General features: G+C 35.0%; 1 protein-coding gene across 1 annotated transcript; it reads left to right on the top strand.

Moving 5' to 3' along the window:
- The first annotated feature begins 13567 nt into the window (after window positions 1-13567).
- On the top strand, window positions 13568-49463 carry CYBB (cytochrome b-245 beta chain). The gene is made up of 13 exons (XM_074300845.1): window positions 13568-13666; window positions 16455-16550; window positions 18099-18209; window positions 26118-26202; window positions 26900-27054; window positions 27840-28030; window positions 32308-32437; window positions 33940-34032; window positions 37603-37856; window positions 39207-39369; window positions 43359-43505; window positions 45751-45875; window positions 46979-49463. Exons 1-13 carry the CDS (start codon window positions 13622-13624, stop codon window positions 47103-47105), a joined length of 1722 nt encoding a protein of 573 aa, XP_074156946.1. The 5' UTR covers window positions 13568-13621; the 3' UTR covers window positions 47106-49463.
- Window positions 49464-72089: the final 22626 nt, after the last annotated feature.

Raw genomic sequence — 72089 nt, 5'->3', positions numbered from 1 at the left:
GGTATGCACAGTTTGATAACTTTTTGGGCATAGTTCCAAATTGCTCTCCAGAATGGCTGGATTCTTTCACAACTCCACCACCAACAACAATTAGACATCCCCTCCAACATTCATCGTTATTTGTTCCTGTCATCTTAGCCAATCTGACAGGTGTGTAGTGGTATCTCAGAGTTGTCTTAATTTGCATTTCTCTGATCAGTAGTGATTTCGAACACTCTTTCATATGAGTGGATATAGTTTCAATTTCATCATCTGAGAATTGTCTGTTCATATTCTTTGACCATTTTGATCTTATCTTGGTATATGATGTTGTGATCTTAAATATATGCTCCTGATTATTTTAAGGAATAGTCCATTTATTCCTATACTCTCAAGCGTTTTTAGTAGAAATGAATGTTGGATTTTATCAAATGCTTTTTTCTGCATCTATTGAGATGATCATATGGTTTTTATTAATTTGATTATTAATATGGTCAATTATACTAATAGTTTTCCTAATATTAAACCAGCCCTGCATTCCTGGTATAAATCCTACTTGATCATAGTGTATTATCCTGGGGATGATTTTCTGAAGTCTTTTTGCTAATATCTTATTTAAGATTTTAGCCTCGATATTCATTAAGGAAATTGGTCTATAGTTTTCTTAGTTTTCGATCTACCTGGTTTAGGTATCAGTACCAGTCTGTGTCATAAAAGGAGTTTGGCAGGACTTCTTCATCCTCTATTTTTTCAAATAGTTTATATAACATTGGGGCTAATTGTTCTTTAAATGTTTAGTAGACTTCACATGTCCCAATACAGTGATTTGCCTATAGTTATAAATAGTTAGTAAATGTCTGAGACAGGATCTGAAGTTGGGTCTTCCATTGGCCCACCTAGCTACTAGAGACTTTTAAGATCCCTTCTAACTTTGAGACTGATTCTATGCTATGTTCTTAAAAAATAATTCCCTTTATTAGAACAATTATAATTTATTTAACGGAAGTTTTATGGTAAAAAGTCTTGCCCACATTTCTGAGAATTTAAGTAGTTGACATTAAAAAAAGTAAAACAACACATTATCAATAACTATATGAAAGACTGGTTGAAATCACTAATAAGAAAAATGCACATTTAAACACCTCTGAGGTTCATCTGGTCCTGGGGATTTTTTCCTGGGGAGTTGATTAATAGCTTGTTCTATTTCTTTTTCTGAAATGGGACTATTTAAGCAATTTATCTCCTCCTCTGTTAATCTAGGAAATCTATATTTTTGGAGGTAGTCATCCATTTCACTTAAGTTATCAAATTTATTGGCATAAAGTTGGGCAAAGTAACTCATTATTTCTCTAATTTCCTCTTCATTGGTGGAAAGATCCCCCTTTTCATTTGTAAGACTAACAATTTGATTTCCCTCTCTCCTTTTTCTGATCAGACTTACCAAAGGTTTATCTATTTTTATTGGCTTTTTCATAAAACCAACTCTTGGTTTTATTTATTAATTCAATAGTTTTTTTTACTTTCAATATTATTGATTTCTCCTTTTAATTTTAGTATTTCAAGTTTGGTTTTTGGTTGGGGGGTTTTAATTTGGTCTTTTTCTAGCTTTTTAAGTTGCAGGCCCAATTCATTAATCTTCTCTTTCTCTATTTTGTTCAAATAAGCCTCTAAAGATATAAAATTTTCCCTTATTACTGCTTTAGCTGCATCCCACAAATGTTGGTATGATGTCTCATCGTTGTCATTATCTTGGGTGAAATTATTGTTTCTATAATTTGCTGTTTCACCCAGTCATTTTAAGATGAGATTATTCAGTTTCCAATTACTTTTTGGTCTATTTACCCCTAACTTCTTATTGAATGTAGTTTTTATTGCATTGTGATCTGAGAAGAAGGCATTTATTATTTATGCCTTCCTGCATTTAATTTTGAGATCTTTATGTCCTAACATATAGTCAATTTTTGTATAGGTTCCATGAACTGCTGAGAAGAAAGTATATTCCTTTCTATCCATTCAGTTCTCTCCAAAGGTCTATCATACCTAGTTTTTTCTAATGTTCTATTTACCTTTTTAATTTCTTTCTTGTTTTGTGGTTTGGTTTGTCTAATTCTGAGAGTGCAAGGTTGAGATCTCCTACTATTATAGTTTTGCTGTCTATTTCTTCTTGCAACTCTCTTAACTTCTCCTTTAGAAAGTTAGATGCTATACCACTTGGTGCATATATGTTTAGTATTGATATGGCTTCATTGTTTATGCTACCTTTTAACAGGATATAGTTTCCTTCCTTATCTCTTTTAATTAGATCAATTTCTGCTTTTGCTTGATCTTTACCTGAAGCATAATAGAATCTGCTCCAATCTTTTACCTTTACTCTGTATGTATCTCCCTACTTTAAGTGTTTTTCCTGTAAACAACATATTGTAGGGTTCTGATTTTTGATCCAGTCTGCTATCCGTCTCCATTTGATGGGAAAGTTCATCCTATTCACATTTACAGTTAAAATTATTAATTCTGTATTTCCTGCCATCATATTATCCCCAGATTATGCTTTTTTTTCTTTGACCCCCCTGAACCCCTTCCCCAATATTTAATTTATAGACCCCACTTGTGACGTGCAGCCCTCCCTTTTTAGTATCCCTCCCCCCTCCTTTTAAGTCCCTTTCTCTTTCTTGTACCCTTCCCTTATTTCCCTTTTCCTTTTCCCTTTTCCTCTCCCCCTTTTTAATGAGGTGAGAGAGAATTCTCTGAAAAACAAATGTGTCAATTATTTACTCTTTGAGCCTACTCTGATGAGAGTAAGATTCACACAATGTTTCTCCCCCTCTCTAAATTCCCTCAGATGTGGTAGATTTTCTATGTCTCTTCCTGGGATGTAGTTTCCCTCTTTTTTATCACTCCTTCCCCTTTTTCTGATACCAACCCCTTCCGTTTACTACTCCCCCTTTTTTTATATTATATCAGTAAAATCAAATTATCCATGTGGACTTTCTGTCTATCCACAACAGAGATACAGTTCTCAAGAGTTCTTTTTATCTTTTTCTGCTTCTCTTCAGTCTTGTGGATATAGATCAAATGTTTTGTTTAAGTCTGTTTTTTTTCTTAGAAACAATGGAATTCCTCTGTTTCATTAAATGACCATCTTCTTCCATGGAAGAAAATGCTAAACTTAGCTGGGTAGTTTATTCTTGGTTGCAATCCTATCAGATTCAAGGCCCTTCGATCCTTTAGTGACCCTTATTGTGGCACCTTGATATTTGAATTGTTTTATCCTAGCTTCCTGCAATATTTTTTCTTTAGTTTGGTAGTTCTGCAGCTTAGCCACAATGTTCTGTGGAGTTCTTTTTTTAGGGTCTTTTTCAGAAGGTGTGCAATGAATTGACGCCTTTTTTCCCTTCTGTTTCTATTATCTCTGGACAGTTCTCTTTGATGATTTCCTGTAAAATAGAATCTAGGCTCTTTTTTTTGGTCATAGTTTTCGGGAAGTCCAATGATCCTCAGATTATCTCTCCTAAATCTATTTTCCAGGTCTATAGATTTTCCCAGTAAGTATTTGATGTTATTCTCCAGCTTTTCTTTCTTTCTTTCTTTTTTTTTTTTTGTTTTGTTTGACTGATTCTTGGTTTCTCAATGAATCATTCATTTCTATTTGTTCCATCCTGATTTTTAATGAGTTATTTTCTTCATTCACATTTTTTAGTTCTTTTTGTATATGCCCAATTACGTTTTTAAATGAATTATTTTGCTCTGTTGAATTTTTTTCCATTTCACTAATTTTTTTTTTCTTAGTGAGTTATTTTCTTTTTCCAATTCAGAAATCCTACTTTCTTGAGACTTTTTTTATCTTTTCCAATTCAGAAATCCTACTTTCTTGAGACTTTTTTATCTTTTCCAATTCAGAAATCCTACTTTCCTGTGATTTTTTAACCTTTTCTAATTCACAAATTTTGTTTCCCTGCACCTCCTGTGAATTCTTTATTTTTTCCAACTCAAATTTCAGAACGTTGTTATTCTCTATCATAGCTTCTCTTTCCTTTCCCCATTTTTCTTCAAACTCTCTTAACTTTTTAATAGCTCTTCTAGGAGAGAGTTATGTGATGGGGGGCAGGTATCGTTCCACTTTAGGGTGTTATCTGCAGACTCTCTGCTGTTAACTTCCTCGGGGTTGAATACCCACTCTTTCTCTGTGTAGAAGGTATCAATCGTTCTCTTCCGCTTCTTACTCAATGTTAAAAATCTGTTGGGGTCTGTCCTTGGGGTAAGGACAGCTTATTTACCAGCTTCCTCCCAGACTGGATGGATGCAGAGTCCTGTGCCTAAACTAAGAGAGAGCTCTGGGAGAGAGTTCCCCTCCCCCTCCCCGGAAATGCCTCAGAGGTGGTTAGCACGGCTGCTCTGTGAGGAGTGCCCAGTGAAGGACCCCACTGTGTGTCCTAGTGACTGCCCTGAGGTTTAAGGCTGAACAGTGAAGTCACTAACTCCAGCCAATGTGTCCCGTAGGGTGTGGATATCAGCAGCTGATGTGAAAAGCCCCTGTGCTCAAACCAGAAGTGTCTGCCTGGAAGCTGTGGTCCCTACTAAAAAGGTTCCGCTTCTCTGGGAATTCTGCTGCTGCTAGAATTCCACTGCCTTTGGCTGAGCCTGGCACTATGTGGATTAGAGGCTACCTTGGGCTGTGTCCCAGCTATTCAGGCTCTCAACTACCCCCAGGTGAAGCCCCGGACAGCAGAAGTCAGCTGTACAGCCTTGCCAAGATCTGTTAGGTCACATCCGGATTGGGGTGGTTCTAGGATCTGGCTTTATATTTTAAAGTGGCTTGATTTCTCTTCTGAACTGCTGTTTTATAAGCAGAGAAGAGCTAACAGCCTGTGTCAGATTCCTCTATCTCAGTGGCTTCTCTGATCTTTCTCTAGGCATAGAGGCCAATGGTTCTATACTGTTTCCCTCTCATTAAAGAGCTTCTTTTAGCTCTGGACTTAGGCAATGTGGGATAGACTAGCTGCAGGCCTGAAGGAAAATTTGGTCTCTATTAGGAGTGAGACACCTTCTCTCACTTTCTTTCCTTCTTTACATCCTTATCCTGGAGCTTTAAGTTTAAGCTCACTTCTAGGGTTCTTCCAAATGAAGGAAGTAGAAAGGTCCTGAATGCACAATATAAGTCAGGTATAGTACTTTATTCATTCCATCCAAAAGGAATTCCAAACACAAAAATTCACAAGCTAAATCACATTGGCAAAGACTCAACTACTGTTTTCCTAAACAGGAAAATTTATATTTCAAATTATCGAGAGATTAATTTGTAAGACTATTAAATCCTAATTTCACCTCGACTCTGCACTGTCCAAACAACTAGCTTTAGGTCCATTTCTGTTTCCCATCTACTAATGGTAATTTTTCCTAACACAGAAACTTACCTCATCACCCAGTTCTGAGTCAGTGCTTTGGGATTTTGTACATAATGAACTTACAAGATTGTCTCCAAGACTATTTGAGGCCATTTTAATATTTTTGTTGATTACTCATACTCAGGTGAAAAAAAATATTAACTAGATGAGACAGTTAAAGGCTCTGAGACTCAGAGTCAGTCTTGCCTTAGTGCAGTATTCTGCTAAGGTTGGAGAGACGATGAGTCACCCATTTTCCATATCTCATGGGAAACCAAGGGAGAGAAAACTATTTACCACATGTTCCAGAGGCAGAAAGTAAGAGAATTAAAACTCTCTTTTTTAAACTGATGCACATCTTTCTGACATCATTATCACCACTCCCAGTAATAACGAAATTGCTCTTTCATTTCAAACTGCCTGAGTCCTTCAGCATTAAACCTGCGTGTCAGTCAGTCAAAAACATTTATTTATCAATAACTTAGTATATACTAAGCACTGGAAAAACAAAGAAAAGAACAAGATATATGGTTTCTACCCACAAGGAGCTCATATGCTACTGGAGAAGATAATGTGCAAAAATTGTACCCACAAGAAAGATACTCCATAGAAAGGACTGAAATTTTCCAGCTAAGAAGGGTCTATTGCCAAGGGAACAAAGCAGATGGACCCAAGAAAAGAATTTTTCCTTATTTCCAGGCAAGAGGTTCTGCCTTTTTAAAAAGCTAGATAAAACCTTGGGGATTAAAAGAACATAGCAGTAGCAACCACTCTTCCCTTGAAGACATAGCCAAGGATTATATCTGAGCAAAAAAGCTGAAGACTATATGCTCAGCAGATCATCATCTGGTGGAGATATTCCTTGTTCCCTCAGAGTCTAGCTACTGAGGTTTCTTATCTTCTTAGCAGGGGATTTTCAGTCCTCTCTATGGATTATCTTCTACTTTCTTGTATGTACTATGCCTTTGCACATTGTCTTCTCCATTAGCATGTGAGATCCTTGAGGGCAGAAACCATGGTTTTGCTCTTCTTTCTGTTCCCAGTGCTTAACACATTTCAACTTTTTAATAAATGTTTTTTGACTGCCTGACATTCTGGTTTAGTGCTGAATGTTCAGCTGAACAATATCCAGACAAATGTTTAAAGTAGACTAAGACAGAGAAATAGTTAGAGAAGACTATCCATGTGACTGAGCAGCATCCAACAGAAACCTTGAGAAAAACAGAGGTGAGCCCAGGAGAAAAACACCGTGACACCATTAGGTAATATCTGTAACCTTGTAGCATCAGAGGCATTGAGTTGCTTCTCTCTAAAAGTCCCATGGCCAGTTCTTTATTTGGCCTTGTGGCTTGGGTTAGTACAAAGATCTGGGTCTGAGAATTTACAGGAAATTGGTATTTAGGAAATTATATTAAAAATAAATTTATTATTATGCAGCACAGCAAACAGACAAAAGAAAGACATCCATACTATATGGCAAGATAAACAGTTTCATCCCCATGGATGCAAGAAACTCATCCTATGCCAGAGGGAAAAAACATGCACAATGCTGGGGATTAGGAATGGAAGTGACTTAACCTGGAAATGGCTTGGTAAAGAATAAGTGATTGATGCCAAATGGAGGGGGGAAAGGCAGATTCCTAATCAGACTCAGATGTGTTTGAGAAAAAGCACTTTTCAATGCAATGCCTGCCTTCAGCAAGGTTCTTTTAGGGGGAATTCCTTTATTGTGACCAGAAACTGGGAGAGGATCTGAATTAGCTAAAAGGGAGAAGGCAGGGGCAAGGGCTGGGATGACTACCACAGATGGCCAGGAGTTTAATGCTGTCAGAGGCTGAAAGCATTAACTATCTGACACAATGTTAGCATAAGCCAGAATGATGGAAAATTACAGCCTTAACTTTCTTTCCCTATATGCTATATGGACGTTAGGATCATTTAGCCCAAGTGACTCCATAATAGAATCACTTATAACTATAATATCAAATAATATAAAAATTACTATAACTATAATATCAAATAATATAAAATTATAATTATCACAGGCACACATTCCCCAAAGTATCATATCCATACTCATTTGCCCACCATTCATGTTTCCTGACCACACATGTTCCCTTCATATATGTCTCTCCATGTGGACTCTCTCTCTATATATATTCTTCTAATTGATCTACATCTTCTAACTGTACATCTAAATGATATACATTTTAGAACAAATTCTAGTTTTGTGACAAAAATATTTTGTGACAAAAATATTATGTTTCTCTTATTATCCTATTTCATTAAGTTTTTTGCTTTTTATATTCAGATGACTATCAAAGTTAACCAAAAGCAGAACCAGGTAGTATTTTGAACCTGGGGTATCTGTATATTGGGGAATACATATCCCAAAGGTAATTTGTGGAGTTGTCCCTGTTGCTACATTTTCTTCAATATGTAAAATTAGATGTCCTGATCAAGGTCATGGGTTTCAGATAATAGCTCAGGGCAAGATCATTTGTATTTCCTGGCAGGTGAGGTTCTGTTTGGGGGTTTTCCCAACGGAGTTCTCACTTTTACTTGAAATTGGGGGAATAAAACAGGAGAGCGAACTATCATGAAAGAAAGAAACTGAGAAAGGCAAATAATAAGTACCCTATTACCAGCTGTATCTAGGCTGTAAGTCAACGAAAAGAAAAAAAAAAGTGGTTAAGGGAGTTTCACCCACAAACCATAAATACAATTCTGTACATGTGATGTACCAAATATAATGTGAGGGGGAAACAATAATAATATTCAAGTCATTGATTTAAGGCTAATAGCCAAAATATCCATAAAATCCAGCAGCCTTACATTATGACAATTAATGGTCTCATGACAATGAATAATTTCATCTGGTTGTGATCTCCTCAAAGGCAATCCTTGCTCAGAAATCTGTCTGAAGTTATAGAGGAATCACAATTGAGAAAGCCAAGATTTTGAAGTAAGCTGTATTGGACTAAAATAGAGAAATCTGGGTGCCTTTCATTTGGGAAATGTCCAAACAAATTATGATGTAGAAATGTAATGGAATATTATTGTGTCATAAAAATAATGGTTTCATAAGAACCTGGAAGACTTATATGAAATGAACAAGATCAGGAGACTAATTTATACAGCAATAACACCATAAAGGAAAACAGTTTTGAAAGATTTAAGAGATGCGGCCCCTTACTACAACTCCAGAGAATCAATGATGAGGCAAGCTACTTCCTGGTAGAGAGGCAAAGGGCCCAAGTACAAAATGAAACATCCATATTTGGGTGAAGTGGGTGAAAAAACAGTTCTTTTTTTGTTGAGGATGTTTTGGAGGAGGGAGAAAGAAGCTAGTGATAGTGCTGAGAGAGAGAGAGAGAGAGAGAGAGAGAGAGAGAGAGAGAGAGAGAGAGAGAGAGAGAGAGAGAGACAGAGAGAGAGAGAGACAGAGAGAGAGAGAGAAACAGAGAAAGAGAGAGACAGAGAGAGAGACAGAGAGAGAGACAGAGACAGAGAGAGAGACAGAGACAGAGAGACAGAGACAGAGAGAGACAGAGAGATAGTAAGAGAGAGACAGGGACCTAGAAACACTGAGATATATATATATATATATAAAGAGAGAGAGAGAGAGCAAAAGAGAGAGCAGCAAAGAGAGACAGCGAGACAGAAAAAGGGAGGAAGGGAAGGAGAGAGAGAGAAAGAGAGAGAGGGAAAGGGAAAAGGAAAAGAGAGGGAGAGGGGAGGAAAGACAGAGACAGTAAAAGGATATAGGGAGGCAGGGAGAAAAGGAGAAAAAGAAAGAAGGAAGAAAAAAAGCCTTGAAATATATATATATATATATTTAATGACCAGAAGACAGAAAGATTTTCTGAAGGAAGCAAAAAAAGAAATAGTTATAGGTGCTTCTTATTTATAAGACACCGTACTAAGCAATAGAAACTAAAATACAAGCAAAAATGAAAAACAGTCCAGGCTTTAAGGTTTGATTCTAAAGAAACACAGAAGGACAGCTTTGAAAATAACAAGTTGAATTTTATAAATTACGTATACATACACACTTATATATTAAAAGCAAGCTATATGAAATAGAGATTCACAATTTCACATACAATCCTATTTTTCTGTTCTACATATTTTCTAATATAGAGCATTAATTTTTTGGTGTTAAGTTCAGAATGCAAAGTAAAATTTAAAAAGAAACAAGAATAGCAAGGAGAAAAGGAATGAGAAACGAAGGAGAAATGGGGGAAAACATGGAATATTGAAAAAGGAACAATGTGAAGAGATATATTTTGCTTGAACATTGGACACAGAGAGAAGTCTTGCTAACATCAAAGCTGAAGGTACCAGGGGGATTGAATGGGAGAACTAGGGCAAGAACAAGAGGAAAATGCCAATCTCCTACACAGCTCAGGGCAGCTTTTTGAGGACAATTTTTCTGGTCAATTTGAGGAGTAAGTGCTATTTTAGCAAGCACACTGGTGTCAGCCAATCAATCTGGGTATCATGTTATCCTGAGTCAGTTACAAATCCTTATAACTAAGAATAAGATTACAAAAAAAGAAAGTTCAAAATATAATTGGTCTTAAGACAACATTCAAATCGTTTTTGCTTTCACTTGCTTTCGTTTTATACAAAATAGAATTATATGGTGATTTTAATATAAGAATAGCATTTTACTGACTCTGAGATGGGTCCCCCTTGTATTGTTAGGTTATTTCCTTCATTTACTTTCCAGTGATAATTTCTCTCTGAAAAAGGTTGTTGTTACTTGTCCTTTGTTCTGGAAGAGGACCATGACATCAGAGAGGTGATGCTGTGACATGCAGGTGAATTAGATTTAAGTGAGGGAGGACTGGGCAAAGTCACCTGCCTCCCTTCCCCCCCACCAGAGCCATCTGGGTCCAGCAGCCAGATATAGATCAGGATGATTAGAGATGGCTCTAGATGCAGTGGGAGACCTTGAACTTTTTAAGCTAAAGTCTTCAACAGATCTCAGTTTGGAGGGAGCAGCTTGACCAAGATCTACCACCTTCCTCAAAGACTTTTCTTTAACAATAAGATCATGTCCCCTTTCAGGAACAGAATTGCTCAACAGCCAACAGGGCAAAGCTCACTTTGCCCTTCCTTCAACAAATCCTCACATCTCTAGATTCTCATTGCCTAGTACTGTGTCCCGTAAATATAAAGCACCTAATAAATTTACAACTCATTTAGAGCAATAAAACTGCTGCTGGTCATTACAACACTAAAGAAGATGTCAGGGAGTTGCCTCCAGTTCCACCCCTTGTAAAACTTGTCCCCCTGTTATCTCTTAGCTGGAGGAATATTGAAACCTCTCATATATGCTCATAGAAGTTATCTCTGCTCAGGGGAAGTTGCTTCAATGTGCTGGGAGGGCAAGAGGGAGTAGTGCTTCCTGTTGTCTCTCTAACTACTTTTTAAGTTAAGGGAAGGGGGGGATTTCTAACTGAAACCCCAAATAGGGCAATGTCCCCAAGTGGCTCTTACTGGTGATGAACCTTGCTTTTATGTTCATTCGTGAATGGCCTCATTTGTAAGCATAACGACTAGACAGGGGATTAATTGATATAGGAAATTCTCAGGTGAGGAAATTCTATCAATATAAGTTGGTACCTTTCCTGCAATGTACAGTCTTAGAGGTTCCCTGGAGCAGAGGGTTCTAACATGTGGCCAACTGTCTACATGTAGTCAACAACACTCTAAGGTTGGCTTGAAGCAGATTACAGGGCAATTAGGAAATATCTAACAAAATAAATGAAAATACAATAAAACATAAACTAAGTCAATATATAGCAACAGGAATATTTACTTAGCAATTGCTGTTATTTAGTCTTGTCTGACTCCTGTGAGCCAATAACATGGCAGTGTGTCCATGGGGTTTTCCCGGCAAAAATACTGGAGTAGTTTGACATTTCCTTCTCCAATGGATTAATGCAAACAGAAATTAAGTGACTTGGCCAAGTCACACAGTTAGTAAATGTCTATATTATATTTGACTATATATATATATATATATATATATATATATATATATATATATATATATATACGTATATATATATATATACTATATTTGAACTCAGTTCCTCCTGGCCTCAGTGCTTTTTCCACTGTGCCACATAGCTGCCTCTCTGTAATTTCAAAAATGAAAACAAAACAAACAACAAAATGAGTAAATTATTCCAAGAAAAGATTCTTCTCTGTTTTTTTTCTTCTCAAAATGATTGGAGTGGGGAAGAGAAGAGAATTCTAATAGGGGAAGAAATAAGACAAATAATGCACCATTTCTTGATTAGTTGCTAATTTGGTACTTTTTCATCTATTTTTGGGGGGAGGGGAGAGCAAATTATTATTTTTTTTTTTGGTTTTAATCTGCTGGTGAGAGTAGAATAGATTCTCTTTTATAAGAACAAAGTTGTTCAGGGACAAAGTAATGGATTTTCAGTTAATGTTATTATCCTTCCATGTCCTCCTCTCATTCTTCTCTCCTCCCCAACACCTCTTCTCCCATCTCACTCCCTATTTCAATTCCCTCTTCTTCTCACTACTATTTATATCCATCCCTTTAGCAGTTAAAGTCAATTTTGAGCACTTAGTGGACTGCAAATTCAATACAAGATAAATGTGATATGGCAGCCAAAAAGAACTAATGTGCTCAAGAGGCAGCATGGTGTAATGGATAGGGAACTATACTTAGATCACAGGGGAAGTGTCTTCAAAGCCTGCCTTCCAGCTGTGTGACCCCAGGTAGATCACTCTCCCTCATCTGTCAAATGAAGAAGTTGGACTGTATGACCTCCAAGGTTCCATCCAATCTATCCTCTGATTTTAGGATGCCCTAGGTGAGATAGAATGAACAGAATTAAACTGGAAAGATAATAATCCACTGGGTTTTGACCTAGTCATACCACATTAAGAGATTGTTGAGAATCACACATCAAGAATCATGTATCAGGATGAATAGGGATAAATTGCAGATCATTCAGAGGAATGCAACTGGGGAGGACCTCTAGATTTTGCTGTAGGATGGCCAGTTATCCTGAAGATGATTAAATTTAAGTGAAACATGATAATGATCTTCACAAATTTGAAAGGTTGTTGTATGTTATGGGGCAGTTAGGTGGCCTAGTGGATGGAATGCTGGGCTTGGAATCAGAAGACAAGAATTCAAACCCAGACTCAGACACTTACTGTGTGACCTTAGGCAAGACATTTTCCTTGTTTGTCCAGTTTCTTCATCTGTAAAATGAGCTAGAGAAGGAAATGGCAAACCAGTGCAGTATCTTTGTCAAGAAAACCCCAAATTGGGGCATGAAAAATCAAACATAACTAAAAAAAAAGAACAAATTATCTGAAAAAGAGGGGCTAAAGTTATTCTGCTTGACATCTGCTTGAGAGCAGAACCAATGTATGGAAAATTCAAAGAAGCAAATTTTAAAAAACTTCCTAAGTCAAAGGAATGCAAAAGTAAAATGAGCTACCTTAGGGAGGTAGTAGATTCCCTGTTTCTTGTTTTTTAAGCAAAGACCTGCTCCTCGGAAATGTTGTAGAAGTGATTCTTGATCTGGTGTAAGTCAGACTAACAGGAGGACCTATAACAGAGGCCTGCTAAGAGGCCTGAAAGCCCTTGATTTTGTGATATACTGATCTCTCTTAGGACTTACATGCTAAATCCAAAAGAGAAAATTCTGATCTTTAGGCCCAGCAGTTTGTCAAATACTCTTCCTGAATTCAAGAGTTAAAGGAATGGTTACTTTATCTTTATCTGTTTAATTTTTTTTGGTTTTGTTTTTTTTCTAGAAGAATGGATATACTTAAACATTTTACAAATGACTAATTAAGAATGAGTTAATAATTAGAATTTTAAAAAAATTTGCGCATAAAATGCCCATAAATTCAAGTAGCAGTTACATTTTAAAATTCAAACCTTGCTTCTCAAATCAAGAAAAGAGTTCTGTTATGTATATATATATATATATATATATATATATATATATATATATATATATATATATATATATATATATATATATATTAAAAATCACACTTAAAAATGTCTCTGTGGTTTAAATATTTAAAATGAGCAGGGAAATAATTCTTTATTGACCAATGGTTACCTAATTTCTGATAGTAGAAAAGGAAATAGATTTCTCACCAGAGTTACTATTTTCACTTCCTCATGCGAAAAGGGACTTAGTACAGAAAAAAGGGTGCAGTCAGGGCATTCATCTCAAGCAGTCATGGGTAACTGGGCAGTGAATGAAGGGCTCTCCATCTTTGTCATTGTGAGTACAAAATGAATAGCTGATTCTTGCTTTTTTCTGTTCTTTCTGGAAATGAAAAGTAGCAAAGGACCCTACTCCTTCTCTCCACCCTCAACATGTTCGTTGGAACTCATTTAATTTGCCTTTGCCAGTACATGTCTGTTAAAATACCAATTCCATCATTTTCATAGAAATAGTGTATTGGGAAAGAAAAGTAATTTTGTCTGTTTTTTAAAATATTTTTAAGTCATGCCGAGTGATTAAATTAATGGACTTTTCATGGTGGAAGAAAGCTACATTTCATGCTAATGAATCCAGATTCTGAATTTTTATGCTTTTTAGTGTCTCTAGTGCTATTCATAGTGTGTTTATATTCTTATATATGTGCTTATATAAAAATAATGTCTACTTAAAATGTTTATCTGATTTCCCAAAGTAGTATGGAACTCTCACTAATGAGAATTTTGTTTTTCATATGAATCACTACTAAAATATTCAAAATTCCTAGCTTCTTTCCCTTCCTCTCCTTTCCTTTTTGCTTTACTTTGTCTAAACTTTAAACAGAAGTTTAAACAGAAGTAATCTGTGATAAGCAAATTCAAATAAATTAGCCAGACTAAATATATGTATAATAATAGTTGAAATTTATATGGCATGTGGGAAGTGAGATTTGAACCCAAGTTTTTCTGATTCTGTGTGCAGCACTCAAGTCATAATGCCAGATTGCCAAAGGGAGTTTCTATAACCCAAAGATTATCTATACTATTGTTTTATTCATTTTTAAATAGGAAGTATTCTTTCCTGCTCTATTTAAATCTGAAAATAATCCACTTCATCCTTTAAATGAGATTCAAAACTCCAATTACAAAAGAGAGGAAAAAAAAAAAAAAAAAGCAAATAGCTCCCTAGAAGAAGTGCAGACTAGCATTTCTGCTCTTCCTTTTGGATGCTTTGTAAGCCAATCAGATAAGTTAGGATCTCCACAGATAAAAGCAGGTAAAACAGGTTTGCTGAGATCTTGGAATTGTACCTTCGATTTCTCCTGCCTGCTGGAGAACCTTGACAATGAGTCATTTTCCTAACAGCCAGGTTCAGAAGACATGCCCCTAAACATATTCCCCAAAGTGTTATTCATCCAAGTGACTTAAAGACCAGAGACAGAAGCTGTAGTCACAGAGACAAATGTAAAAACAAAACAAAAGTGATTAACAACATGAGAAAAGGAGAAGTAGCTTTAAATATTTTTTAATTGTAAAGGAAGACAAGTTTTTTATAGTCTTTTGGTTCTTATGACCTTTTAATCTTTCAATTTTTTTATAGTTTTGCCACATTAAAGGCAGAGCAGAGCAACTCAGGGAACCTGATGCAAAGGCTCCCTCATTGTCAGTGGTGGGGGGGCCCTCCCACCACTGTGGGTCAGTTCTGGACTGACCCTTACTCTGACCCAGGGCACCATCTCGTTTCCCACTGAGGCCCTTGGGAACTCTCCATGCTCTCTCCATCTTCTCTTCAAAAAGCAAATACAGCATGTGGGAAAAGCCTGTGGGACCTTGGAGAGAAAATGAAACAGCTTCTCTTCCCTTTTTCTCTTATTTTCTTCATGAACTGCTTAGACCAGACTCCACTCCCTCTTTAATGTAAGATTTGCCTCGGGATAAGAGAACATATAGTGACACCATTTTTTTTTAAGTCTTAAAAGTTTGTATTTGAAAAAATAAAATTTTCTTAAGAATTAAAAATGTTTTTTAAAAAAGCTTTTATTTAATACTTTTCTAAGGTCAGATCCAGGAAAGAAAGAAGGAAAAGGGCGTAAGTTAGAAGAATAAACAAACAAACCAATAGTAAAGGAAGTTGGACAAGCACAATTAAAATGACACATATTACCTAGAGTGAAGGGTCATAAGCAAATGAGTGCTTTTGATATTTAAGAAAGAAGAGAAAAGAAGGAGAAAGAATAAGGAAATAGATGATTTACCTTCATGTAGTCCTTTTATTGTTCAGTTTACCTGATTCTTTGTGGCCCCACAAAGATTTCTTGGCAGATACTGGACTGGTTTGCTAATTCCTTCTCTAGCTCATTTTACATATGAAGAAACTGAGGCAAACAGAGCTAAATGGCTTGCCCAGGATTACACATCTAGTTAGTGTCAGGACAAATTTGAATTCAAGGAGATGGGTCTTCAATCTATCCTGGCCTGGCAATATATCCACTGGACTACTTAGTTGCCCCTATGTAGGGCTTTATAATTGACAAAATGCTTAGCATTTTACTTTTCCCTTTTAAAACAGCTCTATAAAAAGGTGATACAAGTTTGAGAAAGCCTTCTTTATAGATAGGAAACAAACAAACAAACAAAAAGAAATAAACATTATGCTAAGGCTTTTACCAATATTCTCTCATTTGGTCCTCCTAATAGCACCCTGAGATAAGTACTATTATTATCCATATTTATACATTTACGTGGGCTTATGGACTTGCCCACAGTTACTCAGCTAATATCTGAGATGGAATTGGAACCTGAGTTAGGTGTTCTTTACCATAGGCTCTCTATCCATTGTATCATTAGTTGAGGAAATTAAGGCTGAAAGAAGTTACAAAGTTACTTTGCCCAGGAATATTCCATGTTTTAGTAATCTTGTCTTCCAGGACAGAACTTGGGCTTCCCTAGCTGCCTAGGACCTGGGGCCCCTGAGGATCCTGATGTGGTTGACAGATAGTGGTCCTGAGGTGGAAATAACATTCTTCATGATACCTACCCCTATAATACACATAAAAACACCATTTGACAAAATGCTCTGTTCTTTGCAGTTGGTGTGGCTGGGGTTAAATGCCTTCCTCTTTGTCTGGTACTACCGAGTTTATGATGTTCCGGACAAGTATTTTTACACACGCAAGCTTCTTGGGGTAAGTGTGAAGCCATACTGCGTTCAGAGTCCCCATCATATAGTCATTATTCAATATTCCTTTTGATTTTTTCCTTAGACCTTCTTCTCACACTCTGAGAAATAAAAAAAAAATTTTTTTAAATATACGAGTTCTTAGCATTTTTTTTATATCATGGACCTTTTTAGCAGCCTCATGAAGCCTATGATTCCTCTCTTCAACACAATCATTTTAAATGCATAACAAAATTTAAAAAGTTAAAAAGGAAACAAATTATATTTAAATTCAGCTATAATAATTTTTGAGGATCTCAGGTCAAGAATCTCTGTTTTAATATGAAATATATGAGGTATAATAATTATATAGAATGTGGCACCTTGTGAACTTTTTAAAAATGAGCTTTAGCATATGTGTTTCCCCTTGGGAAGATTTTCCTGTGTACTGAAAGTAACATTTGTATGACTTAGCAAATAATAACTGCCAAAAGTTATCTTAATAATAATGATGAACTTGATGATATGAAAATCAGAATAAGAAATCGTATTATTTACTATTGATAGAGAAATAGATCCCTTTTGGGTCTTGGGCATGGCTAGACCTGAGTTGATGATTGACGGATGAGACTGATGAATTCCCCTTTAGTATTCCCTTTATCATTTACCTTCCCTTTTAGGTCCTTCCTTTCTCTTCCTTTCACCAAGAAAAAAAAATTCTTACTTTCTAAGATCTGCCCTTCTTGGTTTAGATCCACAAAAATTCATTTTTCCCTTTCTCTCCTTCCTTCCTCACCATGACTAATACCCAGAACTTCTCATTGTCACGTTCCATAGCTCTTTATAACCTTCCAAAGTTATAATTGGCTAATCTGACAAATTAACAAAGGGAAATGAGGAAGTTAAGGCCTCTATTTCCCAGAACACACAAGGGCAATTTAATAATGATAATCTATACAGAGGGACCATGAAAAGTCAATAGAATACACATTTTGGGGAAGGTGGGCTTTTGGAAACTCTTCATATCTCATCCTATAAGAGATTGTGATTTTTGCGTGTGGGAGACCTGCTCTCAAACATCATTTTTTTTTCCTTCCAAAAATGTTCTTCCAAAAAACCCATATAAACAGTTTAAGATGGAGCTTAGGAATTGAGGGGTGGGATTTTAGCTTCTGGATCTTTTCTTCATTAGAAATAGAAATTATTCTTATTGTCTTGAGGAAGGTATTTAATTAACTGCTGAACAAAAGGTGGTTTAGGAAAGATTATTGGACTAATAGTCTTTTACTAGCCCTTGCCCTCCCAGGTACTGTAGCTATTTTAGTGCCCTCAATAATAAGACAAAGCCGGTAATTCCAAAGAAAGGTTGCTAGCTTGATTAATAAGAATTTAGATTGAGTTAACATAAACAAGCAAAAGGCCTTTAAAAAGGCACTGCTTCATATCAAAAGATCAATTCTGAGTTAAATTGCCATAGGTTCATTGATCTACTCATTCTCAAAACTCGACATTTATACTAAAAGAAAAAAAAGAGCTGTTTCTGAAATTCATTCCACCCATATGCATTGTATTTTAGCCTGCCCTGGCCTTAGCAAGAGCTCCGGCTGCTTGCCTGAATTTTAACTGCCTGCTGATCCTGTTGCCTGTCTGCCGAAATCTGCTCTCCTTCCTCAGAGGCTCTAGTGCGGTAAGATAAAGAAAAACAGACATTTATTGTATCTGAGTTACTCCTGTGCTATGAAGGAATCCTCTGACTTCCTTACATTTTCACATTTTCATATTTTAATGGCCCAATTTCTTAGGAGTAAGCCAAATAAATGTCTCAGTCAGTCAATAAGTAAAGACATGGTTCCTACTCTCAGGAGACTGACATTATAATTGGGAAAAATTATACTACCTAGCTATCCAGCTACACATACACACACATAAACATATATACAGACATAGTAATATATGTATACATGCAAATATATGTACATATCCTATATGGTTTTATGTATGTGACACATATATGTACACACATAGAGAAAGAACATAAACATTCTCAGGTCAAAGGCACTAACAAACTGCAAAAGCCTTCCCCAAAAAGCCGGGATTTAAGTTAAATCTTGAAGGAAGGTCAGTGAAAGGCAAGCTAATGAAAAGGTACAGAGTCTGAAATTGGGGTATAATGGCATGTAAGGAATATCAAGAACATCAATGTTACTTTAAATAAGAAAAAAAATGTAAACACCAAAATCAAATTCTATATTTGGTCCTGGAGGTAATAAAGAGGCACTGAAATTTATTGAAGTTGTGGAGGATAGAAATCTGAAAAACCTTAGCTTTAGGAAAATCCTGTTGGCAACTGAGCAGAAAACAGATTGGAATGGGGTTGATTTGAGGCTAAGGGACACATCAGCTGTAGCAACAGATCAGCCATAAAGTTCTGAGCATTATATCAGCGTAGTGGCCAAGTGAGTAGGGAAAAGGTACATGTGTATTTATTTTTCCCCTGAAGGTAAAAAGACATTAGAAAAGGCTGTTTTTGTTTTTTTTTTTTTTTTTTTAAGTATCACCTATAGGATTCCTTGTCTTAATTTTTAAAAAAAAAATTTAATGGTACAGTTCAGTTTCCATATTAAAGGACCTACCAAAGACTCTTATCTTAATTTGTACTGTTTTCTGGGTAGTTTTAATAAACTATAAAGTAGAAGAGGAAATAACTATCTTACTTGTTGCTTTCATAATCCACCAGACCACTCCTCCTCAACTTCCCCCAAAAGAAGAATGTTGAGGAATAATTTGAGATGCTCTAAGAAAAGTTTTAAAGTTTTTTGGATTATGTTTTGATCATTTTCTTAGTTGTGACTAGTAAACCACACATTAGCAAGGATGGCCTTTTAAACTGAGAATCAACCACTCTAGACGCAGCACTTTGAACAAAGGAGAAACAATACATCCTTATATAACTAGATGTAGTTTATATATGACTAATAATATTTGGTGGTATAGTATAGGATAGATAGACAGATGATTGGATGAATAGATAGATAGATAGATAGATAGATAGATAGATAGATAGATAGATAGATATACACAGTATAAGGTGACTTTTTTTTTAGTCTTAGAGAGTTGTCCAGAAAATCACAAGTATCTACAGAATTTCATCTCAGCCTGTGGAAAAGTCATAGAATCACCACAAATTGGTTGAAAGTTGGACTCACAAAGTGCCTAATAACTGAGGGTTCCACAGATTTTATTTAAAGTTAGTCTGATATGTCCATTTGTGTGTTTGTATGTGTGTGGTAAATGCTTAACTACTTGTCCTCTCCAAAAAAAAATGCAAAAGACACATTTTTAAGTTTAATTAGATTACTAATATTTTTCTCTACCATTTTCTTAAATATAGAGCAGAGAGGTAAAACATACAACTATTATGATTGAAATTTAACAAGAAGATAACTGAGACAATTCTTTGAGCAACATAACGTTTTTTAATAGGAGCATGCTGCCTGCTAATGAATGGGTCAGTGGTTTGCATCTGTTTATGCTGAAAATCCCAAGCATATAGATAGCACCCCTTTCTTAGATTTTATAGATTTATAGATATAATATAGAACAAAGAACAGAATACAATAGGTGACATCATGAAATTGAGGACAGCATGATTGGTTGCAAAGCTGAAGTACAGAGTACAAGGTAATTGGTTGGAAGTTTGGTGATGGGGGCTAGTAACCATCTCCTTTCTTCAGTCATGAGACTAAGAAGTGCTTATTGTCTGAGGTCAGCGGGCAAGATCCCACATTCTTGAAGGATAGCTTGGAGATGTAAAAGTATCAAGTCTCTTCCCTTATGTTTGCACAAATCTCCCAAGGTCAGTTAAATTCCTTGAGGCAAGAATAGATTAGTAAGTGAGCTGGATTTTAAAAATTAACCAAATACAAGCCAACTGAATCTTGAACTAAGTTGAGACAAAAAACCATGACTCAAGGAGTTACACTTCAAAATCAGTTACAGAACAAAATCAATTATTTATAAATAGGATCAATAGGAAAATGATACAGAATTTATCTTAATCATCTTAGCACCCATAAGCCATAAGAAACAAGACTGACAAATGTGGTCAAAACTAGAATAAAAATGTAATTTGGAAATATTTAACAAGATAAATTAAAATGCAAAAAATAAATAATATTACATTTTTAAATTAAGTCAATGTATATTAGTGGCAAAAGTCTTTATGCATGGGTTAGTGGCCCCTTTTTCTATTTGAGTTTGATGCCACTGAGCTAGACAATTGACAAAACAATAAATCAAGTCCTAATTTGTAAGTTTGATGCTTTATGAGATATAAATATTCACAATGAAAATTCAGCAATTGATTCTCCTAAACTCATTGAGTAGACAATCTACTCAACTCCTCTTTGAAAATAGATTCTCCTTCCTGGTTCTCCTTTCCCACAACCTCTTCTTTTTTTTTTTTTTTAAACCTCTTTTGATAATTCTAGAGGAAGTGAATAATGAGAAACAGACAAAGTTTTCATCAGGATAGGCTGTGAAGAAATCTCTATTACCCCATGGAACTAATTTGCAATCCCAGTGCATTGCAGTCAGGCTATTATCTTCAGTTAGCAATCTGTTTGTGAAGGCAGGTACTGTTGCATCTTCTTTGTAATCAAGAATTAGATAGGGAGAGAGAAGCACGGGGAGAAGAAGAGAGACAGAGACAAAGATAGAAAGAGAAGAAGGGTTTTGGACCTGTAAATTCCTTGCTATGGGGAATTCCCAGTATAGGTGGTATAGTATAGGATAGATAGACAGATGGTTGGATGAATAGATAGATAGATAGATAGATAGATAGATAGATAGATAGATAGATATACACAGTATAAAGTGACATTTTTTTTAGTCTTAGAGAGTTGTCCAGAGAATCACTTTGTGATTACATAGCCAGTATATGTCAGAGGCTGCATTTGAACAGGATCTTCCTGGCTTTGAGTCTGGCTCTGTATTGACTGTGATGTTAATAGGAGCATGGTGTTTTAGAATGAATATTGGCCTAGGAATCAGAACTCTGTTCTGTCTGGCTCTGCTAACTAGATTGTGACCCTGGCAAAGGAATGTTATCTGTCTGAGCCTCAGTTCCCCACTTTGTAAAACAGGGTAACAATAATTACACTAAATGAGGGAGGCCATAAGTATAATGGATTTTTAATGAAATGCTATACTATATGTCTTTTTAAAAACTTTTAAAAAACTTTTTCAAAAACATTGCATATCTACTGAATTTTAGATTTTAAATTTTAAATTGTTGAACATTAAATTATCAGCATTCCTTTCAAAACATCTAGAGGTCATTAAATAATGAGAAAAGTCATTTAATTCTTATTTCTTTCCCTATGTGGATATTTTAGCATTATATATCTCAAATTGATGCTTTTCTATGAACAGTCTCATAGCTTTAAATAACACGGAATATGCATATAATGAATTAGTGCCAAATTAAAATTTCCTCCAAATAAATTATCTGTCACCAGAAAAAAATTATGAGGGCAATGATATTTACCAGTGATGGTGGTAGTGGTGTGAGTAAGACAATAGAAAAACTACAGATCTTTGAAGGAACATAATTAGTTTTCTTTAAATTCAGCAAGGAGATATCATTATCTTAACTCTTCAGTTAACTAAGATATTGCCCTAAAGACAAAAGAAAGCGTTTGATGCCTGTTGCTAGGGAACAATAGATCAATAGAGAAAGAGATATACACATGTACACAAACATATATGCACACATATACACATATATACATGTGCATGCTCATATGATATTAATACATATTGTGATGTTATAGATTATATGCAAGTATAAACTGCAAATATATTTTATATGTGTTCTGTATATGAATATATGTATATATATATATATATGTATATATATATATAAAATGTTAGAGAAAATATTTATTCACTTTTTTTTGCCCCATCTAATATTGTTTCATCAATATAGGAGCTCATGGTGAGGAAACTCCCTCTACCCTAGCATATCAACAACTGCTCTGCATTTTACAGCCTTAGAAAGTTGCCCAGAGCCCTGAAAGGTTATATGAATTGCCCAGAGTTACACAACCAGTTGACTGAGGAGTAGGATTTGATCCTAGCTTCCTGACGCTGAAGCTAGCTATCTGCTACAGTGCACTGCTGTCCCATCTTTTGATCATGTCTATATGAAATATTCAGTTCTATTCAAAAAAACCTATAATGATCTAAATGGCTCAATCTCAACATAGAGGAACTTACATTCTACTGGATGGAACCAGGGGAGGGACAGGGGAAGAAGTGATTGTGCTATGTATGCAAGCATGTGTTCAGAAATCATGAATTAATAATAATAGCTTGCATGCTTCAAGGTTTGCAAAGCTCTTGACATGTTTTCCCTTTTGTTCATTCACAACAACTGTTCTCCACTTTACAGATTAGAAACCAGAGATTTAGTGGCATGTTCAGGTTCACGAAAGCTAGTAGATATGTGAAGTAGGAGTCAAGTTCAATGCTCTTATGTACTATGCTGATGCAATTGCTCAGTGAGCAAAGGAGAGGTCCAGATATGATACTCTAAAACCACTTGTTGGGGAAGAGATCTCTTTCAGCTGGGAGGATGAGGGCTGACTACAGAAGTAATAGTCTAAGAGTGGTGTATTGGAGAAAGCCAAGGAAAATAAAGTAATAAGTATTTATTAAGCACCTACTATATGCCAGGCACTATGGCAAATGTTTTATAAATATTATCTCAAATGTTTTTCAAAAAGCAGGAATGAGTCATCCTTAGAGTATAGCTTGCAAAAAAAAGGTAGAGATGGGGCATGACTTGTCATTTTGAGGGGTCATGAGAAATGAAGTTGGAATTGTAGAGAGGTGCTGGATTGTGAAGGGACTTAAATTCTGGGTTAATAAAATTTTATTTTGTCCCAGGAGTAACATGGTTTCCACCCTCTTTAATAGGGAATCACCATCCTCTAACCCTCTTACTCCTTCCACCTACTGAAAGTTTTTAAACTAGATGCTTGCTTTTTTCTTAACAAGATTTATTTTGTCTCAAATTGTTTTCTTTAGTTTAACAAACATTTACTATCTCTTTGCCCATTCTATATACCCTAATTGAATAATGACAGTGATAAAAATTCATAGCAAGCATGCATCTTTTAGAAAAACAAATTCCCACATTGGCCATGTCCAGAAATGTCTCATTCTAGAGTTTAAGATCATTGTCTCACTGGCAGGAGGTGGGTAGCATGATTCATCCTCAGGGCTTTGTCCTCATGGTTTATCACTGTATTAGTCTGAGTTTTGAAGTCTTTCAAAATTGTTTTTCTCTATTATGTTGTCATTGTGTAAATTATTCTATCTCTGCTCACTTCACAGCATCCATTTAGGGAGGTCTTCCCAGCTTCTTCTGTATGTTCATTTTATCATTTCTTGTATCATTGTAGTACAGTTTGGTTAGTCATTTCCTTCTTCCTTCCTTCCTTTCTTTCTTTCTTTCTTTTTTCTTCTTTCTTTCTTTCTTTCTTTCTTTCTTTCTTTCTTTCTTTCTTTCTTTCTTTCTTTCTTTCTTTCTTCTCTTCTTCCTTCCTTCCTTTCCTTCCTTCCTTTTCTTTCTTTCTTTCTTTCTTCTCTTTCTTTCTTTCTTTCTTTCTTTCTTTCTTTCTTTCTTCTTTCTTTCTTTCTTTCTTTCTTTCTTTCTTTCTTTCTCTTTCTTTCTTTCTTTCTTTCTTTCTTTCTTTCTTTCTTTCTTTCTTTCTTTCTTTCTCTTTCTTTCTTTCTTTCTTTCTTTCTTTTCTTTCTTTCTTTCTTTCTTTCTTTCTTCTTTCTTTCTTTCTTTCTTTCTTTCTTTCTTTCTTTCTTTCTTTCTTTCTTTCTTTCTTTCTTTCTTTCTTTCTTTCTCTTTCTTTCTTCATTCCTTCCTTCCTTCCATCCTCCCTCTCTCCCCCTCCTCCTCTCTCTCTCTCTCTCTCTCTCTCTCTCTCTCTCTCTCTCTCTCTCTCTCTCTCTCTCTCTCTCTCTCTCTCTCTTTCTTTCTTTCTCTGTGTGTGAGAGGCAGTTGGGATTAAGGGGCTTGCCAAGAATCACACAGCTAGGAAGTGTTAAGTGTCTGAAGTCAGGTTTGAATTCAGGTCCTTCGGACTCCAGGGCAGTGCTCTATCCACTGTGCCCTCTAGCTGGTCCTACTCATTTCCCAGTAGGCAAACACTTCTTTATTTCCAGTTTGGAACTACTGAAATAGCTTAGAAAGATAGTTTGGATTATGGCAATGTCGATGAACAGAAGAGATGTTGGGGGAGGGAGAGTATTGATAGAACTTGGCAACTGAGGGACTAATGGAATCACTTCTTCAGGATAAATATTCTTGTAGTCCTAGATCATAGTTTCCAGGCCTTCCAACACCCCAGTAGGTTCTCTCTACATATACTCTAATTTGTCAAGTTTCTTCCTTATATGTATCTAGAGCTAGACGCTTTGCTACTCACAATGCAGCCTAAGCTTTCTGTAACTATTTTTGCCCACCTTGACATGCTATTGACTCATAGTAAGTAAGCTTACTGCCCACTAAAACCTCCATTTTTTTCCTCACACAGATTTTTCTAGCCACATCTAGAAGCAGTTGGTAGCATATTGAATAACATGCTGGATTTAGAACCAGGAAGATCTAAGTTCAAATCAAGCCTGATACTTAGCCTGACTGAACAACTCACTTAATTTCTGTCTGCCTTAGTTTCTTAAACTGTAAAATGGGGATAATGACAAAATTGTTGTGAGAATCAAATGATTTATGTTTGCAAAGTTCTTAGCCCAGTAAATGGCATCTAAAAGGCTCTTGACCAATGCTTATTTCCTTCCATATTTTCCCCAAATATTTTTCTCATTCCATGTGCTCCAGTGACTTATTTATTGCTCACTTCTATCTTAAAGAAACCATATCATCATTTCCAGAAAAAGAGTAGAAACAGAAAGGGGATGAGATAACACAGAGATAGCACCCTTATCCTATGCAGTAATTTCCTGGTTCAGACCCCACTTAAACAGTTTCTCCTACTCTTTTTGGACCTGGAGAGTTGATCAATTTTGTTCTGGTGATGAATTTCACAACTTCTAATCCCTTCTTGGAAGGCTCTCCAGTATTGAGGGACTCAAAAAAGATGAAAAAAGGCAATATAGAAACATTAACTACATTTATCATTTGGTGTTCATACATTACTCTAGATCATGATGACAAAACAGTGAATGTAAAAAGGTGCTTAAACCTTAATGGAAATTTAAATTATAGAATTAGATTAATCCTCCAATTGTATGTACCTAATTCTAGTGCCTGGGCACCTCAGTAGTTAAACTTATTATAGAAAAAAAAAATTAGTCAAATGTCAATTTAAATTCATATCATATGAAAAATTAAAAATATTGGTATGAATATTCAAAATCACATTTTTAAATCTCAGCCAGTGAACAAATAGATTGGTTCCCTAGTCATATTTGTATAAAATCTTCAGTTCCTTAGATGACATTTCTATGTCACTACTTGAAACTTCTGTTGATTTTTTTGTTTGTTTCTTGGATTTAGTGCTGTTCAACTCGTGTACGAAGACAATTGGACCGGAACCTGACCTTTCATAAAATGGTGGCATGGATGATTGCCCTTCACACTGGTGAGATTTTTTGAAAACCTTTTTAACTTTAGACTTTATGGAAATGGAGCAGTACCTGTTTTCCATATTCTTAAAATACTTGATTAGTCTCTCAGGTGGGGACAGTTTTCATAGGTAATGTCAGCTCTAAAGTGATTACCCATAGTGTTTCTTTCCCCAAAATACTCAACTTACTTTTTGCTATTCTGTCATCAGATTTTCATTCTTTTAGCTTTTGAAAGATTTTCCACTTTTAAGAGGGAAAGTCTCCCTTGGAAATTCTAAACTTAGGCCTCCCAAAGTCCTATCTGATTCACTATGGAAAATGAGAAAGTAGGGGACATACTAATTGCTTTAAAAATCAAGTATTATAGATCCGGCAAGATCTGTTGAGCTCATAAGACCTTAGAATCATATTTAGAGACAGAATAAAAATCAGCAGCCATGCAACCAAACTCTTTACTCCTAACCCTCAATTTTACTGGTGAGAAAAAGAAGGGGTTTGCCAAAATCACACAATTAGCAGCTGATTCTGGACTAGATTATCTTTTTGTGGAGGACTTCTGCAGATCCTCCCCCTCCTCCTACTCTAGGCATTCTCCATATGATGGAGTCAAGGGTTACTTTTGGGTATCTATCCTAGCAGGAATATTCACTCAGTTATTTTCAGTTTTTGTTTATTTTTATGTATTTTTCTCTTTTCTTCTGCCCTCCTTAGCAATTCATACTATTGCTCATCTCTTTAATGTGGAGTGGTTGGTGAATGCAAAGTCCAGAATTAACTCTGATAATTATTCAATTGCCCTCTCAGTCTTTGCTGATGACCCATCTCTTCACCAAACTTATATTAATTTTGTTGAAAAGCCATATAAGGTAAGTGTACTTCTGCCCTGACTAATGTTTATGAGCCTAGTTGACTGGTATTCAGTATTGGGTTCCAGAATCTGGAGAAGAAAAAGAGCATCTCATTGTTTCTTACCTAGAAAGCAAAAGTAGAATATGGTAAAGACTCAGAGGGACATGTATGCATTTTTAAAAATAATTAGGACTGTGTGTGTGTGTGTGTGTGTGTGTGTGTGTGTGTGTGTGTGTGTGTGTGTGTGTATGAATTCTTGAGGGGCTGGGATGGGAAGGTGGGCAGGGACAAATCATTATTCTCTCTGAATGTGTTAAGGGGATAAAGCTCAAAATGGTATAATTAGAAGGGTCTGTTCTTGTGATTACCACTTAAGAGAATTTACCAAAATACATTTGAAAAAAAAATCAAACTAGCTCTTTGTTTCAATTCAAGAAAAATGCAGCCAGAAAAAATATCAGCTGCCTCCAGAGTAGATTCCTTCCTTCCTTCCTTCCTTCCTTCCTTCCTTCCTTCCTTCCTTCCTTCCTTCCTTCCTTCCTTCCTTCCTTCCTTCCTTCCTTCCTTCCTTCCTTCCTTCCTTCCTTCCTTCCTTCCTTCCTTCCTTCCTTCCTTCCTTCCTTCCTTCCTTCCTTCCTTCCTTCTTTCTTTTCATCCAGGACTTAAAAAGGAAAGAAGTAGACAATAGTTTCTGAAGTGTCTCATCTTAGACTATATCCCAGTGATAATTTTCAACACAGCTGCCTCCTCATTATCTTTGCTAACATACAACTACACTTGATTTTCTCCTTACATTTTATAGAACCCTGAAGGTGCCCTGTATGTGGCTTTCACTTACTTAGCCGGCCTCACTGGAGTTATTATTACATTGTGCCTCATATTGATCATAACGTCCTCAACCAAAACAATCCGGAGGTCTTATTTTGAAGTTTTTTGGTTCACTCATCACCTCTTTGTTATCTTCTTTATTGGCCTTGCCATCCATGGAGCTGGGTGAGTAATGAAGTAGACATAATGCTAATGAATGTTTGAGAATTAGTTTGAATATTTATGATAAAGGATATCAAGAATACTGCTGAGCTGGACAAAACAGAATCAACTGGAACAACAATAATTAAGAAATTCTTTGAAGGTGGGAATTTCCCTACATTCATTAAATCATATACTCTGAGCACATGTATATGTATTAAATAGAGCTAGTAGAACTTATTTTACCTACTTTTCAGGGTTGTGAGGGACATATTTTATAGACTTAAACTGTCACATAAATGAGATTATTATTGATGAAACTTGAACTTCAATTTTTAACACATTAAATAATTACCATGCTCAAAATATGTACTAATTATTGAGCATTTCAAGATGAAAAAAAAATCTTCCCTTAAGGAGATTATGATCAAATAACAATCCAAGTTCCGATTCATTCCTTTTTATATCTTGGCACGTATGGAGATCACTTATTTCAAATTTAACTACAGAATTGACTAAGTGAATATTTTTGAAAGTTAAGAAAGTCTTAGTTGGAAGTTTAGGAGACAATGACTGTGCTCTATCTTCTTCAACAGAGAATGAGGTTTAAAGTTAGAGTTCAGTGTCAATAAATTTGATTTCTAATTAGAAGTCCTTTTTTATATAAGCTTTCTCCTCCCCCCTTAAACTCAGTTTTTGACTGAGTCACTCATTCACTTCCAAAGAAAAAAATGATTTGAGACCACCTCAGTGGGTAGCTACTGTAACATTATAGGAAGATGGGGAAAGAACATGTGCTTCTTGTTTCTATACACAGTCAGATGGACTTTGTACAAAGTCTGTCCAAGAAAAGCATGACCAAGGGTGTGGAAAGGAGAAATAAAAAAAAAAGAGGAAGAGGGAAAGGGTTAGGGGTGTGAGGATTAGGCAATTGTTTCCTATGGACTGTCTCCCTTAGTGCTCCCTGTCTAAGGCAGCTAGGGTAAAGCTGCCTCAAAGTGGAATAGGTTATCTTACAAGTTATTGACTTCCCCATAATTAAAAGTCTTAGGTAGAATTGATTCACACAAAAATATCAGAGATAAAATGGTCATTAAAGACCATGTAGACAGGGGCAGCTAGTTGCTGCAGTGGATAGAGTATGAGCCCTGAATTCAGGAGGACCTAAGTTCAAATCCAGCCTCAGAACACTTCCTAGCTGTGTTACCCTGGGCAAGTCACTTAATCCCAAATGCCTCAGGAAAAATTTAAAAAAAATTTTTTAAAGACCATGTAGGCAAACCTTCTGATTTTGCAGATGAAGAAATTGAGACCTAGGCAGGGATGGGGGTGGGGATGGCAAAGGAATTTACTAAGGTAACCCAACTAGTTAAGTGTTAAATCTGGGTTTAAAAGTTGAGTTTTCCTCATTTTTATGGCTGATGCTCTTGTCATTACAGTGTCTAGAAGTGGAGTGGGTTGACCACTCATCTGGAATGTCAGAGAAGGGATTCCTTACTCAGATATGAGTTGGACTAAATGGTCTTTGAGGTCCCTTATAAGGAAATGTCTAAGAATTTCTTCCCCTCTTTACCTTAGAAGGAACATTGTTGAGTAGATATATACAGAAATTCAGATTTCTTATCAGGATCTCATAAATGATAGAATAGACCATAAAATTACTATCTAGAAGTTCTACTTCAGAAAACAAATGATTTTATCTTAGCTGTGAATAAAAATAATCCTCTTGTAAATGAGAATATAAAAGAAAACAAAATTTGTAGTCAATTATTGTCATTCATTGTCATTGTCATTATTATTCAGTTTTGGAACCTGAGTGTTATCCTCAGCTTTTTACTCTCCCTCAGCCTCCATACTCAATAAACAAATATTGTTTTTATGCCTCAATACTATCTCCAGCATCCATCTCCTCCTCTCCACTCACACAGCCATCATCTTGGTTCAGGCTTTTATCATGTTGTCTAGACTACTATTGTCTAGCTTGCTAATTGGTTTTCCTCCATCCCGGATCTTTTCTTCTTTAATCCAAACCCCAAACTGCTACCAAAAGGAAACTCTTAAATCATAGGTCTGGCTATTCTACTCTGTTCAAAAAGCTCCATTGATTCCCTATTGCCTATGTAATCAAATACAAAATCTGTCATTTAATAAATCCCTTTATGATCTGGTTCCAGTCTATCTTTATGAGCTTATATATTATCCCTCTCAGTATAATATGCATTCTAACCAGCTGAAATACTGGTTGTCCCTCATACAGGACATCCACCCTGCCAGGGTTACTACATCCTTGACCATTCCAGGTCAAGAATGTACTCCTTCTATGGACTCATTCTATCTTTATATTGGCTCATTAGTATCCTATCCCTAATTTCCTTCAAAACTCAACTCAAGGTCACCTTCTACATGAAATTTCTCTTAATTTTTCTCGATTACTATGCCTCAACCAAATATTATCTCAGTGTCTACCATGTTTTACTTTTTTTTAAATAGAGCTATGATTCATTGTTCTAAAGAGCTTTCACTGAAAAAGCTCCCTCTTACAATGCATATCAGCACTTGCTCTGAAATACATAATCTTAGTTGTTTGGAATGTAGGGAAAACAAGTGATTTTTCTTCAGAATCACGCAGCTAGTATGTTTCAGATTGTAGTCTTGAACAAAAGTCCTCCTGATTCTGAAGCCACCTTGATACTACCTTATGCTGCTTTTCTTGAAATGTACTAAGAACTAAATAAATGCTTTCTTTGTTGTTCAATTGGTGATATTGAAGGGAAAATAATGACAAACGATAAATCTATTTCTTATTTATATGCATAATGGATCATGTTGTAATGGAAAGAATGCTTTACTTATTTTTTTACTTAAATGTTAAGATGTTATCACTTTTTAACTACATAATATTGGGCATTTAAAAAAAAAATCTCTCTCTTCAATTTCCTCACCCATAAAATAGTACAATAACGCATATGTTGGCTATGTCATAGACTTGCTGTGGCAATCAAAGGAGCTAATATAACTGAAAGTCCTTTGTAAACTAAAATTCTCTTTGCAAATATAAATTATTGTCATTGATAAACTAGGAGTCAGACTTTCAACCTTTTTTTTTCCCCCGAGGACACAGTAGCCCCTGTTTGTATTTGATCTTTTATTTTGTATCTACTTTTTCCACCTCAACTGTATCTCTCTGATATTGCTTATCACAGACTCTAAACTTAATTACCTTACATAAATGTCTTCCTGGCTAATGTGAAAAATGCTTTTATTTCAAGCTCTATTTGCCACTTGTGCTAAGTAGTTATAGGCATTGTGTTAAAGACGGGGATTGAAATGGAAAAAAGAGAAAGTTCCTGACTTCAAGGAGTTTATAATTAAATGGAGGGGATGGAGGCATTGAGTGGTGGTACTCAGTGAAATGTGAAGTCACAAGGGTATAATGAATCACGAAGGAAATTTTTCACTTAATATATGAGGTTCAAAAATTTGAATGCACAACTAATTAATGCTCTTCAAATGAAATGTTCGAACAATAAAAAGAAAATCTAGCATTAATTTATATTTTCCAAAACAAAATATTATAAAGACTTTTCTTTCATAAGCATCACTCTCAGAAACCAAGTCACTATGCATCTTAAGGACCCAGCCTTTCATGGACCTTCTGAGAATCAGAAATTGCTATGAATGCTTTTAAAGAATACTTTTAAAAAAGAGGAACCTTTATTTCCTTAAAGTTTTATGTTCTTAAAATAACCCCAATATTTCCAGTTTGATTAAGTTTTTAATGTTAATTTTTATAGGAAGATCAGATCTTTCTGAAGAGACTTAGAGCTAATATAAGTTGCTCTGGGGATATTGTTCATTAGTTATTTAAAAACAAAAATGATTTTAGGGAAACAAAACTAACAGGGAGGGGAAGAACTCATTTCCCACTTTAGTAAAAAGATTTGTTTTATTTTGCAATCTTAGAATTACCCACCATAAATAACATGTTTTCAGATATTTCTAGTGCCACAGTACATGTTTTTCCTAATGATGGAATGTTTGTATCATTTCCCCTTTTGCTAATCTATCTTTTGCAGAATCTGGTTATTTTGCTAACCAAAATTTCACAGTTCTGAAGTTATATAAAAATATATATTGAATATATATATATATACATATATATATTTAAGATATCCCTTAGAAAAGAAAGAAATAGCTGTCACATTTAAAGTTTACTCAGAATGACTAAAAACAAAATTAATTTCCTTTCTATAAATTAATCTGATTCTCTCTCTTCTTTCCTTTCTTTATTTCCACAATAGGAGAATTGTCCGTGGACAGACAGATCGAAGTTTGGAAGAGCACAACCCTAGATTGTGCCATGAGAACATCTCCTTTTGGGGAACTAAAGAAAACTGTCCTATCCCTCAATTTGCGGGGAACCCTCCAATGGTATAATTGATTATATCTTCATTATCATCTTATTAATGAAAGTATATTATTGTTATTGTTCACCAAACCCTAATATTCTATAAGTTTTTTTCTTGATTTAATATTTTTCTTGATTTAATTTCTTGATTTCTTGTTTCTGGAGGATTATAGGATTTTAAAATTAAAAGAAACTATATATTTCATCTAATCTTCATTTTATGAATGAGGAAGTTGTTTAGACTGGATATATGACTTGCTTATGATCTTACAGAAAATAAATAGTGGAGTTCCAACCCAGGTCTTCACCCTAAATTCAATGTCTTTGCTTCCATATCAGAGTATGTGTAGCATCTTTTAACAAGGATTTGTGTCATTTCAGTACCTACAGCCTCTTAATGGTCCTCATTTCTTAGCCAAAAGTGATACTGAGACTAGAATATCTTAGGGGCTACTCTGTGTATCCTGACTTGAGAGAAATAATTTCAACTCAATCCACTACAATACATTTTAATTGAATATTTAATCAGGGCACTCTGCTTTGTGCTGTCTTAAGAAGCTATCATTTTATTCAGGCTTTGCTCTTAGTAAAAAAGCATATTGCATAGCTCTCAAACCTTATATCATTTTAGAGTATCAGCTACCAATATTGCACCAGATTTGTAGTCTTGCAATCACAGCATGGATTCTGTAGCTGTTGTAAAGCAACTGCAATTGTTGCATTAAATATATGGTGCTGTTGAAATGTTAATCTTTAGGGAAATACTCATGTAACCAAACAAGTTTCCAATATAATTGTTGCAATTGCAATTGTGACACAGAGGAAATTCCGCTCTTCTAAGGAGTTCTGCTTGGAAAGTTTCACATTATTGATGGAGTTCCTCAATTTAAATTGGGAAAAAATTCATTTTAAATGCAGACAGTCTCAGTCAAATCATAGAGTGATTCAGGACATATGAACTTTTTAGTTGTTGATTACACAAGGATTTGTTGATTAAGGAAGTTAGATAGTACAATGGAGGTCATTCTTAGGTGGCTTAGTAAATGAAATACTTTACTTGGAGTTAAAAATGGAAGCAAGATGACATGGTGGATATATCTAACATTCACTGTGTGACCCTGGACAATTCACTTAATCCTATTTACCTCAGTTTCCTGGAGCAGGAAATAGCAAATTACTCTAGCATCTTTGCCAAGAAAGCTCCAAAGGGGTCACAAAGAGTCATATATGATTTCAGTCAAATATGACTGAACAGCAACATGGAATTAGAAAGAACTGAATTGAAATCCTGCCTTAACACTTACTAGCCATGTGACCCTGGACAAATCACTTGACCTCTATTTGCCTGTAAAATGGGATAATAATATCTGCCTCGTGGGGTTGCTGGGTGTATCAAATAAGACAATATTTGTAAAGTGCTTTGCAAAACTATTAGACTATTAGGGTTTTCTTGTTAGTAATTATAATCTTCCAATCATAGTCTCTATGTGTCTCAGTCCCATTCTGGTCTTTGCCCTGTTAACAGACTTGGAAATGGATTGTGGGTCCTATGTTCCTGTATTTTTGTGAGAGGTTGGTGCGATTTTGGAGATCACAGCAGAAGGTTGTCATCACTAAGGTAACCTTTGAAATGTTTAAAACCTTTTCTGTAACTATTTCTAAAATCTTTGGAGCATAAGCAATCAGAACATCTAAGAGTATTGTTACTAGGTGCACCCATGTGTTCTGTATTATTTGTCACTTGACTTAATTACTAAGATTGTTTTGGTAGCTTTCAAGACTTTTAATGAAAAGCTTCTAGAGAGTATATAGTTCATCTGGATTCATTTGTCTTGATGGTCAAATAAAAGGGACATAGCAAACTCTCCTTTCCCCCTCTTCTGTAACTGTGGAATTGAATTTTTGAAGAAACTATTTCATAAATTTGAAAGTGCTATATAAATATGAATTATTATTATTCAATCTAAAATTTTTAAAAACATTACAAGATTAATACAGCGGAGAGAGAACGGGGTAGAGAAGAGTGGAGAGATAAAAAGAACTCTGAAATGTAAAAATACAGAGAGCACTAACAATTTAGCTTTCCAAAGGACCAGGGTAAGACTAATTTTTTTCAGTGATTTTTCCCATCTTCTCTTCCTTTTTTTTTATGATGGATATTTACAAGTTGCACAATTAACAAAACACCAAAATTTTTCTTCTTTATTTTCCCTTGCAACCTATTTCTTGAGCTCTATGAATGATTGAGACCAATTGTCATGTCTTGGGTGTAGCCAGTTTCCACAGTTCTCCTATTTTGTTTATTTATAAAAGAGGAAACCAAGAGATCAACAAAAATATCTGCCATAAATATCCCCTCATTAGGAGAAAATGGACTGATTCAGAATATCTATCTTTAAAAATAATTCTCCAGAAATCTAGTTTTTTTTTTTTTTTTTTTTTGTTTTTTTTGTAGAATAGACATATTCTTTCCTGGATAAGTTAATATTCAGGATAATATACTTACTATCAGGAATATTGCTAATTGTAACTGCTCCCCAGCACCACTATGGAAATAAAATCTGTCTGTGATGGTAGTTGCAAAGTTACAATAAGGAAAATCTATTTTCTATTTTCTGTGTGCTAAAAGCTCACTTTTGAGCCTAAAAATCGGGTTTTAATCACCCTTATCCAGAGGGGAAAGAATGGGTTTTTTAAAATATTTTAATTGCAATTCATTTCTGATATGAATTCTGACAATATAACCAAAGAAATGAGAATTGTATCAATTTTTAGATTATTTTTAATCATTTGTGTGTCTTATTCATTTTCTGTGGGTTAGAATGAGATTGTCCTATACTTTTTATTATGTATTTATTCATTATTACATTGAATGCTTATATGTGAGCTTGGAATATTTTTATTCACATTTGAAAATATCTAGACAAGAAATCAATTGAGAGTTTTCCAGAGCAAACTCTGGGTGGGGCAAAGTAAGCTCAAAAGAGAACTATTGAGGTTATTAGCTACCAAGATTGAATCTGGGTCATGTTAAGAAGTTTAGCTTTGTTAAAAGAAAAGTATTAGCACTAGGAAGTTATTATTTTATACTAACTGCACAGCCTTTTATCCTTGCAAATTCCAACATTTATAGTTCTCACTGATTATATAAAGCTTTTTTTAATTGTGGAATGAGAAGATTTGTGAATCATCAAATAAAGACTATTATATTGATTGTAATTTCTAATAAGCATATTGCATTTTATTCTGGTTTTTTGAAAAGTGGTTGTCTATTTATGGTTATAGTGTTTATGTAACAAATCTTTATTAATCAGAATATTAGATTAATTTAGCATAGTGTCCAGATCTTAATAGCTTTTTATTTTTCGAAATACATGAAAATATAGTTTTCTACATTCCCCCTTGCAAAATCTTGTGTTCCAAATTTTTCTCCTTCCCTCCTCTCCTCCCCTATCCTCTAGACACTAAGTAATCCAATATAGATTGAAAACATACAAATTTTTCAACATATTTTCATATTTATCATGCTGCATGAGAAAAATCAGATCAAAAAGGGAAAAATAAGAAAGAAAGAAAAAAAAAGAAACCCAAGCAAACATACAACAATAAGAAGTGAAATTACTATGCTGTGATTTACATTTAGTCTCCAAAGTTCTCTTTCTGGATGCAGATGGCTTTTTCCATCACAAGTCTATTGGAATTGCCTTGAACCACTTCATTGTTGAAAAGCCATATCCACATCATTGCTCAGAACCATTTACATATATATATATACATATGTGTGTGTGTTTCATGAAGTCTACCTTTTGAAATCAGTTGGTTTTATAAATAACACCTAAGAAATTAGCAGCTTTCCCCTCCCCAACATACACACACACAAATAGATTTTTCAAGTTGTATTATTTCCTTATTAATTTAGATCTTCAGATCTAATTTAATTAATTGTGCAAGCAGGATTAGGTAACTTGCACAAGATCACACAATTAATAAGTAACTGAGTCTAGATTTGAACTCAAAGATGAGTCTTCCTGACTCCAGATTTAGCACTCTACATACACTGAGCCATCTAGCCACTTCTGAAAGCCATATAGTTGTACCTTATTCATTCATTTCTTTATAGAAATTATATATTCACTGGGTTATGATTTAATGATATGCCCCGGGCTTTCATAGAAGACTTATAAGAATCATATAGCTGAATGAATTTCTCTATCTTACTTATGAAGCTAGGATTCTAGTTGAATCTTTGTCACTAGCTAATCCAGTGAATTTGAGGATGTGATTCCTTTTCTCCTCTAAGGGTATTGGGTTAGATAATCTATAAGATCCTTTCCAAACATAAAATTCTCTGCCTCTAATATATTGTTCATTCTAGTACCCAGTGTCCCTCAAATAAATAAGGCCTAACATTTTATCTCTGCAAATAAATGTCTATACTTTATTTGTTTTAGCAGGAATAATCTATAAAACATAATATCTCTCTCTCTCTCTCTCTCTCTTTCTCTCTCTCTCTCTCTCTCTCTCTCTCTCTCTCTCTCTCTCTCTCTCTCTCTCTCTCTCTCTCTCTCTCTCCCTCTCTTCCTCCTTCCCTTCCTTCCTCCCTCTCTCTCTGTCTCTGTGTCTGCCTCTGTCTCTGTGTCTGTGTCTTTGTGACTGTGTCTATCTTTCTCTGTCTCTGTGTCTTCCACTCCTCCCCCCTCTCTCTTTCTCCTTTCTCTCTCTGACTCTCTTTTCCACAATAAAAGAACTTAATTTAGTGCCCTGTTGTAGGATGGTCCAAGTTTTCTTAATTTTTGCCACTCTTGACTTATTTTTGACCAAGAAGTTTTTATGTGACTCTGAGTATATAGGTATATAAAATAGGTATACAGATCAAACATTTACTGATAACACATAACAATTTTACAATTTCATATGGATTTGTGTTTAAGAAGCTTTGATATTGTCAACTTGTAGCAAATACAGCTCATGTGTGGTGGCTATAAATTCATAAGTTCATATGCTCTTATTCATTCATTCAATTTGAGAGGCAGATATCAAAACCTGAAATCCACTGGAAGTAAATTTGTGACCCATCTTCATTCATTCTTTCAATAAGCATTTGTTAAGTCCCTACCTGATTTGGGTGCGGGGGCTATAATGAAACAACTCTGTCCAGGAAGAGCTTACATTATATTTCTTTATACAGGTGGTCACTCACCCTTTCAAAACCATTGAGCTACAAATGAAGAAGAAGGGTTTTAAGATGGAAGTGGGACAATATATTTTTGTCAAATGCCCCAAGCTATCAAATTTAGAGTGGCATCCCTTCACACTGACCTCAGCCCCTGAGGAAGACTTTTTCAGTATTCACATACGTATAGTTGGGGATTGGACAGAAGGTCTTTTTAAAGCTTGTGGATGTGACAAAACAGAATTTCAAGAAGCCTGGAAATTACCCAAGTAAGTATAAAGCATAATACAAAGAAAATCTTTCAAAGAAAAATAGAATTGTTAAAACTTCTTTGACTTTGAGCAGATGCCTCATCTCTTCCCTAATCCTTATAAACTTGCTGTGAGGAGATTCTTAAGAAATATTGAATGATCTATGTATTCTCTCCTTCTTTTGTAAGGGAATACTTTAGTAAACTTTATGTATACATAATTTTAATACCTTTTATTTATTTCATTAAATATTTCCCAGTTGCATGTAAAAAAATTGGCATTCATTTTAAAAAACTTTTTAGTTCCAAATTTTTTCCTTCTCTCCTTTTCTTGCCCTCACACCTTGAGAAGGCAAACAATATGATACTTATTATATATATATATATTAAATCATGCAAAACATGTTTCTGTATTATCCATGTGTAAAAGAAAATGCTGTGTGTATATATTATTTATAATCTTTTTGCAAGATATAAAATATTTTATATTTTTATCATAAAAATTTTCACTTTTCTCTGAAGAAAAGGCTTTAGGGACATAGAATTTAGAGTTGAAAGAGATGAGGCATTTTTTAATTTGTCACCTTCATTTTATAAGGAAACTAAGACTCAGAAAGGTGAATTATTAACTTGTCTATGGTCCCAAGGACCTCAAGTACAGTAATAGCTCCCATGTGTGTTTAGGACTTCTCAGAATCGCTTAAAATTTAAAAGGAACAAGGTAGAGGGCTGCATTTAAAAGGAACAAGGTAGAGCTAGACTGCTCAGAGTGAATAAAACACAAGAAGAGAAGCAGAAAGAAAAAGAAACAGAGAGGGAGAAGGGAGCCAGGGAGGATAGAGAGGAAGTAGGAAAGGAAGGAAGGAAGGAAAGACAAACAAGAAGGAAAGATTTGAGTAAGGATATGTGCAAAGTCTTGGCCACAGGCTTAAAAAATTGCATAAATATAGATTGGGGAAGCTTGGCTTAATTCCAGTTCATATGAAAAAAACCTTAAAATTTTAGTTTAAAATAAGCTTAATATGAATCAACCATTTGACTACAGATGACTACAAAAATGCTAATGCAATATTTGGGGGAGAGAGAGAGAGAGAGAGAGAGAGAGAGAGAGAGAGAGAGAGAGAGAGAGAGAGAGAGAGAGATTCATTCTCTGTACTAAGAAATGCTTAAAGTTCACTGAAATTTCCCGTTGTGACTTTTGAATCCAAAGTTACTAATAATTTTTTAAAAATTCTAATCTTTAGATTCCAATTGAATCTTTATTTTGTTGAGAACTGATATATCTGAGTTTTTCATATGCTTATTGAAATTCATTTAATTCACTCCAAATGTGACTACTACCTCACTGTGGTTGTGTCCAACTTCATAGGGTGGCAGTAGATGGGCCCTTTGGCACTGCTAGTGAAGATGTATTCAGCTATGAAGTAGTTATGTTGGTGGGAGCTGGCATTGGAGTCACTCCATTTGCATCCATTCTCAAGTCTGTCTGGTACAAGTATTGCAATGACTCAACCAGGCTAAAACTCAAAAAGGTATGTCCTCTCTTCTTTTATTAAAATATAATCTTATTTTAATAACACTTTTGGATTTTAGATAGCTTTTATTTCTGAATATATCTTTCTTCCCTTCCCTTTACAGTCAATTATTATTTGGAGTAGGGGGTAATTTTTTAAACTTAAAAAAAGAAAGAAAAATAAAACAGCTCAGTAAAACTAGTCAGTTCTTCAATAACGTCTGACAGTATATACATACATTATTTCTTATCTATAGTCCCTCACATCTGCAATGAGAGGGAAGTACATTTTTTTCAACTATTATCTGGGGAAAAGCTTGATTTTTATAATTATTCAATATTTAGTGAGTGATATTTTTTTATGGAGAGGAGGGTGTTCTTTCCATTTAGATTGTAGTCATCAAATATATTGTTTTCCTGGTTCTGTTTTTTTCCTTCTGTATCAGTTGATATGTCTTCCTATAGTTCTCTCAATTATTCATATTGATTCTTTCTTATGATGAAATAATATTCCATTAGATTTATGTGCCACAATTTGTACCCCCAACTGATAGATCTCTTTTTTTAGGAAGCAATTTCAGAATGATTTTCTTTATAGCCAGGAAAATATCTAGGGAGAATAAAAATGAGGTGGGTTTTTTGACCAGACTATAGAAGGGGAGAAATCATTTTAATGACTTATTAAGAGTAATCTCCACCCAATGTTACTAGAAAAATTAAAGATAACTATTCTCAGCAGATTTTCTAACATATATACTTTTTGTACCTAAAGTTACAATCATGTTTACTGAATCATGTACCCTGATGCTCACTTTCTAAGGAGGAAATTCCAGAATACTCTTTCCTTAGGAAGGCATCTCTACTACTTCTCTTTCTGTGAATGGGCTTAATGAAGAAAGTGTAATTGCATGAATTTACTCATATGTGGACTTGTTGAATCTGGCCCTTCCTCTCATACCCTAGTAGAACAAATCTTTTAAAGTTGTACTTAACTTGTTTTTGTCTTTGTATCTCTAGTTACAAGCATAATGGCCTGGTACAGAAAAATTTTTTGAGTATCAGGTGAAGTAAAAACTCATTGTTTTTCCACTTTTGTTGCCAATTTTTTTTTTTTTTGTGAGATGAGGAAATTGGGAAAAAAAAAGATTTATTCTAGTTTTTTTTAACTAATTCCTAGGCCTAGAAATGAAAAAATGAAATCTATTTATAAATACATGTGTTCTTCCAGACTTATGAAAGAAGGAACAGTGAACACCATGGGAGGGAAAGGGAAATTACCAATTGGAGCAGGAGGCCATGCAAAAACACATGAAATGAAAATTTGCTGGACCTAATATTTTTCTTTTTTTAAATTAAAGTCTTAAAAAAAACATCATTACTATCTCTGAGCAACCCCCTTTCCACCCATTTAAACCCTCCCTTGTAACAGTGAAAAATATATCTGGTAACATTACCCATGGTCTCTCACTTCTCCACCAGGAGGAAGGCAATATATTTCATATTGTGTTTGACAAAACCAATAGAGTTTCTTGTCATTTGTCTAAATTCAACTTAGGTTTTAATATTTTCATTTACAGTCTTATCACTACTGAGTTTGTTATTTTCTTGTTTCTCTTCTTTTGTTTTGTTTGTAGAGCTTCATAAAAATCTTCCTTTTTTTCACTTATATATTTTTATTTCACAATTGTTTTTGTCCATTCCCCAATCAATGGAAACCAATCTATCACCATTATCTCCATGATCTCCATCATGACATCTCCACACTTTCCTCTCTAAAAACCCTCAGATAGAAGTGACCCCTCCAACTTTTATTTTTAAAATTTTAATTCTGTCATTATCCCTTAAAAATAGAGTTCATTGTCCGTGGTATTTTTAATCAACATATAATTTCCTTGATTACCTCTTTTAAGTAGGTCTATTTTTGTTTTTGTTTTGTCTGAGATCATGATCACTACTTTTGCCTTTTTTACTTAAATGATGTATAATTAATTCTGATCCATCTCCTTATTTTAACCGCATGTCTTTCTGTTTAAAATGTGTCAGTTGTAAATAGCATATTGTTAGATTCTGGTTTCTAATCCATTATGGTATCTGCTTTCCTTTTATGGGTGAGCTCATTCAATTCAATTATGTTTTTAAAATGTATATTTCCCTGTTCACTATTTTCTTCTGTTTATCCTTCTTTCTCTCTTTTTATCCTGTCCCTCCTCAAAAGTTTGCTTTGCTTTTGACCATTGCCTCTCTTAATCCACCATCTTTTTTTATTATTCCTGGTCCTCTCCACTTTCTCTTATTCCCTTTCCTCCTACTTCCTTCTTGGGTAAGATAGATTTCTATATCATCTGTGTGTGTGAGTGTGTGTGTGTGTGTGTGTGTGTGTGTGTGTGTGTATTTTTCCTTCTTTAAACCAATTTCAATGATCATTTCAAGCATTGCCTAACACTCTCCTCCTTCCCCAAGTTTTTCCTCCACTGAAAAAGCTCTTCCTTGTGTACCACTTTTATGTGAGATAATTTTTTTCCCATCCTACTTCTCCTTTCCTTCTGCATTCAAAGAATTTCTCTTTCACACCCCTTTAGTTTTTTGGAGATCATCATAATATAATTGACTTATATCAATGCCCTCTATGTAAATAGCTTTTAACTGTCCTAATAATAAATTCTTGAGAATTACATGTATCATATTTTCATTAAGGAGTTTAAACAGTTTAACCTTATTGCATCTCTAACGATGACACTTTCATGTTTACCTTTTTATGCTTCTCTTGAATGTCAAATTTCTATTTAGCACTTGCTTTATTTAATTAAACATCCCATTTCCCCCCCTGCAGGATTATACTCAGTTTTGCTGGGTAAATTATTTTTAGTTGTAATCCTAACTCATTTGCTATCCAGAATATTATGTTCCACACCCTCCATTTCTTTAATGTGAAAGTTGCTAAAACTTGTGTGATCCTGACTGTGGTTCCATGATAATTTGAATTGTTTCTTTCTGGCTGTTTGAAATATTTTCTCCTTGAATTGTAACATCTGGAATTTATTCCTGGGAGTTTTCATTTTAGTGTCTCTTTCAGTAGATAATGAGTAGATTCTTTCAATTTCTGTTTTATTTTTGGAGAATTATTCCATTATAATTTCTTAAAATATGATTTCTAGGATTTTTTAAATTATGACTTTCAGGTAGTATAATTATTGAATTATCTTAATTAAGTAAAGCATTAAGTATCAGATTATTTCTCCTCAATCTGTTTTCCTGGTCGATTTTTTTTATGAAATATTTTACATTTTAAAAAATTCTTTTAACTTTGTTTTATTGTTTCTTGAAGTCTGCCATAGTCATTAGCTTCTAGTTATCCAGTTCTACTTTTTAAGTAATTATTTTTTCTCAATGAACTTTTGTACCTCTTTTTTTCCATTTGGCCAATTCTGTTTTTTTAGAAGTTCTATTTTTCAGTTAATTTTTATATCCCTCTTAAGATTAGATATTTCTGTGTTTTTTTATGATGTTATCTTCTTTAGTATTTTTGTGCCTCCTTTACTAAGTTGCTTTCTTGCTGATTAGTTGTCTAATACCCACACTTCCCTGAGCTGAAGATGCTGCTGTTCCCATTATCATAGCCACCTTAATGCCCATCACTAATACTGTTTTCCCCAGTGTCACAGACCTTTCCTGTCAACATTTTAAGTTTTCTTAGGCTGAAAAAATGCCCCTCTCTGACCTTTCGTGGACTCTGGCACTCCAAAATTCAATATGAGGTATATTTACTTGGAAGGAAATGTTAGTAGAGTTCAACTAGGTTGCTGGCTCTAATCTGTCATTTTGTTACTATTACCCCAGCAAACTAGACTTCCCTGAGGCCAATTGTCTGGCCTACACCAATTGTTTGATCTAATCTCTCTAAGGTTTTATATAACTGTAGCATATAATTCTAGATATTCTGGACCCCAGGGTTCTTGAATATCAAATGGCAGAATCATTGTGCTTATCTATCTTCCCTTTGCTTCCCAGATCTATTTTTACTGGCTATGTCGAGACACACATGCCTTTGAATGGTTTGCAGACCTGCTGCAGTTACTAGAGACTCAAATGCAGGAGAAGAACAATGCTGATTTTCTTAGTTACAACATCTACCTTACTGGCTGGGATGAATCTCAGGTAACAACAAATCCAAAGAGGGTCTTTTGTTTCTCTACAAAAATGCCCAGACTGCCCTTCTGTCATGCAATATCTATTTGGAAGATGTGTCATCTGAAGTTGATCTAATCCATCCATTCTCTTTCACTGCTTACCCATGATGGACCAGAAAAAAATCATGAGCAGGCTGGGATTCTTCATGAAATCCATAGTCTATGGGGCAAAATAAGCCCCCAAATGATAATAACCTTAATAATAATGACGATGATGATGATGATCATCATCATCATATATGTATGTATGTAGCATTTATTTATCACTTTATTGTTTATAAAATGATTTGCATATACAAGGTGGATGAAAAGTCTTAGTGCAGTTTTAAGTTTGAATAAATAATATATTATTTGATGCTCACAGCAATCATGGGAGCTAAATTTTTTAATATATTTTTTCGCACTGTGATGCACCCTTTGGGAGCTGTGGAGTTAAAAACCCCTCATTTAGTTTAATTCTTTCATTTTACAAATAAGGAAACTGTATCCAGAAATGGTTAGATAACTTCACCGATATCACAGAAGGTTACTGACAATTGAGCCTCTATATCTGGGCTTCTTCTCTCCTAGTCAAGTGTCCTTTACAAGAAATTATACCATTGTAACCTCAGATTAATTTATTTACCTTTGAGCCTTACAAGCAAGTGTTTACTTCTTTCTCTTAAACGATTTCATTGAGGACAGTTTAAATAGTCTTCTAAGGCTTGCTTCTAACCTCAAGCCTTGGGGCAACATCTGAGTCTCCTAGACAGGAGCTCTCTGCAAACCTATGTAGTCTCAGAGAGCATGGTATCCAGACCATCTTCCTCAGGCTCTATGTGAGTCCTTTACATGTAATCCATAGCTCTCTCTGGGGCATATACTAATGTGTGAATTAAAATAGTATATTTCTTGGGTTTGCTCCCTCTCTCCACTCTAGAAGTCTTGCAGATTTTTTGGCTAATAGTGATCCAAAAAAGTTAAGTTCCACTCTTGCCTCAGATACTAACTGTATGATGTGGGCTTGTTATTTAACTTCTTTCAACTTGATTTTACTCTTCTATAAATAAAGAATAATAATAAGATCTACCTTTTGGGAGCAAATGAAATTTTATATTTATATATATATATATATATATATATATATATATATATATATATGTATATATATATAAAGTATTTTGCAAAGCATACATAAGCTATTATATATATGTATGTATATATACATACAATGCATATTTTATATATCTCTGTATATTCATACACACACACACATATATATGTGTGTGTGTGTGTGAGTGTGTGTGTGCGTGTATATATATATATATATATATATATAGCCACAATACACATATAATAGACATGGACATATACATACATGCATCTATGCTACCTATTATTATGTGACTCTAAGCTTCTATAATTGTGAATATAGCTACTAATTTTGAACAAGGCAATTCATAATTTCCACTTTCATGAGTTTAAAAAATGTCATAGATAAAAATGAAGGCATGACAAAAATTCTATAATATGCAAAAGTATTGTTGTTCAGTTATATCTGACTCTTCATAATGCCTTTTAGAGTTTTCTTAGAACAGGTACTAGAGTAGTTTGCCATTTCCTTCTCCAGTTTATTTTTATAGAAGAAGAAAATGAGGCAAACAGAGTTAAGTGGCTTGCACAAATTCCCATATCTAGTAAATATCTGAGGCCGAACTTGAATTCAGATCTATCCATTATGCTACTTGGGAGCCCCAACAGGCACGAGCACTCAGCTTAAATAAAGCCAACTTTATGAAAATCTAAACTTTCCAAATAAGCAAATGTGATTTCAATTAATATGGGTTTTTTATTTTTGAAAATAATTATCTCAAGCTTCTTTTTATAACATTCCCAGTTCTAATTCATCTAAAATATGATTTAATTTTTAAAAATACATTTACTTACAATTGTTTTAATGTACATATCTGTTGTATTAACAGGTACTTCCTTAATTGGGGTCAGAGGAATAAAACATCATAGTACAATGAAAGTAAAAAGAGAAACTGTGTTATAAGAATTAGTTATTCTCTAATTTTTTGTAACTCACAGAATTATGAAAAAAAATTCTAGGTCTTTAATAGTTCTTCAAAAGTAAAAGAGAGAAGGGAAATAAAAACCTTAAAATGAAATGAAAACATGTCAGGATAAAATTTTGCAGACTTTCATAGTGTTTTCATTTGTTTTTCCTATAGGCCACTCACTTTACTGTGCACCATGATGAAGAGAAGGATGTAATAACAGGCTTGAAACAAAAAACCTTGTATGGAAGACCCAACTGGGAAAATGAGTTCAAAACTATTGCAAGTCAGCACCCAAAGTAAGACAGCAACTTCATACTGGGATCCCCAAGACAAGTTTAAATTATGAAATAGAGAAAAATGCTTCTGTTAGCCCTTTGGAACTCAGGATAATTTGTGCTGTGTAAGACAAGTTCATACTTAGAAACCATCACTTCCATGAATCCTGTAAGGGTTTGTGAGAAGTATTCCCCCTTTGACAACAAAGTACTTCAGTAAAATATTCTGTGGACTTGAATATAAAGAGAGAAGAATCAAATGCATTTGGGTGGGGTATAAGGATAGCAAGGACATCACTCTTTTCTAAAATCCAAAGATTCACTTTCTTTAAATTAAGGCTCCTTGGTAACAAAGTGTTATTGAGGAATACAATTGACTAGAGTCCAGGGTACAGTCATGTCTTTGTTCTTTGTGACTGTGAACACCTTTCATATTTGGATAGTCACTTACTAAATGTGTGCTCTTGTTCATGATTAGTGAGAAAGAATGGGAATTTACCACCATCATGATTTTTGGAAAAGTAATTGAAAGAATGTCCTTTCTGATGATGGGGAAGCAAGACCATCTTTCTATTTCTCTATTTGATTGGAGTCCTGTCACTGTAAAAATATAAAGGGAAGTCCCATTTTACTAGAATACATTTGATCCAAGAGATCCTGGGGTGTCACTGGGCATGAGAAAGGGCTCACACCTCCAAAGTCTGGCTGCTATGCTGCAGCTTTTGAAGACCCAATTTCTAGATATTATAACTCAAATAGAAATAGATGCAAAATGAGGCAGCCCTGCAGATTCACAAAGCAGTGGATATTTCCCTAAAATAAAATATTTCAAACTATTTTCTACTTTTATAATCATTATTTCAAAGTAGCTGTTTACCTCTAAAATTATGATTCTGTCCCTATAAATAGAGTTGAGCTAACCCAAAGGAAATTCCAATTCACTCTCCTGAGTCTAGGAAAATGTGTACCTTTGACTGCTTGGGGATTTGGGGAAGGAGCCACAATGTTTTCTCACTTTAAAAAAATGTCAGAGAATTTGATGTTATGGGAATTGACTCAGAAGCAAAATAACCTTTTTTGTACAAACCAATAATGTCTCCTAATACCATTTTTTCCCTCCCTAGTACCAGGATAGGTGTGTTCCTCTGTGGACCTGAAGCACTGGCTGAAACTCTCAACAAGCAAAGTATTGCCAACTCTGATGCTGGCCCTCGAGGAGTGCATTTCATTTTCAACAAAGAAAACTTCTAACTCTTGCTCCTTCAGGAAATGTGGACAAGAGCCTTATGCCCAGTCAAACAAATTCTGATCATTAATAGAAACAAATGAAAACTAGAGAAACTTTTGCAACTTTTACATTTTTTACCTATGTGGGGATAAATTCTTAGTATTCATCTTTGAACAAGACAGAAGAAAACTAGTTCATTTATTTTCCTTTTGTTTATTGTGCATTATCTCAGTGACTTGATTATATGCACAGGAAAACTGTCCAAATATTTAAGAATCAATTTGCCCAAATAGTAACTCAGTCCTTTGATATTCAAGGAGATTAACAGTTGAGCCTGCTCCAGATTGTTAACAGAGCAGTCCAATTCTATTAACCAGAAACATTTCCAAGAAAATATTTAGTTCAGGCATTTTGGAATTAGGAAAAATCATTTAGACAAAAAGCTTTTCAAAAAAGCAGCTAGCCAGCATAGCAGATATAGAGATTTGGGCCTTGAATTGGGAAGACCTGAGTTCAAAATCTCAAATAGTTATCAGATTTGTGACGCTAGTCAAATTACTTTATCTTTTTTGCCTCAATTTCCTCAACTGTAAAATGAGAATAGTATTAGCACTTTACTCACAAGCTTGTAGGCAAGGATCAAATGAGATATTATTTGAGAAATACTCAATACAAAACCTAGTAGATTCTATAATAAAAACCTTATTCCCTCCCCTTTATCTACATTGAACTTGGAATCAAGAAAGCCTGAGTTCACATATGTCAATAGAAGTCAGATACTGAGTGTCTGAACCTAAACAAACCATTTAACATCTCTCAGTCTCAGTCAACTAATCTGCAGAATGGCTATAATAATAGCACTCACCTACCTACTTCACAGGGTTGTTGTGAGAACCAAATGAAAAGACATGTAAACAGCTATATAATTTCTACATATTAGTATTATTATTTTTATTGTGTTTCTTGTATAGACCAGAGCAGCCTGCTTCTCCTGATTGTAGGACCCGGGGCTAAGTTAAGTAATTCCACCTGTTCTTACATGTTCAGATATTAAGTCTGTAGTGACCATCAAGGGATAGTTCTCCTAACCATTCATTTTTTTTTGGATGGCATGCACTAGGCAGTGTGATATAGCAGTCTTGAGAGGACCTACATTCTAGTACAGAACATGAGTGATTTTGCAATAGTTTAGACAGAATTTTCCAGCCCAGTGCCTTATATATGCAGCTATTGAATCAAAAAACACTGGAATAATGGGGAATTCAACTAGTCAAAGTTTACCTAGTGAAAATTAATGGATTTGAAAAGAATTAGAATTAATGAGTTATTTAATAACCCCATATGATTTAAAATGGCTCCAATGACCACTCCCTAAGTTTTTATCTTAAGTGTACATAATGTTTACTTTGTAATTTTTATTTGACTTTGTTACTGTCCTGAAATTTATAGTCTACAAATTTATGAGGTAGCTAGATGGTGCAGGATTGATAAGAGTGCTGAATCTGGATTCTGTAAGATCTGTCTTAAATCCTGCCTCACAGTTCTATCTATCCTGGTGCAAATAAATTAACATCAGAGTGCCTCAGCTTCCTCTTCCTTAAAAGAAAGAAAATAATAATTTCTACCAGTGTTATTGTGAAGATAAAATAAGTCAGTATTTGTAAGGTGCTTTGCAAATCTTGAAATTTTATATACAAGCTAGCTATTATTCAATGAGTCAATGAACATTTATTAAGTGCCTACTATGTACAAGGCATTGTGCTAAGTGCTGAGTATATAAAAAAGGGTAAAAGGAATTCTCAAGGAACTCCTGTCTAATAACAACAATTGTATTGTGATTCACCTTCCCCTAATAGGTTTGAATAGGACATTTTTACCTTGACCCTTCAAGGAACAATTACTAATTTAGTGTTTGTGTCCCCAGTAGTAGCTTATTTCTAAAACTGTGCTCATTACTGGGGAGGGAAAATAAATAGAGTTACTTTTATCTCACTCTTTGGACTATGATGGTTTTTAGAACTCTAGGGGAGGAAGGAGAAGGAGAGAAATAGAATAAGGGTGTGAAGGTTTGGAAAACAGAGCAGGGAGGGATAAATTCCAAAAGGAAGAGGAGAAGAGAATGGAGATTAGAAGGACAATGTATTTCTAGATTATGGGGAAAATTTGGATTTCAAATTCCAGTTATACTACTCACTAGTTATATCTGGGATTTCATCCCCTTATGGCAAAGGACAGGGTTGGAATAGATATCTCTAAGAGCCCTTTACTTCTCTAAATCCTGTGATCCTATGAATAAAATGTCAAAAAGAGAGTAAAATGTAAAAGAGAATATAAAAATGTATAAGAGAAAAAAGTAAAAGAATAGGAAAATGTAAAAAAAAGAGAGAGAGAAATGTCAAAGAAAAGGGTTTGGAGACCTGTTTTCAGAAGACTAATCAGTGTTATGGTCAAGGTTTTCTGCTGACTTTGGATAGATAAGTATGCTTTGAATAAACTTGAAGTCTACATGTATGAATTAATTTTCTTTTCTTTGCATGTTTGAAATTCTTCAGTTCTACAAAGAAATTTATAAATTGCAGACTCAGGTGAAGATGTCATTGATAAAATTGATTAATTGATTAAAAAACAAAAAAAACAAACTATGCCTGTGTTCTCCACTATCTCTTAGGCTCCTCCAGAATTCCAGGTGCGCATATCTTTTATCATTATTAGTAGTAGCATTACATTTTCTTTTTTAAAACATGTCTTAATTTTCAATTAGGAAAAATCTCTTTGCCCCTCTACACAAGACAAAAACAAAACAAAACAAAACAAAAAAAACCTTTGTTAACAAAATATGCATGCACAATCAAGCAAAGCAAATTCCTATATTAGCCTTGTCCAAAAAATGTAGGTCTCGTTTTACATCTTTAGCCTGGCACTTCTCTGTCTTCACAATCAGACTTTTGGAATCATATTGATATTACCTTGAACAGAATTCTTAATTCATGTTGTTTGTTCTACATTGTTGTTGCAATAATACAAATTGTTCTGATTCTAATCATCTCACTTGGCATCAGTTCATGTAAATCTTCCCAATTTTCTTCAAAACTGTTCCATTTTATCATTTTTTATAGCACAATAGTATTTTACAGTATTTTACTAATTCATATACCATACTTTATTCAGTCATTCCCTAATTGGTGGGGAAATTTCCCCTAAATTCCCCTTAATTTCTACTACTTTGTCACTACAAAGAGAGCTGATTCAAACTTTTTTTTGTTAATCCTATCTAAATTATTTTATTAAATCATATATCATGCTTTGTTGTCATTCCATAATTGATAGGGGAATTTCCCCTAAATTCCCCTTAATTTCCAATACTTTTGCTGCTACAAAAAAAAAAAAGTTGATTTTTTTTTTTTTGTTAAGCCTACATAAGTTAGAATACTCATCTGATTTTAAATGGATATTAGTACTCTTTTTAAAATCTTTTTTTAAAGAGTATACTAAGTATTTAATAGCAGATTTTTTTTAACTTGCTGCAAGTTCTACTTTACCAACTAAATAAAGCAGTGGATAGAGTACCTGGGACTAGAGTCAGGAAGTTCCTCTTCCTAAATTCAAATCTGGTCTCTCGCACTTATTACTTGTGTATCCTTGGGCAAGTCTCTTCACCTTGTTTGCCTCAGTTTCCTCATCTTAAAGTGACCTGGAGAAGTGAAGGGCAAAACACTCCAGTACATTTGCCAAGAAAACCCAAAAGGGATCACAAAGAGTCTGAAACAATAGAATACAGAAAGTTATGCAGAGGAAAATAACTCCTAACCTATTCTGTAGGGATTTAATTGGACACATTCATCCTAACGAATAGGAGCTGATTTGATCATACCATATCTAAACTACTAAGATGTTTTCCCAGCTTATTATTTTGCCTTAGGGGTATCTTCCTAATATTTGGGTCTAGCCATTCCATTTTGCAAATGATATATAAGAGCTGATAATCTTCTACATAAGAGCAGTATTCCCTTTCAATCAAGTTAAAAAGAGAAAACCATGATGAAGGTAATTTGCAAATCCTAGCTTACTTCTCCCTCCTCCTCCCCCTTACCCTGGTGGTATAACAGAAATCATCTTCATTTGTCTGTTGGGTAATTTTCCTTTTGAATGGCTAAGGGAATTCAAATACTTTTTTATTGCTAAAAATGGGGGTGTCAGAAAACCTAGTATGTGATATGGACTTTAAAATGAATAATGGCTATTAAATGTTTGTCATTGCAAACATTTCAACATTTCTCTTTTTCTTTTATCTCCCATTTCCCTGCCAGTCACTAGCTTTTGATTTTGAGCATTTAATTAAAGGCATCACATGAAGGATCTAAGTTGTTTATCATTTTAAACCATGAAAATCTTAGTGTTCTGCACTTTTTCCCTCCAAATTGAATTTAGTTTCATAAAGAGTTCGGAATTCTTTTCACTGTCAGTTTTTGTTTTGTTTTTGTGAATGCCAAAAAAAAAGATTAATTAAAATTTGTGAGAGATATTAAAGTCAAAGAGCCATCTCTATTTGTTATTAATATTATTGTGAAGGGTTATGGTTGTCACTGTCAGTGGGATTGTGATTGTCAGAATTGATGAAATTATAGCATCAAAATGAAAGACTGTCTTTTGGATAAGAAGAGTCATAATAAAGAATATTCTGTGAGACTTTCCTTAAGTACCAAAAACATAGGGTATGCCTTCCCCTGCCTTTAGTACTGTGCATGACTTTAGAGGTGAAAATAGGCAGTTTGAGTCCCTTTCTAAGGTTCTGACAACTAAAAAGATTCTATTGACTGTTTAGAGACTTTCACTCTGCTATTGTTTGGTCATTTTTTAGTCATGTCAGACTCTTCATGACCCCGTTTGGGGTGTCCTTGGCAAAGATACTGGAGTAAAGGTCATTTTATAGATGAGGAAAATGAGGCAAAAAGTGTTAAGTGACTTGCTCAGGACCACACAGCTAGTGAGTGTCCGAGACCAGATCTGAATTCTCCAGGGCTGGCTAAATTTAAGTTAGAGGTGAGTGAAAATGACAATGTAACATTTTCCACAACCACGTATATGGATCTTCCTTAAATTTATCTCCTAAGTTAAAAACTCATGATCTAGAGCTAAAAGCAACCTCAGAGGCCATAAAGTTCTACAACTCCCTCATTTTATAGATGAGGTAAGAAGATGAAGTGATTTGTTCAATATCACGGAGTAGCATTGAAAACCCCAAGTTCTTTGACCCACATACAGTGTTCTTTAGACATTCCTAAATTTTGCCTTCCTATATGAGTGCATGTGTACTGTATGTGTGTGCATGGGTTTGTGTATGTGTGTTATGTACGTAGTTTATATGGACAATGAATTCTCATGGCAGGGAGAGGTGGGGAGAGTGCATTACTTTATACAGAAGTAAGGAAACAGCCAAAATACTCAAAAGCTTATTTTCAGTTGCAAGAAGGTAATTAAATGTTCTTTAAAGACATCTACTACAGAATTTCCTCTGCCACTCAGTTTTATTACACAGATTTCTAAATTATAAGAAATGTATTTAACAGGAAGAATTTGTAGATTTAGAAAGAAAATTAGTAATCCAGCCCAACCCTTTTTGCAAATGAGGAAATTAATGCTTAGAGGGACTGCGCAATTTTCCCAGGTTATTCAAGGACTTAGGGGTAGGGCCAAGATTCAGTCTTAGTTTCTTTGATTCCCAATAAAGCATTCTTTCAAATCAATCACTAAGCATCTGTAGTAGAGCTAATCTGAAGATTTTCTAATGTGAATGCCTCTTATACAGCACACAAAAATAAGGAGTTTGTAGTCTGATGACAAAGCAGTATTTCTGTTACCTCTCAATAGAAAGATTCTTTTAAATGCTGTCTCTAAGCTGCTGAATCATGTAGGTTGGGTGATCAAATGTATTTCCTTATAATGTATAATGTGTGTAAAGAACGAGAAAGAAATTCTTTTCTGACAAAGAAGTATTCATAGAGAATGTCTAATGAGTCAACATTTTCATAGGGACTCACTCCCAGTTCAATAAAAGCCTCTTAAAACAAACAAGGGATTCTTAGCTGACCAGGAATATTTCAGTATTTCAATAAGCTCTGACTGAGCTAGGGCGGTTATTTACTCCCATCAGTGAAAAAGACCCAACATACCTTTGCTTAGAAGTTAACCTCTATGATTTTTATATGGGCTGATTTTTGTCACCCATAACAGATTTTTATCACCTTGCAGCCAAGATAGTGACAAAACTCAGATTCGTACTCCTTCAATGAATCTGTATCTCAAAAGATTTCAAATCTGAGGAATTATCAGAATTTATAGTCTGCTTAAGGAGGGCTGGAGAACCCACAACCATCTCTTCATCACAATTTAGCAAATAAGTCTAATTTAAACAGAAAGTAAGTTTATCCTCAAATTTGGGGCAGATTTGCAAAATAGAGCCCTTCATTTGTAGTAATTTTGCTCCATAGGTGGAATAGTTTGTACTTATTTCCACAATTGGAAAGCAAAAATTTCTAACCATAGTTAAAGGAGGTTAGGAAAGATACTTCTTCACTTCAGTGGCTCCCATTGAACCCTCATATCAAATACAAAGGAATACCTTTGCAAAGGGAACAGGATTCACCATAAAATTTATAAGAAATAATCTTAAACCCAATGTGTTCTTTAATAGAATACATTTAGGAAAGCACAAATGGTAATAAGACTGGGGCAGGATAGAGTCAGTCCCTTTGTTCCTTTCTTAGCTGACTTGTTTCTCTCTTTGCTCTTGCTTTTAAGAGAACACAAATTAAAATACATAGTCATAACTGCCTCTCAGCTTGTCCATTTAGGGTAAAAGCATGTCTCATAGCCTAAGACATCTTGTGCCACATTGGATAGAGTACTGATCCTAGAGTCAGGAAGACCTGAATTCAATTTCAGCACTAATCCTTTAACCTCTATGGCCTCAGTTTCTCAACTATAAAATGGGGCAATATAAAGTGCCTATGTATAGAGTTGATGTGAGGATCAAATGAGATGATATTTGTAAAAAAGTACAACACCTGGCACAGGGTAGGTGCTCCATAAAGGTTCATTCCTTTCCTTCTTTTTTATATGAGAACTAAATTTTGCTTACTGACTTCCCTGACTATATTTAAGTCCTGAGACATAGTAGGTGCTTAATAAATGTTTAAGGATTGATTGAGAAGCAGATTGATGATAGACAAGCATTAGCTGCTGTTGCCTTTTTCCCACTTTTATCCTCCTTCTCCCAATACTGTTGTCACAAAATAATTGCTACTTTTCTCTTTTTCCTCCTCATACTTCTCCAAGAATCCTCAAATGCCACAAACAGCAGACAGACTCCTCCTTCTACTTGTCTGAGAGTTGATCTTATGTTGGTTTCCTCTTCTCAAACTGGAAAAGAACTACAAAGCCCTGGAGATTTTGTGGCCAGTCAACCCTTGGGGGTTGTTATAAAAAAAAATACCATCTAAAACAACCACTGCCGGAAAGTTCAGGACTGTTGTACCTTAAGTAACTGATTTTAAAAGCCCACTAAAATTTGCTTATCCTGCTCAAGTTTTGCATAGAAAGAAAGGTAGGGGTCACAGTATTTAGTACTTTGTCTCCCCTGAATTAGAAATCATTGTCCCCCGATGTTTTAGTACATTCAAAATGTTTGAAGTTGGGGGAAAAGTTCTGGAAAAGGGAATTTCAAAGGATGGAAGTATATTATAGAAATGTGACAAAAAGCACTGTCCTGAGAATTGGGATATATGGATTTGAGTACAAACTCTGACAATTAATAGTTGTATAACCTAGAAGAAATAAGTGTTTATTATATGTCAAGCACTTATTGAGGCTTTCAGTGGTATCCTAGAAGTCTATGAGATGGAAATGACACAGGGAAGATGCTTAGTCAATAGGCTATAATAGAATATAGCCTCTTGAGATTTCTTCCAAATTCTGAAGTTTTATGGTTCAATAGATGAGATCTGAATTGTATCTAGCTGTAACAATGTGTGTAAACAGGAGTTCCTTCTTTTCTATTTATATTTTAGTCTTGATTTTACAGTTTCTTGGAGATTGCATCTGTCTGTATTTTCCAGCTGTGTTAATCAACACAATTTCTGGCAAAGCCATAGGAAAATGGCCTGGAGTCAGCCAGCACCTTTGCTTTTACAAGCAAATTAAGTCTATTAGGCTTAATAAAGCTTAAAGCTCTACTGAAAAATTGGTCCTCACAAAGTTTACTATTAAGACTGAAATCTTTATTGTTTCTCTTCCTCTTCTTAGTCATGCAAGACTTATCCCACCAAATAATAATAGCATCTTCCTATTGTCACAATATTAAATTGTTAAGAATCTGAAACATTTTCTTTTTATCTTTAACACAGGATGATTTAGTATACTTTTTTGTTGTTACTATGAGGATTTGGTTTTTATATAAAGTGCAGACTTTATATACTCACAAGAACAGTCTCAATCCTGATAAATACCAAAAATTCGACCTCTGTATCTAGCCTCTGTTTCTCAACTTTAGGCAAACTAAAAGTCTCTATTGGTACTGAACATACAGATATTTACTTAGGACTTAGTCCATGGTGTCCCAGTATTCCTGAGCTCAACCAACCAGCCTCAGCATCCCCAGTAGAAAATATTATAGACATCCATCACCATATCCAGTCTATTCGTACTCATTTAAGAAGGCACACTTTTTCCTGAAGTGGTGCTAGTGATGTTTAGATTTTCAGTGTGCCTGAAAATTATTAAAGAAGTCATAAAATATATTAAAGAAATCATGTGCTAATGAAATAGTTCTCTGGAAATAATTTGCCTGTTTTAGCTTAAAATAAACTATTATGGATAATGAACATTTACTAATCTCCATAATTAAAAATATCCTTCACAATTGCACTTTATGCAGATCGTTTAGGTACATGTTGTCAGGCTGATATGCTTACAAAGGCAATTGGTATCAGCATATGTGATGGGCTTGAGAACGATCTTCTGATTTTTCCCAGGTTTTCTATTTATGTTCTATGAGTCAGAATCTAACCTGGACTTATAAGGTTATGAAAGCCTATGAAAGAGGGGCTATATTAATTTTAGGTTAATTCTAGGTTAAATAGGGCTAAATTCCAAGTTAAGTTACCAAGAATGTGTTAAGCTCCTACTATGTGACACACACTAAGCCTTGGAAATACAAATACATATTGTCAGAAAGAAAGATATTCTTGCCTTCAAGGAGTGTATATTCTAATGGAAAAAAAAAATCACATAAAAGGAAACTAAAATGAGGGTAGGAGCAGAGACAAAGTATGGTAAGAATAATTTTAGTAACTTAGATAGTTTGTTAATTTAGTATAACTGATAATATGGTGAGAATGTTATATTACCTTACTAGCATAATAACTTAGCATAATGATTCCATTTCGTTGTAAGCTTCCATTTTGTGATTATAACGTTTTTGGGTAAATTGTTCTTCAATAATAACATAAGCACTTGTGTGGAATTGATGAGAGCTAGATAAGGGGTAACCTTTTTTGGTTCAGCGCAAGGCTATAGAGTTAAATGCAGTCTAGTGACGGTGCAGAGTCCCCACTAGAGGAATTTATTAGCCCGAAAACCTAGATTGATGAAAAAAGGTTTATTGTAGGGGTTTGGAAGTATAAAGGTAGAAAGACGCCAGGGACAGAGATGGTCGCCGGCTGGACAGGAACCCTTACATGGCCAACGTAAGGATGCCATGTTTGGAGCTCCTGCAAAGAGTGGACTCCAGGATTTCCCTTTTTATAATGGGGCTCTTGGTGATCTTGCAGGTGGGTGGAGTCCCAGGCTCCTGGTGGGTTTTGGCCAGGGTTAGAATTGAATAGTATTCAGTAGGTGTTTAGATAAGGAGGAAGCTGTTTGTGGGGGTTGGGGAAACCTGAGCAGATAGTGGGGAGCTGGGAAAGCCCAAGTTTGCTCAGAAACGGAAAGCCCGGATATCATTGGAATTCAAAAGAGTGCTTTTGACCAGGATTTGTAAATCAAAGGTGCTAGCTTCTTCAGCCATGGTGGGGGTTGGGAATCAGAAAGGAATCTTAAAGGGATCTCAACCCCCATCGGAATGACACAGTGAGCAACATAGGAGTGTTTAAGAACTGTTTAAGAACTGATAAACATAACATACGTAGATGTCCTGGTAAGATAGATCACCAATAGAAAAATATTATAGAGAATTGTATCAGTAATTTTGAAGTAAACTATTCATCAAATGATGTGGTAAACAACTTGCTGAAAGTAAAAATCCCCAGCCATCTTCCTGTTCCTAAGGCACTACTAAGACTGACTTTCTCTATAACTGAAACCCAAGCAGCTTGTGTTTTCTTGAGGACAGTGCTGACTTACAAAGATAGGCCAGATGGCCTTGCCAGGGAGACAGATCTCTAGCTGGGCAGAGAGGTAAACTTATTGTGAGTCTGGCATGAAGGCAGTTTATCCTAGTCTATGAGACACAGATTAGTAGTTTGCTCTTAGGGAGTACTGTTTGCATGCTTTAATTAATAGAGACTTATTGGATGCATTGAGAAGTACAAGTCTAATTAGTATATCCATCTATTAGCATAAGTTAAGGGTAAACCAACTATCAGTGTGAAACATAGGTTATATAAGCCCCAATGCACTAAAACATTATAAAGTCTGATGTTTTTGGAAAGATGGAGATATGGTTGTCCTAGATATCGTCCAGCTGAGATTCTAGGAACAACTAGTCACTCAAAAGGACCATTTGAGGCCATTTGAGAAGAGAGTGCTCTCATTTTTTTTAATATTTTATGTTTTTCTTTTATTTTTATCTATTTTTTAAAATTTACATATTTTTCAATTTTATTTTCAGTTCCAAATTTCCCCCCTCCATCTTTTCTTTCCTAGTCAGAAAACAAATTTGTATAGATTGCATTGCAAATATGTACAGATATATAAAATAAATTTCTGCATTAGTCATATTCCACTAAAAATTAAAAAGAACAGAAACAAAGAAAGAGAAGATAATATCTTTTAATCTGATAAAGGACCCCATCAGTTTGAGATGGGATATTTCTGTTATGCTATAATTTTTAGGAATGCTATACTCATGCAATTTTCAGGAATGTTGTTCTAATGGGTCCCAGATACTAGATGCTTTAAGATATCAGGTACTTCCAGATCCTCAGAAATATGTAAAACAGACCTCCAAACTATCTTAACTGTTTTTTTAAGTTTTTTTTTTTTTGTTATCTCAATTTATTTATTTAAGTTTTATTTAAGTTTTTAAGTTATCTGTATTTAAGTTATCTCAATCAGGTTACTTTGCATAGCCAGGTTTCTAAGTCCCCCCCCCCCAATGCCAGCTGATCAGTGATAATGGGGCTTTTGAAACTAATGAGCATCACTAATAAGGTGCCTAAAGTTAATGCAGGTACAGAGCAAAATTGGATGCCCATCACAACCTAGTGACATTTCAGGCCTACAAACACACCTCTAAAGGGTTCCCCCCTCCCAGCTCTTCCCAAGAAACTAGGGGTACTGCCCCTGCACCTGACCACTCCTCAAACCCACCTTTAAGCCATTAAATTAGCATATCAGTGACATGAAGCACCTGTTTTCTTTCTCGTTTCCCTTACTGCTTCCTTACTAACTTCTTTTGGAACTTAGCCCACTGCTAATATCATAAATAAACTTTGCCCCTCTACTTTGAGACTATTTGAACTTGCTAATTCTTTTGCAATATCTGGGACACTGATCCAAGTACTCCAACATTTGGGGGATGTTTTTGACCTTTTCAATTTTTTTTTCTAGATGTGGATAGTGTGTTTTATCATGAATCTTTCAGAATTGTGGTTGAACATTGTGTTGACCAGTTGAAGAGGGTTCTTTTCAATATGTGAAGCTCAGGGTAGAATGAAGTTTCCAGGTAAATAGGTTTATGTAGCTTGGAAGAGAAAAGATGGAGAGGCAAGAATTCAGTCTAGAAAGACACCATCAAATAGGAAGACCATGGTTTTCCTCATTCTCTAGCCTTGGAGAAACTCTCAAACTCATTACAGCAGTCCCTTTTTCAGTGTACAAAAAATCCTATTTCTGGGAGAAGATAGAGGGAATTTGAATAGAGGATCTTTATAGAACTAGAAAGAAAGCTCTAAGTTTCAAAAGAGAAAGCTCAATGGACTAATTTCCTCTAAAAGGGGGAAAAAAACCTAATGCAGAACAACCAGACATTCCATGTTGACTATACTAAGTCAAAGAGTTTCGTTTTGCTTTTTCATCCTCCATCCAATCTTGTTGTGAGACTGTAGTTTCATAATTCAATTAGTTAATAACGTTCAAGGAAATAAGGAAGTCTCCTTATCTGCTAAGATCTGGTTTGGGTATCTCTGGAGGCTGGTCTCTTGAAAAAGAAAAAAGACTTCACAATCAGCTCTGAGGTCACATAGGGGGTAAGATCACTAGAAAGGAAGTTCCAAAGCACAAAGGCAAATACTGGGCTCAATTATTAAATTGATTATTAACCAATTCATTTTAAATGCTCATATTAGCATTGATACAGGAGAAAGCATGCCAGATTTAAAAATAGGATTTGAGTTCCAGCTCAACCACTAACTACTTATCTAAATGTGGACAGATCACATAATCTCCATTGGACTCAGTTTCCTAATCTGTAGAATTAGAGTGTCAGATTAAATGACTTCAAAGGTCCCTTCTAGTTCTGGCTGTGATTAGCAATTATAATTACTAATTAATTAGTAATTAGTAATGATTGCCTAGTGATGACTAGAGGCAGCATGGTATAGTGGATAGAAATCTAGCCTCAGTGTCATGAACATTCAAGTTCAAGGTCTACCTATCACATATACCTGTCCGTGAGCTCAATTATTTAGCCTTTCAGTGTCTAAAGTAAAACTTGTTCCTCTGCATTGAGGGAGGGAATTTTCTCACTGAATGTTCCCTTGCTCGAAAAACTGCAGCTCTAGATCAAATAAAAATCGATGACATCAACATTGATAGATAAGTGATATTTCAGTTTTGGATTTATATGCTACCTCTCTTTGGAGGAGTTCTACATTAAATAACTACTTCCCTTTTAGAAGAACCATCTGTTTCCTTAAGTCAACGATGTATAACCAACAGCTGTTGCACTAATATTTTAGGTGCATTGGGGAGGTGAGGAGTGGTGGTTCGAAGGTGAAACCTGCCCTTTTCCTACTCTTACTAGGAGAAAAAAAAAGTTTCTCACTATGAGCTAGTGAATGAGAAAGGATCTTGGTCTTTTTTTAAATTTTCACCCCATGACAAGTATATTTATTAAAAAACAAAATCAGACTAAAGATGACACGTATAACTTCCATTGTTAATCTTGATATATAATACCCAAGTTTGTCAGACTTTAAAAAAAATTCTACACATGCAAAACAATGCCAGACAACAAACATTTCATTGGAAAGTACCATTTAAGAGAATTATGCATAACGTGAAACAGACAAGAATTTGCACACTCTTCTTTTGTGAATAGAGCAACTTGCTTAATATTGAGATGATTGATGAGAGACAACGTAGAAGTATTGTGACATAATGGAAATTATCTGGTATGTAGCATCAGAATTCAAGAGCCCCTCACCTCCTGTCTGATCTATTGAAAGAGTCTCTTAGGATATTTGGTCTCTCTGTGTCAAGCCTACACCTATTCTAATCCATCCCTTGGATCAAAGAAGAGGTTAAAGCATTTAAATGAGTCCTTTTTCCTGTCCTGCCTTCTCATACATCACTTCCCTTATATACGATCATCTAATCTATTTACTATTTCTCACACTTGATATTATGTGTCTCATCTATCTTTCCCCTCATTTCTTAATGTATTTCTGAAATATCCCTCATATATGAGATGTTCTCTCTCCTCATTTCTTCCTCTTGGAAGCCCTGATTTCCTTTAAGACTCACATTTCTTAGCCCCATTACTCTTCTAGGGGTTTCCATTTAATGTATGTATGTGTGTATATATTTGTGTCACATAGTAGACACTTAATAAACAGTGATTGATTGATTTATGTGCACACATATAAGTGTATATATCTTTACACACACATATTTGGCAGCCTAAGTAGTGCAATAGATAGCGCTCTGGAGTTGGAGTCAGGAAGACTCATTTTTCTGAGTTCAAATGGGCCTCAGACATGTACTAACTGTGCAACCAGAAGGAAATGGCAAACTGTTCTAGTATCTTTGCCAAGTATGGGGCTACAAAAATTGGGACACAACTGAAACATGACAGAACTGAAATACACACACATATACACATATATATATATATATTATTTATAGACCAGGAGAAACAGGATGGCATAATGAATAAAGAGCCAGCCTTAAAGCCATGAAAAGCTGGATTTAAATCTCCTTTCTGACAATTACTGTTTGTGTGATGCTGGGCAAGTTGCTTAACCTGGTAGTAGTATTCTGGTCAAATAGTCATTGAGAAGAAGGTGATACACTGCATTTATGGAGGGGTTTTAAATGTGATGATCTTTGATAAAGACACATATGTAATCTCTCTAGAGATTTAGATGGGCTGGCTAGCAACACTTTTAATTCTCCCTTCTAGCCAGAAAAAGGATCCAGTGAAATCACACATTCAGTCCCTTTTCTTGTGAATGTGTTGTCTCTCCCATTTAAAAAAGTGCTATTTTGAGCAGGAATGTTTTATTTTTGTCCTTGTTTACAAATGTCTGGAATACAGTAAATGCTTAATGAGGAATTGTTGATTGATTGATTGATTGATTGGGTTCAAGTAATATATCTATCAGTTACTGGCTATATTCTCTTTACAAAATAAACACAAAAACTATCTGTGGTTACTCAGACCAGATATGAGTATTTTATTGTTTACATTTTGGTTATGATCTCAGGGTATGAGTAAGAAAACGTTCTGATTGTTTTAAATATACAAAACAAAATGGACTAGGAAGTTCTCTTTTGAGTTTAAAACAGAGATTCTGTTCTCTGGCTACTGATTATCAATCTCTTTGCTAACTCAGTACAGGTGGGCTATGTTTAGTTGAGTTTGTATTTTATTAATAATCTTATAAACTTCTCAAAGGGCAGATAATTCCATGTGAACCCAGGCCACAGTGTCTGGACACAAGTGGACCAATCTGTTCATTGCTCTGACTGGAATAACATCTTCAAGGGGAAGAGAGCAAGAGAATAGAAATAGAAGGGAAGGGGAACCCTGACATGAAATAGATGGTGGACAAAAGATTCTTTTCTTGACCTTTTCAAGGTTAGAAGCCAGCCCATCTCACTCTGCGCAGGGATTACATATGTATCCTCATTCAAGTCCATCATATTTAATTTGGTTTAATGTTAAGATTATATTATTGTTCATGGATTTAGAACAGAACTTGTCTGGTTCAAGTCCCTTATTTTCCAGCTATGGACCTGGAAACTCACAAGGGATAACTAAGCATTGTAAAAAGCAATTTGTATCCTCTCTGTCAGCTTGGTGTAACCTTCCAATTTGAGAAGTACATTATCTTTTTTGTCACTAATAAAAACGTTTAACTTCTCAAGTTAAGCACAGATCTCTGTGCTTCTTTCCTAGTTGGCACTGACTTATTAATGACTATTCTTCGGATCTGATCATTCCACCAGTACAATACCCAACCAACTGCACTATCATATGGTCCAAATTTTTCTATCTTATCCACAGAGTTAATGTAAAAGTCTTTATCAGTAAGACGTAATAGCATTTCATTCTTTGCAGAGTCCTTCTTTGCTCTGCCTACTTTATAAACCTTGACTAGATTTGAACTCAGGGAGAGAAGTCTTTCTAACTGGCCACTTACCTGCTCAATCATTCATGTAAAATACATCTACTGAGTGCTGAATTCGATTACAAAACTAAGTGCTGGTCCTATTGCTTCAATCTTTGTATTGTAATAGACTGTGAAATAGTTGGCTTTGAGCTGATACAGATAACCCAGAAAATTACTCAAGATGGTTTGCAAAACAGCTTTGTATGTTGGAATAAAAGAAAAATAGTGGGGGAAAAACAGTAGGAGTTACAGACTCCTCTGCCAAGAAGATTGAAGATTTATGCATTTAACATTGCCTCTCTCCCCTCTCTTTACATTCTGGGTTCCTTTTAACACAATTATCTTTGAAAAGAAAACAACCTATTTTCCATTTAATTTCTCTCCCATCAGGATACTGTGACTTTCAGAAACCTTTCTTCCATCTGAAAATAATTGGTGGAGGATTAGTGAAGGAAATCAGCAAAAACAGTATTGACAATTGAGCAAAGTATTGAATGAATCCCACAGTCAAACATTAAAGAATAGTCATGAGTGGCTTCTTCTGATAAAGAAACAAATTCAACAATTAAAAATGGGGAGGTTACACTACTGCTGGTGAAGGACACACACACACAGAATTGTAATATAATATATAATTGTTCTCCTCTCTGTCCCATGTAAATATGTTTTAAATTTTCTCAAGGGATAAAAGAAAAGAGAGGGGGAGGAAAGCAGTGTCTTTAAATAAGCTGTTAGGGCCAAAGATTTGGGGGGGAGGATAAAGGAATTTTGGCAAAATGCAGAATCTGGTCTTTTTTTTTTTTTTTTTTAATCCATTTCAGGATGACTCAAGGTCAGAAGCAAGGAATTGACTGTGGGGGTGATATGTGATTTACAAGATTGCTGTCAGAGCACCTTGTGATTAGAAAAAGAGGCAATCACTGGAATTGCAATGTTTAGGAAAGGAAAAGGTAGGTGAAACCTTTAGTAGTAGTGCTTTATAGTACTTATGAAGAAATGAATTAAAACAGTCAGGATCTGTCTACCATAAGGGCACTTTATTAGTCTTGCTTCTTTTTTCCCTGCTTTTAACATTCGTTCCATATTCTCTCATCCGACTCCCATATCATTACCTGAAGATACTTAGCAGAATGTTTAGCAGAGAAGTTCCTGGTCTAAATGCTCAAATTAGCCTCAGATTAATCCCTATTTGTGGTTCTTACCTATTTTCCTATCTTTTCTCCTGACTCTGTTATCTCTATTAACTCCCATCCTTTGTTGGATACTTAACCCTGAGTTCACTGTTTTTTGTTTTGTTTTTTGTTTGTTTGTTTTTTTGTTTTTGTATTTCCCCACAGACATTGATTTCTGTCATATAAACTTTCTCTTACACCTGTACCTTACCTTTATTCTTGAAGTTGGCTTTAACCTATAAGTTTCACCTGACCAATTGATTTTGACCCATATTTCAGTCTTGACTTTGGGTCCTAGAACATGTTCCAATTCTGGACTACTATTTTTTTCTAGATCCCATGATCCCCTAAATTGTTGACTTACAAGTTCGTTCTGAGCTTGGGTAGTTCTGAAATAAGCTCTGACTTTCCTCTGGCTGCCTAACTTTGGCTAAGCTTCTAATTCCAAATTTTTGTCTAGTCACTGAGGTCCTTAATTTCCCCAGATTTAGAATGGGCAAAATCCACCAAAAGAACAATCCCATTATTATCTATCTCTGTTCAGCTCTAAGCACTGAAGTGAAAACTTGCTTCAGTTAGAATGATCACACTGAGGAGCTACCCAGATCTCCCATATAAACCTAGCAAAATTTCTGAAAAGAAAAGGAAAAAGAAGAAAACTTCATTCAGTTCAAAACTACACAAAATTGGAGTGGCAAAGGCTGGTAGCATGAAGGAAAATCAATTCTCTCTCAGATAAAGTAAAGATGCAAGTAAAGGCAGAGAGTCAGTGACATGCCTAGGGTCACACAATGACTATATGGGTGAAGCCAGCTGCTCTATCCATTACACCACTTAGCTATTCTACATGTTACAGTGGATGGAAGAAATCAAATAAGAGATGGTAAGAAATTATAATCTGATTAAAGTTTTGGAGAAAAATGACAAGAAGATAAACTTCCTAAAACAGTCAATAACAACAACAACAAAATCTTACTTATGTAATAGACTCCTCACAAAATAGAATGCAGTAAATAATTCTGAATCAGTGAGGCAATGAGAAATAATTACAGCAAAATCAAAAGACTGGGGGAAAAAGTTATTTATTATCAAAAACAACTGACTTAGAAAATAAGTGAAGAAAGATGGTTTCAGAATTATTGGGCAACCCCCAAATCACTGACCTAACAAAAAACAAACATGGCTACCATATTTCAAGAAATAATTTTTAATAAACATCTATATTTGAGAACCAGAGGACAAAATGAAAATAGAAACAAGACAAAAAATAGAAAACTTAATGTCACCTTACCTTTTTTTATTGCTATGCCAAATTGTTGCTTCATATTGAAATTGAAATTCATTTAAAGCTCTATGGTCTTAGAAAAAAAATGAATACCATTAATTGTTATGTATGCATTTCTTTGATTTCTATTTATGGCCTAAAAGAAAATAAAACAAGGAAAACAAAAAGAGCTTTATTATTAAATTTAATTTTCAGACAATTTAATCTATTATCCAAAATAGTATCTACTTTTTCCAAATCATGTGATCCACAAATTTGACAAATATGCTTTCTTGATCCAGGCCATTAATAAAACTGTTAAATTCATTGTAGTTGGAGACTGTCTGCTCATCTAACTGATGGAAAGGATTGTGTTAACTAGGTAGCCTCTGGAATAGAGCAAACTTTTTAAATAGGGGGCCAGTTCACTGTCCCTCAGACTGTTGGAGCTTCTCACACTCTTGTCTCTGCTGCCTCAGCCCAGTGCTGGAAGTGTGTGTTGCTAACGGGAGTCTAGGTGGAACATCACTTCCAGTCTGATTTTGCCATAACCAGGTGGGCCCCATAAACATCCTCAGTGGGCTGCATCTGGCCCACGGCCGTAGTTTGAAGAGTCCTGGAATAGAGGGTCAGACCTGGACTTGGAAAGATCTGAGTTCAAGTATAGCCTCAGAGCCTTTCTAATTCTGTGATTCTGACTAAGTCAGTTAACCTCTTCCTGCCTGAGTATCTTTTTTTTTTTTTTTAAGTGGCAATAATAATAGCACCTATCTTAGAGTTGTTGTGAGATTCAAATGCTTTAAAATTTGTATTTTAAGTATTTTGCTAATCTTAAGGCACTATATAAATCAGTTTTTGTTATATTTACTTTTTGTTGTGGTAGTGGTTGTTTTGAATAGTCCACAAGTACATTCTCATGATTATCCTTCAAAACATCTGCTTCCAGAATGTGGTTAAAAACAAAAAACAAACAAACAACAACAACAAAAAACATCTGGTGGTCTGTTGACTGGCTAAACGTTCTTTTATCTTTTATCTTTAAGCTTTTATGACTTAGGTGTATTTTATAACATTGAATTCTTGCTCAAGAATCACCATGTTCTTATTCAAACTTCTTGCATTTTTAAGTTTCAATTTCTGCAATTTGATACACAAAAATTACAAACTCAAAAGACCTTTCTCTTTATGCTAAATTTATATACTTGATGAATGTTTCTTCTGTTTGCCAGGGTATCCCCCAACACTAAATTGCCTATAGTTTTTGCAATCAAATTTGGCAGATGATTTCAGGCTGAGTAGTCTTCAGGCTCTGTACAAATCCAGGATCCAGTCTTCTGAGACTATTCCTTAATCTGTTGCTTTTCTAAACCAGATGCCTGATAATTTTGTAATGATTCTGACATCTGAGTAATCTAAGCTTCTTTATATTTGTTGGCCGGGGCAAGTTTCTTTCCAGGGAAGATTTATAATTTAAGCTACCAACATCCCTCTGGCATGAAATATATACTCTGAATCTTGAAGAAAAGATATAAGATGATAGCAGGGAATGGAAAGATTCATGTGAAGGGTTTTTTGTTTTGTTTTTTTGTAGGATGGGGGAAGGCTTGAGTATATTTGTAAGTATCAGAAAAGGATCCAGAAAGCAGAGAAAGTTAGAAAGTAAGTAAGAAAATGGGGATGGCAGAGGGAGTAATCTATTGAAGAAGTTGCGAATGAAATCACTTGTGGTTTATCTTGGCAAAGAATAAGGATACTTCTTTGTGTGAGATAGGAGTTAAAAAAAAAAAGGAGATGTAGCTTTGGTATCCCAGATTCTAAAATCTGTTGCCATCCTTTTCCCCCCAAAATGGTAAGCATTACTTCCTCAGCAACTACTTATATTCATCCAATATGAACCCATAGGCCACACATAGAGTTAATGGTGAAGACTGAGAATATAGACTGCATTGCTGGGACAGTGAGTGGATTAGAAGTTATCATCATATTCCAACTATTCTAACAGAAATGTTTGAGGAAAATACCTCAATAGCCCATAAGTTGGGACTTGGTGGAGCAAGCAAAAAAGAATAGCCACATATCCAGGATAAAACAGAAGAACCCTGTTGATTCCCAAGAAAATCCTCTATTATGGCACCAGTGTGCCCAGATTCACAATATCTCTATAGAACAGCATTGAAATAAATTCCTTTCTAGTCAAAGTATTATCCAGATTTTATAAATTATGAATTATAACTTCACACTTTGGTCATTTATGTCTTCTGGGCATTAACCTAAAAGAGGATAGAGTCAAGTGATGGAAATTAATATCACAAGGCAGTGGCCAGAAGCGGATCCCATGAAATTTTACTTGGGTGATTCTTCAGTACCAGAAAGGTAGATAAAGTGAGACAAAAGCAAAAAGAGAACATTGAATGAGTGGCATGTGGGATTTATACAAGGAGTAACTCACAGAAAATACTTCATCAATGCCTACCCAGTCAGAGAAGGTTCTAGGAAGATGCCTTTTTCTGTAAGGGAAGATCTCAGAAACCATCAAAGAACCTTCTAGATCATGTGGATCATTTATAGTCAATTAATCTATCAAATAAACATTTAAGCAATTAATATGTTCAAGGCAGTTCCTGCCTTCAGTGAATTTATATTCTAATGAAATATACTGGTGATGTGAAGATGGGAAAATATGTGTACTGCAGTGCCCTTGAATAAGAGCACTAAATTAGACAAGTTCACAATGTCAAAAGTTTAAGATGCTTGTACTGTGTACTAAACAGCCAGTAAATCTCTGCTGGATTTCTGGCATGGCTACTATCAGGTTCTATGGCAGGGGAAAATAAGAAGATAGTTTTCATTTGCCTAACTGGATTTTTATCATTCTTAGCTTGTATCCCCAAAGCATCTCATGGACATCTGATACTTTCCAATGTCTGATAAAGAAGGTAGTTGAAAACTTAAATTACTTAAAGTGCTGGTGTACTTAGAAGAACTCATTGTTGGAACAAGAAGATTAAAAAAAAAAAGGGGGGGGAATGAGTTAAGAAGCAAGGCAGTGATACTTAAAAATTCAAGTTCCTTAGAAAGTGTCTTACCATTGAGCCACTGTCAGAAACTGGATTTATGTGTAATGGTATATGGTACTAGATTGCCCTGGATCTCACATAAAGTCATAGGAAGTAGATGCTTTATCCAATGCATATATAATCATGAAAAATGTACATAATAACTTTGGATATGTGGATCAAAGAAGAACCCTGGAACTAGAAAAGCAAACAAACAAACAAAAAATGTTTTATTGACCCAAGAGGGCAGTAACAAGATGTATGAAATATGCTCATTGCATGCAAATAAAGTATTATCAGCTCATATTACATATTTGGAGAATATAAACACTAGCAACCTCTTGGAACTTCTCTGCATTGACTATCTATAGAAAGAGATAATAAGAACATAAACTTTATCTCAGTGGTGACTAACCATTTTCCCAGATATGAACATACATGCACACACCTAACTGGGAACCAGGAAGTTTTCATCAGTATATGGATTCTCTACCAGGGTACAGTTTAAGGAAAAGACTTTGATAGGACTGTACTCAAGATACTGCTTTTGTCCAACATCCCTTCAATATATTAGCTTAAGAATTACAAGTTGCCAAAATTTAACCAAATTTTCTCTCAAAAACTGAGTCATTTTTATTCTTAGTTCAATTGCTCATTAAATGATTTCTTTCTTGGTCTTTAAGAGGCAAAGAAAGAACTTTAATGCTTAAATGTGTTGAAATAGCTAGCTACTGATGCATTGAACTAATTCCACTCCATATATCACTAATGTATATTTGAAATAAATGGGTCTATGAGATGATTACCTGGGCAGCTGCATTAATCACCCTTATTAAATGTTTCTTTTCATATTTATGACATATTTGCAGATGGCAAGTATACCTCAGGATATTGCAAGGCTCTGGATCTGAGCATTCTTTATCTACAAAATGACGGCTGATGTCTGGCATCTCTTCTAGTCCTAAATCTGTACTCCAATGATCCTGTGGATAGGAAAATTGAATATGTGGGAGCTAGAAGGCAATGGGACTTTTTCTGTAGAAGTTTTCTAATTTTTGTTCGTGGATTGGAGAACAATGAAATTCCCAAGAAAAGATCAAAGACTTGAATTTAAGGATCATTTTTTAAAGGAAAAAGGCAAAGGTTGAAGCCAAGGTAAAATTCTCAGAGATTTACTTGCTGAATTCATATTCACATTCTTTCCCATTGAGTTGAGCTGTGGATTTAGAGGTAGAGTTCCTATAATCATGTTGAGGAAAATTCCGTTCCACACCCCCAACCTCAGCTGATGAGAAGTTTCAGATGGACACTTTAGATTTGGTGACTCAAAGTGCTTTTATTGTCTAGTGTTCCCATTATGCTTGTGACACTCCATTAAGAGTCAGATTGCTATTTGAATTATGTCATTTCTGTTTTATTGATGGATGTTGATGATTGGAAATGGTATAAGACTCAATGGGGAAAAGATTTAAATTATTGGAGATTTGTACATAAAATCTGCATCTGTTGAAAACAACCTGGCTGCGAGTTTGAGTATATGAATTGTTCAAGGCCAAAAGCTGTATCAGGTATAGCGACCATGTGCCAGCATATTGGCTATTCCAGGTGGAAGGTTATCAGTGGGCTTCACACACATTGGTGAGTTGCGGATGTGTGTCCCAAGCACAAGAAAAACTTCCCCAGATAGAACGGGTGGATAAGGATTTGTTCCAACAGCCAGGAAGGCGGCTGAAGCAGTTACTGGGAAGTGATTACAGCCTGATTTCACACTGAAGATACCAAGGACATCAACTCCATCCTAGGCTATCACCTTCATTCCTGACTTTTGTCTTGCCACTGGACTTGGATGATTCTGGAAGAGAGACTTCATATAACTCTACCCCACTTAAATCCAATTTATGAGCAAGTCAAGGCATCACCTTGTAACATCATGGGCCTCCTTTAAAAATGAAAGATAAAAAAACAATATGAAAGGACCATAGAGAGGACAGAAATACTTAAGGTCGGATTCCCCTGAAGATAAACAGTAAAAATTGTGTGAGGTGACTAGAGAACTGAAGCGAGAAATTACTCATTTTTCCCTTTTTCAGGGAAAATTTCATACTGGGCTTTAAAAGAGAAACACTCAAAGGAACACAGGGTCAATTTGAAGCTTTGCCCCTAAAGGAGACTGAAGGACTCTGCTCTTCAGCACCACCTTGTGGCAATGATGCAAGTAAACTTTTTTTGCATTATGTTCACTTGTATTGAAGTTATGCTCAGTAAAATAAACAATTCTCTTTCACATTGATTTTTAATCAGATGGTTTTCCAACCTCTAGAGTACAAGTGAGTTTTTTTCGAGGGAGGGAAGAGAATAATCATTTATATAGTGCCTATTATGTTCCAAACACTGTGCTAAGCACTTTTATCTCATATATCTCAGGTATCTCATTTAATCCTCACAATGAACCTGTAAGGTAAGTAGTTATTATCCTCATCATATAGTTAAGGAAACTGAGGCAAAATGGAGGTTAAGTGATTTGACCAGAGTCATACAGCTAGTAAGTGTCTGAAGCAGGATTTGAAATAAAATTCAGGTCTTCTTGACACTGAGCCTAATCCATTGTACTATTCAGATACTGTTTTTGGAAACTAATATAGGAATTAATATTTATTATCCCTCCCAATATTCATTTTTATTAGACTTGGTTCACTGTACTAATCAGTAGGAATCTTTCACAATTTGTAATTAAGCTTTAAAAACTTAAAAACAGCACCAAGACTTTGGGGACACACAAAATATCAACCTTCTCTCCTAAGACATGTTCAATTCGACATTTTCAAAATGTAATTCATTATTATAATTTCCTTCCAAACCCTTACCTTTTAACCACTGAGCACCATCATCCTTCCAAAAAATTCAGGTTTACAACTTAAGTGGTAGCCTATACTCCTTACTGACCCCACATCTCAAATTAGGTGCCAAATCTTGACATTTCTATTTTCATGGTATCGCATGTATATCCCCTTTCTCCGCCACCCTGTCACCACCTTAGTTCAGGCTTTACTCTCCCATCTGAATTCTAATTAATCTCTCTTCCTCAAGTTTTTTTTTTTTTCTTCTCTCTAATATATAATTGTCAAAGTAATTTTTCCTGATATTTTCACTTTCTCAAATTTGTTTATCCATTGGTTTTTATGGATATCTCTTTTTTTTCTTCAACATCATTTATAATTGTTGCTGCCCTGACTTTTGGACCTTCCTCCCTGTGCTAAACCTCCTGTGCTTTCCTGCTGAGATTTATCATTTACATTTTATATATTTATAAGTACCATTTTTGTATATTGTCTCCCCCAATAGAAGATGAACTCCTTGAGGGCAATGATAGTATTTTTGCCTTTGTATTCCCAGTATTAGCACAGTGCCTGGCACAATGATTATTGAATTCTTGGTGATTGTCAAAATTTCATTTCTGAACACTCATAATTGTTCTTGAACCATCTTTTTTATTGGCCCCAGGCCCTGGATACCTCTATATCCACAAATCTTCTTGCCCATACCAAATCAAAGATGATAGTCACTTTTTCACACTTCCATTTCACTACCTAGTTCCTTCTTTTTTGTTTAGAATTAGATCCAGAGTAAACTTCTTCTACCTTCAAAGAGAGAAAATGGGAACAAAGAAAGTCAGATGTCACCA

Source organism: Sminthopsis crassicaudata, chromosome 3, assembly GCF_048593235.1.
Source record: "Sminthopsis crassicaudata isolate SCR6 chromosome 3, ASM4859323v1, whole genome shotgun sequence".
Lineage (NCBI taxonomy): Eukaryota > Metazoa > Chordata > Mammalia > Dasyuromorphia > Dasyuridae > Sminthopsis > Sminthopsis crassicaudata.
The sequence above is the reverse complement of the archived record's forward strand: the minus strand, read 5'-3'. Positions and strand labels throughout refer to the sequence as shown.

Coding starts and splice junctions, on each gene's coding strand:
- CYBB (XM_074300845.1), top strand. CDS start 13,622: ATGGGTAACTGGGCAGTGAATGAAGGGCTCTCCATCTTTGTCATT. Junction 32,438..33,939: donor TTGCGGGGAACCCTCCAATG/GTATAATTGATT, acceptor CCCTGTTAACAG/ACTTGGAAATGGATTGTGGG. Junction 34,033..37,602: donor AGAAGGTTGTCATCACTAAG/GTAACCTTTGAA, acceptor TTCTTTATACAG/GTGGTCACTCACCCTTTCAA.